General features: G+C 44.4%; 1 pseudogene; it reads right to left on the reverse strand.

Annotated features, from left to right (window-relative positions):
- Positions 1-12,493: 12,493 nt before the first annotated feature.
- Positions 12,494-55,091, reverse strand: LOC142430508 (geranylgeranyl pyrophosphate synthase pseudogene; annotated as a pseudogene).
- Between the last annotated feature and the right edge of the window lie 16,998 nt (positions 55,092-72,089).

Below are 72,089 nucleotides of genomic sequence, written 5' to 3' on the forward strand. Positions count from 1 at the left end.
CTACCAGGGATGGTAATTCTAACTTATCCATGCAAGTGAAATTTTCATAAACACTAAATTCCTCCAAAACAATCTCCGTAAGATGAGTCAGTTAGGGTGAAATGTAGCACCGATGAAGAATACAGCTTTCCTCCAGTTCCTAAATGCTTCCTCCCCCCAACTACCATGATTCAAATTCTACCTTGAAAATCTGGATAGAGCAGAGGATGTACACTGGTGCAGATAGGAGCTGGAGGCACAGGGAATCCAGGGCGGATGATACCTTCAGGACCACGGGTGTGAGGGGCGATACTGGAAGGTAGAGGATGAGTGGTTTGGAAAGAGGGAACCAATTACAAGGATCTACATGTGACCTCCTCCCTGTGGGATGAACAACAGAAAGGGGATTAAAGGGAGACACTGGACAGGGAAAGATATGAAAATAATAATTTATAAATGATCAAGGGTTCATAAGGGAGAGGGGAGCGGGGATGGAGGGGAAAAAGAGGACTTGATGCAAACGGCTTAAGTGGAGAGCAATGCTTTGAACATGATGAGGGCAAAGAATGTACAGATGTGTTTTATACAATTGATGTATGTATGGATTGTGATAAGAGCTTATGAGTCCTTAATAAAATATTTAAAAAAACAAACAAACAAACAAAAAACAATCTCCATAGTTTAGATCTGTGTACTTCATGAAGACTTGCTATTTTTCTCCTGGTTCTTCCTTTAGATTAGGAGTTGACAACATTCTTCAAAACATTTTTTTAAATCATTTCATTGGGGCCTCTTACCACTCTAATCATAATCCATACATCCTTCCATTGTGTCAAATACATTTGTACATATGTTGCCATCATCATTTTCAAAACATTTCTTTCTACTTGAGCCCTCGGTATCAGCTCATTTCTCCCCTCCCATCATTATAAACCCTTGATACATTATCAATTATATTTTTCATATCTTACACCAACCATTGTCTCCCTTCACCCACTTTTCTGTTGTTCGTACGTACCCGAGAGGGGGTTATATGACGATCATTGTGATAGATTCCCCCTTTCTCCCCGTTCCCCTCCTGGCATCGCTACCATCATTATTGGTAAAGTCATTTTTTATGACAAAACTCCTGGAAACCATAATTTAGGATTCCATTGGTGACATAGTTTTGAGATAACTACTCAACCCTACTGATTGGGTGTGAAAGCAACAGCAGACAGTAGAGATGGGCATAGCTGTGTGCTAATCAAATTTTAGTATAATTCAATACCTTACTCTTCATGTTTTACTCCTATTATTGATATCCTTTTCCAAATTATCCTACCACCATTAATGTAAATGGAATGTCCCCTAAGCAGCAACCCTTTCTCATTCAACCATAGTAACCATTGATCAAGTTTTGTTTACTTTTAATGTATTTTAATATGTCCCATATCATACTTACATATTAAATGTGCTTTTTAAAGAGCTGTATATATACACAAATATATCATCATAACAAATTCTTCTGTTCCCTCCCCCTCCCATATTCATTGTTTGCTCCCCAAATTACTTCACACTTCCTATTCCCACGCTCCATGTGCCCCATAAACCATTGCATCAGTTATTGTCTCTATGCCTCCACTTCTTCTGTGCTTTACAAACTTGGAAAAACATGAGAAACAATAAAAATAAAACTGAAGAAAATAACAAAGATTAAAAATTAAAATAGTGTAAAAGACCACCTTCAATATTTTGAAGTCCAGAAAAGTATTATCTTTCATTGAACAAGTGAGAAATATCTGACCCTAGAGTAAATTCTGGTTGGGTCAAACAGCAGGCCAACTAACCAAGTATCATATTATGCCATGGTGTGATCCACCATGATCAAGTTGACCATCATCTCTGTAAGATAGTAAAACTTTTCAAATCCCTTTCCAGTGGCTATGGGGAACTTCCATAGGCTCAATATGCCTAGATATTCTGCAGATGAACTTTTGAGTTTCCACTGATTATCTAGTCTTCTACAAACTGGATGTTCACAAGTAAAGTTCTAAAACTTGTACTTTCATCATATTTGGATTTTTTATTTTCACTATCTTTGGATCACACAGGCTGACGTTTTTCTTCAACTTGGACATACTTGATACCTTACTTGGATGGCTGCTTGTTTAAAGACAAGCCTTTAAGACCCCAGACACTTTTCCAATTGATAGCCTGGCACCATCTGCTTTGTTCACCACACATTGTTTTAATGCCCTTATCTTCCGTGATCTCCTCATGAAGGCGAGTATTGTGCAGAGCCATGTATGTTAGAAGAACCTGTACTCAGAATGAGCACCTAGAAAATTGATCTGGCTAAATCTTTGTCACAAACCACAGGAATTTCTACATAGTACCAGGAAAGTGAACATGTGAGACTCCCCAACCATGCAGGCAGATGAGGAGGAAGGCATGAAAAGAAAAGAGGATACTCTCTAGTCACAGGGGAGGGACTCAATCAGCTTTATGATTAGACAGAGATGATTGTAAATTGGATTATGGGGAATTGAACCATGGTATAACAGATACTTGGTCAGTTGACCTACCTCTTGACTGAACCAGAATTTTCTATAAGCTCAAATATTTCTTGATTGTTCCAAGAAAGAAGTTTCACCTCTTGGGTTTGAAATATCATTGGTGTTTTTTATTGTTGTTTTCCTACTCTTAAGTTTTATTTGTAGCTTTATGTTATTACTTTTTCATTTCTCTTTCATTTTATGTTTGTGTTTTATTGGTCCTGCTATTGTCTTCGTTTGGAAGCATGGAAAGGGTGGATGCATAGAGACAGTCACTGAGAGAGTGGTCTATCTGGAAGGGAGAGTGAGAGGGCAACTGGAGAGTAATTAGTGGATGCCAGAGGCAGGAGGGAGCATCAGAGTTGATTGTGGGACTCCTTGTAGAAGTGATTTAACTGTGAAAGTGTGAACATTGTATTGATAAAATTACTTTAAAAACTATCTATGGTTACCATAAATCAAGAAGAAAGAGTTTTTGCTTAGGGAGTCAGTGAATTCATCTTAATAGTGGTGCAACAATTTGCAGAGATAGAAATGATGATTCTTTGCGAAGGCCCACGGTGGGTGTTGACGTGATGTGATTTCTGCCCAGTGCTCTGAATGTCAAAGTGAAGAAATTCAATGAAGCGCGGGTAAACAGCGGGAGTAACTATGACTCTCTTAAGGTAGCCAAATGCCTCGTCATCTAATTAGTGATGCGCATGAATGGATGAACGAGATCCCCACTGTCCCTACCTACTATCCAGCGAAACCACAGCCATGGGAACTGGCTTGGTGGAATCAGCAGGGAAAGAAGACACTGTTGAGCTTGAGTCTAGTCTGGCACTGTGAAGAGATATGAGAGGTGTAGAATAAGTGGGAGGCCCCCACCTTCCGCCCATTTCCCCGTGAGGGGGGTCGGTGGGGTTCCGCCGGTAACACGGGCCGCAGGTGAGATACCACTATTCTGATAGTTTTTTCCACTGACCTGGTGTGGGGGGGGGGGGCGAGCGCCCGGAAAAAGAAAAAGAAATGATGGTACTGCATTTTACATATAGAAGTGTTCAATTGGTCAATATTTTGTGTAAATTTTAATTTTTGAAAAAACTGAAAAAAGATTACATGAATAACAATGATTATGGGAGGCAACAGAATTTTTCTAAAATTGATTGTGCTAATTATTGCTAATATGTGGTAACCATATCTTGAAATGATTGAATTATTTAATTGGATGCTAAAGTCTTATTTATTTAAATAAATCTTTTTATTGGTGCTCATACAACTGTTATCACAATCCATACATACATCATTTGAGCAAAGCACCCTTATACATTCGTTGCACTAGTCATTCTCAAAATTCGCCCTCCACTTGGGTTCCTGAAATCAGCTCGGTTTCCTTTTTTTTCCCCCTCCCTTTCCCTACCCACTGCCCCCTTCCCCCTTAATAGTTTATAAACAATTATTTTATCCCATCTTACACTCCCCTGCATCTCTCCTCACCGACCTTCCCATTGCCCATCTCCCAGAAAGGTCACACATAGATCTCCAAGATCGGTTCTCCCTTTCTACACCCCCTTCCCTCCTGGTGTCGCCACTCCCACCGCTGGTGTTGAGGGGTTTGTCCGTCCTAGATTCCGTTTCCAGATCCCTACTGCACCGCTGTATATTCTCTGGTATAACCAGTTCCGCAAAGCAGAACTGGGGTCATGATAATTGGGAGGGAAGGAAGCATTCAGGAACTAGAGAAAGGTTTTGAGTTTCACTGTTGCTACACTGAACCCTGAGTGATACATCTCCTCCCCACTACCCTTCTGCAAGAGATGTCCAGCTGTCTACAGGTGGGCATTGGGTCCCCATCACGCACTCCCCCTTTCACTGTGATGTGATTTTCACTCCCACACCTCCCTGCCTTTGTTGTTTGAGACCTGGTCTCCTCTGCCCTTCACGATCACCCATGTTGGTGTGCTGCTTCCATGTGGGCTTTTTTGCTACTGGGCTAGATGGCCGCTTGTTTGCTTTCAAGCCTTTAAGTCTCCAGACTCTATATATCTCAGTAGCCGGGCACCATCAGCCTTCTTCACCATACTTGCTTATGCACATCTTCGTCTTCAGCGTTTATGTGAGGAAGGTGATCACACAATGATTGTTTTTGTTCCTTGGTGTCTGCTACATGGTTCATTCAAAACCTTGTATTCGCTTAGGCTGTATGCTTCTTCTGCGTGGGCTTTGTTGCTTCCGAGCTAGATGGCCGCTTGTTTGTCTTCAAGCCTTTAAAACCCCAGACGCTATATCTTTTTGATAGCCGGACACCATCAGCTTTCTTCACGTTTGCTTACAAACACGTCTGTCTTCAGTGATCATGTCGGGTAGGTGGGTATCATGCAATGACCGTTCAGCAGGGTGAGGTGCTATTGTATTGGGGAGTATGCATGAGGACACCCAATGTCCACCTGCTACCCTACTACTGAACCTATAAATATATGCACATCTATTTCCCCCATAATCATAAATATATTTACATATGTATATGTCTGTATTTAGGCTTCTCTGTATGCACTTTGCCTCCTACTCTTTTCCTCCATTTTCTTTTGTTTTCCTCCCATCCCACTACCATGTTCAGCCTTCATTCTGGTTTCAGTAATTCCTCTGTTACCTTGCCCTCGGCCACTCCCTACCAGTCCTCCCCTCCGCTCCCTCCTCTGGTTTTGGACCACTCGCTGTTCCCTTGTCCCTGTGTTGGCCGACACCTCCTCCCTTCCCCTACCTCCTATGCTCTCATGTCCCTCCAGGACCGTTGGTCCCGTTATTTTCTTCTCTCATTGTTTGTCCAGCCTATCTTGTCTAGGTGGACCTGCTGATATAGTAATATGTGCATACAAATGCAAATGACTGACAGCACCCAAGTGGCACTATGAACATGGCTTCGACAGCAACAACACCAACATGCTGATAATCAGAAAAGCCACTAACATACAAAATTTACAAGGTAAAAAAAAGATAGCAAAAATTGCTAGTAATTTAAGGTCTGTTTGTTGGCCTTTAGGAGTGTTTTCCAGATGAAACTTGTGTGGTGTCATGTCCTGGCCCCAAAGTCCATCCTTTATACTCCCTCGGGATCTCTTTGCTCTGATTCCCCCACTGCTCCATTGCACGCCCCCAGTGATTGCCTTAGTGTGGTGGGGTCAGCGCAGTCGCACATCCCCCACTGTCTCAAGTGATGTCCCGTGTAGGGCCATGGGTTGGTACAGGATGTCACATCTCGCAGTGTGGCCAGCTGTATGGTCCTCTCTGTACGATGGGCCCTTTGAGCTGGGCTATCGTCCTGTGGGCTTGGTGGGCCCGGGTGTACTCCACTACGTCCTTTCTCCTTCGTTTCAAATTCCATCTGGATGTGGTGTAGTGGGTCAGTTCCTTTCCCACACCAGATGATCTATTTTCATTTTATGTGGTATTCCCTTCGATTGTGAGGGTTGGGCTAATTCTGGTTTGGGCCAGCGTATGGTCCAGCCTCTTTGTGTAGTCCTCTGTAGTTTACATTGCCCTCCTTATTTGGTGTGTCGTGGTGGGGTCCGTATGCATGTTCCAGTTCTGTGGGAACACAACCAATACTCTCCCCCGGGTGGGTTAGTACCCTGTTCCCCCCCATACCATCCACACGGATTCTCCCAATCCTGGTTCTCCCTCTCCCAGCCCCACTTCCCCTTTTTTATGCTGCGCTCTCATGTACGTCCCTAAGCCCTCCCTCCAACTATCTATGCTTCCTGCTGTTTATTGTGAGATGGATGTTTATTCTATTTCTGTCATGATGACCGTACTTACCTCAGGGGACTCACGCTGTACCTGTCCCTTTGGGTCTGGCTTACCTCACTTAATATAATTCCTTCCAGCTCTTCCCATGAAATAACATGTTTCATATGGTCATCCGTTTTTCAGTGCTGCATAGTACTCCATTGTGTGTATGTGCCAAAGTTTACTAATCCACTTGTCTATCGATGGAAACTTAAGGTTGTTTCCAGGTATTTGCGATTGTGAATTGTGCCGCAATAAACGTTGGAGCGCATATGACTGGTCGTGTTTTATTTGCTGCTTCCACCGAGTATGTGCCCAGTAGAGGGATGGCTGGGTCATAAGGTAGATCAATTTCCATTTTCTTTAAGTATCGCCAGATTGCTTTCTACAGTGGCTGTACAAATCTACACGACCACCAGCAGTGGAGGAGGGTTCCTACTTCACCACAGCCCCTCCAACACTTGTTGCTCTCTGATTTACTGATCTGGGCTAGCCTCAGGGGTGTTAGGCGGTATCTCATGGTTGTTTTGATTTGCATTTCTATTATGGCAAGGGACTTTGAGCACTTTCTCATATGCTTATTGGCCATATGGGTCTCCTCTCTAGTGAAAGTTCTTTACAGTCCTTTTGCCCACTTCCTTAGGGTTTAAATGTTTTCCTCTTTTTGCAGGTCACGATGGTATTGGAGATTTTAGCAATGAGCCCTTTGTCTGATGTGTCATTACTAAAAATCTTCTCCCAGTCTGTGGGTTGTCTTTCACCCTCTTGATGAAGTCTTTCGAGGTGCACAGGTGCTTTATTCTTATTAGATCCCATTTGTCGATTTCCAGTTCACCTGTGTGTGTACCCTTCCCTGTTGCAGTGAGCCAATGAGCTCCCTGGGCCAATGCTCTGAGGTTAGCCCCGATTCCCTCCTTAATGGTCCTGATGGTTTGGGGCTTGACTTCTAGGTCTGTGATCCACCTGGAGTGTATTCTTGTGCATGGGGTGACGTAAACGTCTCGTTTCATCTTTCTACATGTGGATATCCATTGTTTCCAGCACAACTTATTAAAGAGGGCATCCGCTTCCCACTTGATGTTTTTGGGACCGTTTTCGAAGATCAATTGTCTATATGCTGATGATTTTACTCCTGGGCTTTCTATTCTTTTCCACTGGTCTGAGTGTCTATCGTGCCAGTACCACGCTGTTTTGACCACTGTAGCTGTGTAATAGGGATTAAAATCAGGTAGGGAGAGTCCTCCAATTGTGTCCTTCTTCTTGAGGAGTTCTCTGCTAATTTTGGGTTTCTTCCCTGTCCATATGAAGTTGGTGGTCATGTTTTCCAATTCTTTGAAGAATGTTGAATGGTATTTGAATTGGTATAGCATTGAACTTGTAAACTGCTTTAGGAAGAACTGTCATCTTTACTATGTTAAGCCTACCTAACCATGAGCAGGGGAGGGTCATCCATTTGTGGAGATCGATTTTGGTTTCCTGTAATAGGGTTTTATAATTATGCTTATATAGGTCTACTACTTTTTGTTAAATATATTCATAGGTATTTCAGTTTGGTCTTAGCTACTGTGAAGGGTACTTCCCTCCTAATCGCCTCTTCCATGGCCCTGTCTGATGTGTATAGAAAACCGACCAACTTCTGTTTATTGATCTTGTATCCTGCTACTCTTCCGTATTCCTGTATTGCTGTAAGTACTCCAGCTGTGGAGCTTTTGGGGTCTTCAATTTATAGGACCATGTCATCTGCAAATAGCGATAGTTTCACCTCCTCTTCTCCCAAGTGGATCCCTTTGATGTCCTTCCGCTGTCTTATGTTGTTAGCCAGAGCCTCGAAAACGATGTTGAATAGAAGTGGGGACAGGGGGCATCCTTGTACCCTTCTTCAATGGGATTGTTCTTTTATCCATTGACTATGATGTTGGCTGTTGGTCTTTCATAGATAGCTTGTATGAGCTTGAGGAACTTACCTTCCAATCCTATCTTCCTGAGTGTCTTGATTAGGAATGGGTGCTGGATGTTGTCAAATGCTTTTTCTGCGTATTGATCCTTTTTCTTCTCGATGTGGTGTATGATATTGATGGATTTTCAGATGTTAAACCATCCCTGCATCCCTGGGATGAATCCTACCTGGTCGTGGTGGATGATATGTTTTATTTACCTTTGTATTCTATTGGCCAATATTTTATTAAGGATTTTTGCATCTATGTTCATTAGAGATATTGGTCTATAATTCTCTATACCTGTGGGGTCTTTGTCCTGTTTGGGTATCAAAGTAATGCTGGCTTCGTAAAATGAGTTTGGGAGTTTTCCATCCTCTGTTATAGAATACTTTGTGGAGGATTGGTGTCAGCTCTTACCTGAACGCTTGGTAAAATTCTGCTGTGTAGCCATCTGGCCCTCGGGCCTTTTTCCTTGGTAGGTTTTTGATGACACTCTCTATTTCTTCCTTCGCTATGCATTTGTTGAGGTTCTTGATCTCTGTCTCAGATAATCTAGGGAGAGACTGTTTTTCTAAATACTTATCCATGTCTCCTAGGTTTCTGAATTCATTAGAATACAAACCTTCATAGTACGTTGTGATTTTCCTTTTTATTTCATTGGGGTCTGTTGTTATTGCCCCCGATTCATCCCTCATCCTGGCTATTGATGTTTGCTCCTTTCTATCTTTGGTAAGCTTTACCAACGGACTGTCAATTTTATTGATTTGTTCATAAAACCAGCATCTACTTGCGGTAATCCTTTGCATTGTTCTTATGTCTTCCCACTGGTTTAACTCCGCCCTGATTTTTATTTTTTATTTTCTCTTGCTATTGGAGGGGTTGTCCTGTTGACTGTGTTCTAGTTGTTGAAGGTTTTGTGTTAACGTATCTGTCATACGCCTTTCTTCTTTTTTCATATATGCATTTAATGATATCAAGCTACCTGTGATAACTGCCTTTGCAGTGTCCCATAAGTTTTGATATGTTGTATGCTCATTCTCATTAGTTTCTGGAAACTTCCTAATATCCTCTCTGATCTGGGCCTGTACCCATTCAGGTCGCAGGAGATCATTGTTTATTCTCCAATTGGTTGCCCTTGCTTTTCTGGATGTCCTCTTTTTAATCTCCAGCTTTATGGCATGGTGGTCTTAGAAAGACGTCTGGATTATATCTATGTGTTTGAATTTACTCAGGCTGGACTTGTGTCCCAGCATGTGGTCTATTCTTGAAAAAGTTCCATTTGGATTGGAGAAGAATTGAAACCCTTTGCTTTTGGAGGTAAAGCTCTATAGATGGCTATCAGGCCCTGTTGCCTAAGTACATTGTTTTGCTCTCTGGCCTCTTTGCTGAGCTTCTTTCCCTGTGACCTGTCTTTCTCTGACAGTGGAGTGTTAAAGCTACCTTGGCTATTGATTTGTGTGTTGTGTTGTGTTCCGGTAGACCAATTATTCGAATATCACTCCTCTTCATAGCATCTATCATTGATCTCAGGCTGTCTTCTGTTTCTTTACTTTTCCTATCTGATTGTTTTTCTCCCTTGCTTAATTCTGTTTGAGTGTCTTCGAGTTCACTGATAAGGTTTTCTGCCTCCTCAAGCCTAACCGTAGTTTCTGTGACCTTTTGTGTGGATTATGCTACCTCCTCTGTTAGTTTCTGCAGTTCCCTTTGGTGGGTAGAATTCATTCCCTTTATTGTGGACTTTATCCCCTCTATTGTGCATTTCATCCCCTCTATCATTGCATCCTTATTCTGGGTTGCTTCTCTTAGCTCCCGTATTACAGCAAGCAGAGTTCTGAAGATTTCCTTTTGTAGCTGATCTATATCTGTTTCTTCTATGAGTGACGTTAGGTCTGTTTCTGTGTCTTGTTTCTCTGGTTTGTTTGTTGTTGTTTTGTTTTGTTTTTTTGTTGGGAGTGATGTGGTCTGTTGATTCTTCCTTGATCCTTTCATAGGCCCCATGCTTCTGGGAGACCGGGGTAACCTTATCTATGTTATTAAGGAATCTTTCAGGCGATTGCCTATGACCTACTCTAAGGGTGTGTCAGGCTGTAGTGTGGGCCGAGTTCCCCAATGGTTTGGTGACCAATAGTGGTGAGATGTTTCAGCAGCTAGAGTGGGGGCTGGAGCCTCAGTGAGTGCCCTCAGGCTGTTTGACCTGGTTTGACAGGGTAGCCTTAGCAGCCCCATTTTTTTGGGTGGGAGGGGGTTAGTAATAAAAAAGGATTTAAAAGGTTAACAATTTAAAAAATAGTCTTTAACAGAATTTTGGGCAGAGGAAGAAAAAATTGGGGAGGAAGAAGTAGAATCTATAAAAGAATAGGGACAAGCTGTGATAATAGTAGAGGTGGAAGGAGAAGAACAAAAGAGAGAGGAGAATCTATAGAAAGGGGGCAGAAGAGAGGTACTGGCAATAATGAAAAAGTAGGAAGGAAGGAGAGAGAGAATACAGCACAGAAAGTAAAAGAAAGGAAAGATTAAAAAACAATGCTAGATGGAGGATATGTATATGTGTATATCTAAAAATTTTCCCCTTTTCCCTCTAAGCGCTGGTGATGCCTAATAGAGAGCGGAGGTGGGTAAGTTCACGTTGTCCCAAGACGTGGTGCTGATCTGGGCTCCGGAGCGGCGCTATGTGGTGGGGTGGTGGTGGAGGGAATGCTCTTCAGCTCAGCAAGTCCTCCCATGTCCCTGCAGTCCTGTAGACTTTATCGTGTGGTCAGAGGCTACACAGGTGGAAGCCGCTCCTCACTGGCGATCTTCCTGCTCTAGCTGGGAAGTGCTAGGGAAGCTAAGGGTACTGTGAGGAGGCACAGGCCACAGTGCCCACCTCCTGTGGCGGCTGGGGAGGGCTGCGGCAGGCTTAGGAGCTGGCACTAGGGACCCTACAGGGTCCCTAGGTGATGAGAGCCAGCTGGAGCGCACAGACAGCTCCGCAGGGACTGCAAAGCCGAGTCCCAGGCTCCCCAGCAGGCGGGGGCAGGTTCCTCAGCCCAGCAGGTTTGGCGTGAAACTGCAGGGGGAAATGGAACCTGTCCTCCGCCAAGGCTCAGAGTCGCAGCCACTGGGATCCCCGCTGCCCACCGGGGATGGGGTCCAATGCCAGCCCGCAGGAGTGCAGAGCTCTGGCATTTGTGCTCCCTCTCGGCAGGGGCACCAACTCTTGTGCCTGGCGCTGAGAGCAGCCCTCGGAGGGCAGACTCAGCGGCCCAGCCGCGGAGGGTCGGGGGGCAGTTACGGGTTGGGTTATGGCAGGCAGAAGTGCTCCACGTATGGTCCCGGCCAGGAGTAGAGCGGACATTAGGCTACCGGGGGTGGGCCGCCGGGCACACGGAGGGCCAGTGGAGAGGTCCACGGCAGCGGTGTGGGTGGATGTCCCCCGTGGGGGTCGCCAGACAACCCGCAGCTCTGTTACTGGAGGTTAGATGAATGGAGGGAGGGACGCGGGCCCAAGGGCAGATTGCTGCCTCCAGGGGAGAGGGGAATTGCGGGAGAGGAAAGCTTCTCTCCTAGTGGGGTCCCGCGAGTGGGCAGCTAGTGTAGGGGGTCGCGCGACCTGCTGCGCCTGTCTAGGCAGGGCAGGCAAGCGACTCTGGGCTGAGGTCCGGTCTGGGGATGGAGCTTACGCTAGTCACTAGAAATGGCAGCAGCCTAGTGACAAGAGATGTCCCACGAGTCCGGTCCTGTTTCACCGAGACCCCTGCTCAGGACAAATGTGTGCGGTGTGGCTGGGGTGCTCTCCCAGGGGGATATTTCACTCACCAGACTCCTACCATTCAGCTACCTGGACACCAAACCCGCTTTGTTTGGAGGAGCTCTCAGAGTATGCGGGTGTCCCTGTCGGCCATCTTCCTCGATCTCCGCTCTAAAGTCTTCTTTATTGACAGAACATTCATTGTAGAACGGAATAGATCTTATTGTCCCCCTCGCAGCACATTCTAAAATCCAAATTAGACTTATTTCAATGTAGCTTATTTCCTTCTTTTTAAGTTTATACTACTGTGCACAGTGGCTTCAAATTGAAAAACAAAAAAAAAGAACCAAATCTTGATTCACATCTTTTTTTATTCACTCAGATTTTGGAGACTCACTACCACTGTGGCAAATACAAACACAAAACAAAAATAACTGATAGTGTCTAATGAAAATGGATTAAGATTACCATTCCCCATCCTCACCCCCCTGACATCATCGTCTTAAATGTTTTGTCAGACCTGTCAGTTCAGGGTTTCCATCTCATGCATAGTTTTTGGAGTGTAGATTAGCTCAACCATCCCTAATTTGGATTAGCCCAAGTATATTAAATACAGGCTTTACATCTTCTTTGTAATCAGAGAACATTGCATGAGACCTAAGCTAATCCAAACCGCCCACCGGTCTTTTGTGGGACCATAGCTTTATATTCCTCTTCAGTGGGACAAGAGCAATTGTCCCTCCAAAGGTAATTGTCTAGGCCTTGTCCCTGATGGAGTTCTGAAAGATGGTAGGTAAAAAGTTTCCCTGTACCTGAGTGATCAAGGGTCAAAACTTTTTCCAAAGCAATGAAATATACATAATTAGCAAACTGATGACAAATGGAATCTTGTTGATATTGTGAGCCACTTTCAAACCACATGGAAGTTCTGAGTTGTCTTTGATCTCATTAATGAGCAAACTGGCTTTATGCAACTCTTCTGTAACTTCAATGATAACCTGCAGCTTGTCTTCTGGAACTTTCAGCCAATGATTAATAGCTTGGTTCTTACTTGTTTACCTGGCAAGTAGGGTTCTAGAAGATTTCTTTGGACTGTTTCTTGAGCCATCGTCACTGTTTATAAATTTCAGAGCAGATAGTTTAACGTGGGTAACCGGACCTGCTCAGTATGGGTGTGGAAGGAGTTGTGCCCAGGATTAAGTTCCCATGTGACAGTTCAGACCATAGGTTCCTCTGACGCCGACTTGAATCCCTCCCCTACTTCATAAAGTCTCCACCCTCAGGTGCCAGTCACACCACATTACTCAGTGTAAGAAAATACATCATCCTTGTGACCAATGTAATTATTTTTAATAAAATTACTTTGTTTCAAATACATTTCTTAATGCAATTGGGGTTTACTAATAATTCATTTATTTGGAAGGAGGAGGATCAAAATAATCCTACTTTAGCAATATACTAACTTGCAAAATAATCACATTTTCTACACTTTGCAACACATAAATCTGGGTTCCTGCATGCCGTCATTAGGAAAATATGTTTGAAATTCTTTACATTTTCAGGGGAAGTGAAATCTTTTATGTGACTCTTTCAGATATTTCTAACTTCCACAAAATAACCTTTCCCAGCTTGGGTCTAACAGAAAGGTGGGGTGGGCAATAATGATGGGGTTCACCTGAGTAATTCAGAATAGGATTCACTGGAGAGGATACCACTGTCTATAAAATGAACCCTACGAGAAGCAAGAGGAAGGATGGCATTGGCCACAAGAGTCACAGATAGATGGAATTCTCTAGCCCTGAGATCCCTGCACAGTGGACTGTTCAATCCGTATGACATCTATCCCATCAGAGACAGAGCATGGAACCATGATGCACTTCCCAATCCACAGAGCAATTTAACATGACTGCTCTTGTGCAGGAGGCTTGCTTACTGGACTAGTGTGTCTCTGGGGAGTTCCTTCAGAAAGTGGGCTTGCTGACCCAAGAAACTGGCACTGAGTGCCTTCTGGATGAGGCTTACTGGAGTTGGGTGCCTCAAGGTGTTACAGTGGAATGCCTTCAGTCTGATGTTTATAACAGTGGTAGGCTCTGTGGGAATGTAATAGATTTGATGGAACTGTAACATATCCTGATAAAGAACTCAGTGATATTCCTAACTGGCACTAGTTACTGGAGTTGCTGTGAAGGAACTGCCAACAGCAAACCGGTTAAATCAAAAAGGAAGAACTTATTGTGCCCACATATTGTCTCAGTGGGTTTGTATCCAGCAAATGAGCCTTCATACCTGGGGTTGTGGACTTTTATAGGAAATGGGCTACTCACAGGAGGCTGTTGGGGATTGGCAGGCCAGCGGATAACAGAAGCTAAAAAAGACAGGTGACGTGGCAGAAGTGGAGGGGGTGAGGGTAGAGAGAAGGTGGGTTAGCAATGTCAGGGGCTTTTTGCATTCCTTTGAGGCTCTATGTCTCTGGAGCAGTAAGTTGTCCCTGCATCATTAAACTTGTGTGTGAATTCTGTGTAGCTATTACAATGGATATTAGAATCTAGAGATGTTCAATAGATAACACTAAGTAAGATATTGTCTGAGAAAGTAAGTTTATTGTGCCAACCTGGCCAATAAACACGTGGGGTTAATTGAAGGGCGGAGGGATAAATGACTGGTGGGCCTCCCCCTTTCTAGTTCTCAGGTCTCTTGCTTTCTGATTGTTAGTTCAGGGTGCAGCTGCCTTATCCAGTTCCCTGCTTTAGTTGGCAAGGCTCACTTCCTGCAAGACATCCCTGAGAGAAGCCACATGGACCTACTCCAATGCAGGCCTCAGTGCTGGAGCACCCGTGTGGAGAACCCTGCCAGTGCTGAGATGTTTACATATTCACTGACTCGGCTTTCCTCCTGCAGTCGGCATCATTGCGTCTGTTTTGTGAGATGGAGGAGGACTTTGTGGATTAGTGTTGGACAGAAGAGTTAATGGGTTGATGTTGGACTTGTGGACTTGGGCAGCACTAGGTTGGGATGTTTTCTTGATGTGCACTTAACCATTATATAAAACTCTCTTATACATGAGTTTCTGTGGATTTGTTTTTCTAAAGTACCTATGCTCACACATCGTCCTACCTGTAAGAGTTCAGGACATTAATCTCTTTCATATGCAAGAAAAGAACTTTGCCACTGGGTCACTGGGATACACAGAACTATCTCTTCCACTTGGGAAAATTTCCTCAAACCTATGTGTGTAGGAGATTCTGAGGGGAGCGTGGGCATGCCCCTCAGACAAGGCTCCCTTCCTCAAGTGTGACACTCAGAATATCATTGGCTGTGTATTACAATCCATAGCAACCCCCAACTGAGTCATTTGCGTCTTCTAGACAACCCCCAGATCATGTGAGGAGAAGCAATGGAAGTGCTGGGAGGTCATCCTTTGCTCTGGATTTCCGCCTTCTCCTTACATGTGGCCCAATTCAATTTCCTCTCTGCCAGGACCAGGGAAACATGGGAACAACTGTATTCAAAGGCAGCTGATGTACCCTGAGTCCTCTCTACACAATGTTCTTTTATCATTTCAGAACCCCCACTTGCAAATCACTCTTTCGGCCATGGAGAGAGGAGGGATTTAAGCTTGGGCGGGTAAGTGCCATTTTTCAGTGAGGATTGGAATCTGTGAGCAGCACAGGATCCTCCAAGAGGAGAACACGGTATGGCTGTGTCTCATTCTCTGCCTGGTGGCTGCAGCCCCAGGTGAGATCGCCCCTGATTTTAGAGGTCAGAACAAGGCATGGTCGATGTGTCTGGAACTCACTGTGATTTTCTTTGTACCCAGGGGTTCTGTCCCAGGTGCAGCTTCAGGAGTCAGGGGCAAGACTGGTGAAGCCCTCACATCCCTTGTCACTCACCTGCACAGTCTCTGGATTCTCTGTCACCACCAATGATTACTGCTGGGAGTGGACCCGCCAGCACACAGGGAAGGGGCTACAGTGGATTGGGGACTTTTGTGCTGATGGTAACCCTTACTACAGCCCTTCCTTCAAGAGGCGCAGCTCCATCTCTAGGGACACAACCAGGAACCAATTCTCCCTGCAAGTGAATTCACTAACTGCTGATGACACAGCTGTGTATTACTGTGTAAGAAACATGGGGAAGGGAAATCAGTGTGATCCCAGACAGAAGGCTACGCTGCAGGGTGACGAAGGCTCAGGCTGAAGGTTGTGCCCAGAGCCCAAGTGCCAGAGCTCATACCCAGGTGCGTGGAGCTGGTGTTAGGAGAAAACCACACCAGCTCTGTGCTCTGCTTGCTTTTCTTATGTTTTCCCACTGCTCTGCTCTTCTTTTTCCCTCTATGAACAGTGATCCATAGCCCTCTGCCCCCATCCTGCCTTCATATCTTCTAGTTCAAACAGACTAACTAACAATAACAAAACTTTCTTATCTGTTTTCTTCACATCTGGGGTCTTAAAGGCTTGTTTCCAAAACAGTGGCCTTCTAAGTGAGATTTCAACTAAGTCCACATGGAAGAAGCACACTATCATCAGCCACTGAAGGATAGTAAACTATATATTGTGAACTCGAAGGAGGAACTAGTAACAGAGCCTAAATTGTGATGGTTGAGAGTGGTAGCCCAAGATTCATCTGTGGAATTACATAGGAAATAAGTCTCTGGAGAAGTCCCTCTATCTACAATTGAGGGATGGAGAAAAGTGGTTACCAAACAGCTTTGGAGAGATGAGAATAAAAAAACAAAAATGTAAATCTGTCTTGAACAGTTAAAATGTTATCAATAGATTCTTCCTGATCTACTAATCAGGCTGAACCTGATCTATTTTCCAAAATTTTCTGTACTTTTGGTTTGTGGTGTTTCGTTTGATTTTTACTTGACCACATAAATAACGATGTATCTCAGAGATGTTATGTCAGTGGAGGTCACCCTCTTGAATTTGTGTTATATATGTTTCCGTTTTTGACCTATGCAACCTAGGATTAATGAACCTATAGAGACAGCAAGTAGAATATGCATTTCTGGAGGTAGGGCATACAATGGCGGAGGTGGGGTGTAAGTGGAGACAATGACAAGGAGTCCGTGCAGATAAAGAATGTTTGGAACCTGATTGTGGTAGCAAATGTACTATTCTGATTGACGTGCTTAAACTATTGAATTATGATATATATTCTATTATATCATATATTTTAATATATCATATATTACTATTATATATAAGAAAATACTCTGGCTTCTACAATAGTGGACTTCTTAGTTGGGGCAATATTGAGCATTTTCATAATGGAGAACTTTGACAAATCCTTCCTCAGCCAGGTGATCAAGATAAAAATCAATGCTGATAAGTTTGTGACAGTATATATCCTGTCACAATCACATAGACATATTTCAATCACAGGCATTCTCCAAAACCAACCAACCAAAAACAAAGCACAGCCTGATAAATGCTCATCAGAGCTATCAAGATAATTTTTTAAAAAGAAAGGAATTTCTCAGAATCTGTCACAACAGAGAGCAAGCTAAAGGGACATGCTAACCAAATGTAATGATACCTTGTATGGAATTCTATGGCAGGAAGAGTACCTCAATTAAGATTTAAGGAGATCCAAACATATAATAGATTTTAATTCACAATAATGTATCAATATTGGCTCGTTAATGATTACTCTGTGACATAATAATTCAAGGAAACAAAACAGGAAGGGCTGGGAGATAGTGCTTTGGGGAGATTATATACGTATCTTTCTGTTATCTTTACTGATAAAATTGAAAATAACTAAAGGAGTTACATCTCTGCCATTGTATTAAACATTATGCAGAAACTGGTCTGAAGTCCATTCCCTCCCCACTGACCAACTGCCATAGAGACATTTCTGTCTCACACCAGTGGATGGGAGAGCAGTGCTTCCCCGCCTCTCTGAAAGGGCGTTTCTAAAGGGCATTCATGGAGATCTAGACAAAGACATGTACATGCAAATATATATAGGAGGATGGGGAAATAGATCTATGTGTCTATATTTATAGGTCAAGTATTAAGGTGGTGGAAGGACCTTGGGCCTCTACTCAAACACTCCCTCAATGCATGAATACCTTCTTTTATTAAATTGGAACTCTATGATGCTCATTCTCCCGACACAACGGCTGGAGCCAAAGTGGGTGAACAAGTAAATGTGGTGAAGAAAGCTGATGGTGCCTGTCTATCAAAAGAGATAGTGACTGGGGTCTTAAAGTCTTGAAGATAAACAAGCGGCCATCTAGCACAGAAGCAACAAAGTCCACATGGAAGTACACGCCAGCCTGTGTGATCGAGTGGTCCCAAAGGGATCAGTTACCAGGCATCAAAGAACAAAAAATCATATCATTGACTGCACACCTCCATGATAGGATCGATGAAGACAAATGGGTGCATAAGCAAATGTGGTGAAGAAAGCTGATGGTGCCCGGCTATCAAAAGAGATAGTGACTGGGGTCTTAAAGGCTTGAAGATAAACAAGCGGCCATCTAGCACAGAAGCAACAAAGTCCACATGGAAGAACACACCAGCCTGTGTGATCGAGTGGTCCCAAAGGGATCAGTTACCAGGCATCAAAGAACAAAAAATCATATCATTGACTGCACACCTCCATGATAGGATCGCTGAAGACAAATGGGTGCATAAGCAAATGTGGTGAAGAAAGCTGATGGTGCCCGGCTATCAAAAGAGATAGTGTCTGGGGTCTTAAAGGCTTGAAGGTGAACAAGCGGCCATCTAGCTCAGAAGCAAAAAAGCCCACATGGAAGAAGCACACCGGCCAGTGTGATCACGAGGTGCCAAGGGACCAGGTATAAGGCATCATGCAAAAAAACAACAACGATATAAGTGTGTGTATATATGTGTATATATGCGTATATGTATATGTATATATATATATATATACCATATTAAATGAAGGGGGAAGTGCAGAGTGGAGACCCAAGGCACAAGTGTCGGACAATGGAGATCCCCTCACAGAGGCGTTTAGGAGAGGAGATGGGTTAATTAGGGTGCGAGTTAGTACCGATGAAGAACACAGCTTTCCCCCAGATCCTGGATGCTTCCTCCCCCCAACTACCATGATCCGAATTCTACCTTGCAGGCCTGGATAGGACAGAGGCTGTACACTGGTACATATGAGGGCTGGAGGTACAGGGAATCCAGGGTGGATGATACCTTCAGGACCAAGGGTGTGAGGGACGATGCTGGGAGAATGGAGGGTGAGTGGGTTGGAAAGGGGGAACTGATTACAAGGATCCACATGTGACCTCTTCCCTGGGAGAGGGACAGCAGAGAAGGGGGGAAGGGAGACTCCGGATAGGGCAAGATATGACAAAATAACGAGGTATAAATTACCAAGGGCACATGAGAGAGGGGGGAAAGAGGAGGGAGGGGAAAAAAAGAGGACCTGATGCAAGGGGCTTAAGTGGAGAGCAAATGCTTTGAGAATGATTGGGGCAGGGAATGTATGGATGTGCTCTATACAATTGATGTATGTATATGTATGGATGGTGATAAGAGTTGTATGGGCCCCTAATAAAATGTAAAAAAAGAAAAGAGGAGAAAAAAATGATTAGGGCAAAGACTGTACAGATGTGCTTTATACAATTGATGTATGTATATGTATGAACTGTGATAAGAATTGTATGAGCCCCTAATAAATTGTTAAAATTAAAAAAAAAAGAAAGGCAAATAGTGAATGAGACAGTGAGAAAGAAAATTAGGTGTGCTCATCCTGGGTCTTCAAAAGTAGGCTATATTGGATGCATGCCACAACATGAGTGAAGCTTGAGAACATGTGTGTGACGTAAGGCCATCGCAAAAGGTCCAATCCTGTATCAGTCCACTGACAGGAAATTCCGAGCCTCGGCAAATATAAGAAATCAAAGTATATTAAGCACATTATTGGTTATCAGGGACAAGAAGGAGGAAGAGTGGGAGAGCATTATTTAAGAAACATTGAGTTTCTGGTAATGGTGACAGAAAATTTGGCAGCATTAAGGATGGTTTCACATGATTCACATCATCAGTGTCATTTAATTGAATACGTGAAAATGTTGAAATAACTAGTGTCATACAATTGTAACAATAAAAAATTAAAGGAAAAAAAAGAAGCACCATGATGCACTGTTCTCTTTAGGATCAGCCAGCAGATTTGAAGCTCAAACACTTGGGGTTACCAAGCCCATGTTTGACCCATTGCACCGCCAGCAATCCTTGATGTGAATTTGAGCTCATCCCTTCATCTTCCCAATAAACAGTTTGGTTCCTTGGAGGCAACTTTGTAAAGTTCTCTTCAAGTCACTGGAGTCACCCCAGGCAGGTCATTCCAAGGGCATTTTCCCATGGACTCGAGGACATTATCAGCTTCCAGATCCTCTTTGGTAAGCCTGTCCAACATTTCAAGAATCTAGTGAAGCAGATTAAACAATCCTGAGTACATGATTGTTCAGTTGATAGGGATCTATGAAGAACTGATATGAACTAATTAAGATGATCTCCATTCAATATGTTGGTGCATAAAATCTTTTGAGAAAAAAATGTGCATTTTTCCAAAGTGAATAATTGTAGTTTTAAAAAGTGTCTCATTGTATTGGTTTATACATTTCACCATTAAGTTTGAATGAACCAGGAAAAGAAAGCTCTAGAATCTGCTCTTCTAGATCCTTTTGAATAAATTTCTCTCTCCATCATCAGCCCAGTAACTTACCAGGTGTTGGCAGATGTTGCTATTGCCTCCACCTGCAACCCAGAGGTTTCTGACAGGTTGGAGCATCGACCTCCTACAGCTGGGCTGTGCCTTCTTCTAGAGAGAACTGTCCTCAGTCAAAGCTGCTCCTTAGGTTGAGGTGTGTGCTCTGTGTACTATGGGCTGACCCAATGTCCTCAAGTTCATCTTCTGGCTCAGGACAGGATGAGTTTGAATGGGAAGGTATGAGAGCAGCAAGAGCCCTTAGTGTCTGTCCTGGTTGTTCATTGCCACGCGAACAACAGCTTCTTGAAGAACATGGAAATGTGGGCAGCCCAAGGACATCAGACCCTTTTACAGAAAAAGTTCTCACATTATAGGCACACTTCCTGAGCACATAAATCAATGAGTACCTTTACCTACACATTCAGAGCAGTATTGTTGTTGTTGTGAGATGTTGCCCATCAGTTCTGACTCAGATACACCCTGTGTAGAGGAGAATGAAACACTGCCCGAGCTGTGCCGTCCTCACCAGTGTTCTTATTGTCGCAGCCACTGTGTCGATCATCTTCTCAAGAGTCTTCCTCTTTTTCACTGCCCCTCTGCTTTACCAAGCATGAGGTCCTTCTCCAGTGACTAATCTGTCCAGATAACATGTCCAAAGTCTCACCACGCTTGCCTCTGAAAAGAATTATGGCTGTACTCCTTTGAAGATGGATTTGTTGATTCTTTTGTCAATCACGGTACTTTCAATATTTTTAACCAATGTCATAATTCAAATGAGTTAATTCCATTTTGGTCTTCCTTTTTTCATGTGCAACTCTAGCTTGCGTAGGAGGCCACTGAAAAAGCTTGGCTTGGGTGAAGTGCATCTTTTAGGTCACAGGACCACTTTGTCCCCAGGAGTCATGAAACAGACTGAAGTTTCCTCAAACAGTGTTGCAATAGCATACCTCTCCAAGACTGACTCTGCTCCCCTATCATAGTTTCTAGCACTCTGCTCCTGTCCCACCTCCTCATTCACAACCCTGCTGCCTCTCTGTTCTACTCCAAGAATAAGGGAAACCTCATCATCCTGGATATCCATGGTTGCCTCTCCCTATGTTTATTCATCCTCACAGCCTTACCATGTTGTCTTTCCACATGAAAGGCACGGGAAGATTCCATCACAGTAACATCTTCGCTGAGTGCAGGTCCTAAAGTGAATGATACAGAAAATAACAAAATGCTCATTACTGCACTGTCCTGACAGCTTCCATCTCCTCTAATTAATCAGCAACCATCTGACATAGCACTGACCCCTGCCTCCTGCCACACCATAATGCACCTTTTCTCTTGGGCCATGTTTTCCATATCTTCCCTTTATAAATCTCTCAGGTCTCCTTTTCACACTGTGGTATCTCCCCCACACTCTGTACTGAACATGCTGGGTCATGTTTTACCTGGAAAATCTCAGCAAGCTGTTCTGTGCTTCCCTGGGGAGATACACCATGAAGATGCTATGCCAACTTAGCCTTCTCTGACATGAAGGGAAGGTGCCCACACAGTGTAACTACACTATTCAGATGTTGTTTATTAAATGATCATAAGCAAAGGCTGAGCTATGGTCAGTTCTTAAAAAGAATAAGCATATCTTTAATTGTTTCAATATATTGTTAGTAATTTTTCCATGAATTTCTCTTAGAAAATACATATTAAAATGCCAGGTTTGTCGCTTATAACTTAAGAAGAAATTTTCCCTTCATTTGTCCTTAATTATCTGTCCCCAAGACAGCTCAAGCATAGGAACCTGTGTATGAATGGTGCAGTGCCAGACAGTGTTCTGTTCTGCTGTGCATATGGTCACTGTGGGTCAGAACTGACTCAATATCACCTAACTACAACAAACACAACAACCTCATGACCCAGAAGTCCAATCCTGCCTTCATTCAGGACACCATGAATTAGTGGAAAGAAGGCATTCTAACTGCCTAAGAATTGGTCTACTCCCTGTAGGAACCCCTTGGCTAGAGGGTGATGATCAGGGCTCATATGAAAAGGTTTTAAGAAAATGGAAAAATGCACTAGTGAGAAAAAAGTCAAAGTAGTTGTGCCAAGTATATATTTTTATGCTCATTAATTTGTTCCTACTTATTCTTCAATGGTAGCAAGAGCTGCACTGAGAATTTAATTTGTAAACGTTTGCTCATCTGCCCTACAACCCTGATCTTGCCCCTTCCAAAATATCAAAGGATTTTGAGAAGGAGCATGCTGTGAATCTTTCATGGATATAAAAACCTCAGTTTTTGCATTTCTGTTTTTAATATTTATCCTATTAAAAGATATATAAGAATAAGCACTTATTTTGCTTGTTAACAGAAAAATAAAATGAATTAATGTTTGGTAACCATTTAGCATAGAACAGCCTCTAAGGGTATTAATCATTGTGCCCTCCCCGAGAGACCTAAAACACACTTATCCATTCTAGGACCAGAAGACACATATCTCAGAACTCATGCAACTTCATTTATTTGTATGTAGTAGGAGAGCATGCAAATCCACCCCTCCATCTGCTGATGAAAGCCAACACAGTCCCAACCCTGCAGCTCTGGAAGTACTCCTGGATTCTCAGGAGTCCACATTCAGTGATCAGGACTAAACATAACACAGACAGCATGGAGTCTGTGCTGAAAGGGGGTTGTCCTGGTTGTTATTTATACAGGTGATTTTATCAAGAACACGTTTGTGTGATTGGGCATGAGTGAGATACACAGTGAATGCTGTGATGGCTCCCTACCTCCCTAGGATATCTCTACGTGCCATTGTCCGGAGTGAGGTACAGCTAGTGGAGTAAGGGGATGACTTGGGGCAGCCTGAGGAGTCTCTTGAGACTCTCCTGTGCAGTCTCTAGATTGCCCTTCGGTAGCTATGCCATGATCTGGGCCCGCCAGGCTTTGGGGAAGAACCTGGAGTGGGTCTCAAGTATTAGCACTGGGGGTGGTGGTACATACCACAAAGACTCTGTGAAGGGTCGATTCACTATCTCCAAAGACAACTCCAAGAACATGCTGTATCTGCATATGAACAGTTTGCAATTTGAGGACATACCTTGTATTGCTGTGCTAACATCACAGTGAGAATTCAGATTCAAGGAGGGCACAAACCTCCCCTGCAGAGGGGAAATAGGCCCCAGGGGGCGCTCACAACACACAGGGCACAAACCTCAGGTCCAGGAGCAGGTGCAGTTGGAGGTTCAGAACTGTTTTTCTGTTGTGGTACTGGTAACCTTTTCCATCTATCAGTTTTGGTCACAGAATCTCTCTCTTTATATTACCATGCTCTTCCCATCCCTGATATTTCCTACATTAAGCAACAATGAAACTCAAAACCTTCCTCTAGTTCTTGAACACTTCCTCCACGCCACCCCCCCCACCCCCCAATTATCATGATCCCAATTCTACCTTGCGGACCTGGTTAGGCCAGAGGATGCACAACAGTGCAGTAGGGATCTGGAAACACAGGGGATCTAGTACGGATGAACACCTCAGGACCAGTGGTGAGAGTGGCGACACCTGTAGGGAAGGGGGTGGAGAAAGGGGGAACCGATCTCGGGGATCTACATGTAACCTCCTCTCTGGGGGATGGGCAACAGAAAAGTGGGCGAGGGGAGACACCAGGCAGTGTAAGGTAGGATAGAGTAATAATTTATGGGTTATTAAGGGTTCGTGTGGGGGAGGGGGAAGTTGGGAGGAAGGGGAAGGGAAAAAAGGAAGATGAGCTGATTCCACAAACCCAAGTGGAAGGCGAATTTTGAGGATGAGGGCAACAAATGTATAAGGGTGCTTTACTCAATTGATAGGTATGTTAACCAATGGAACAGAATAGATAATTAATAATCCATCCACATACAGGCAACTGATCTTCAACAAAGGCCCAAAGGACTTTATAAGGGAGAGCGACATTCTCTTCCACAATGGTGCCAGCAAAATTGCCTCGTCACCCTCAGAAGAATGAAAGACAACCGAAACCTATGTTCACGTACAAAAAAGAACACAAGATGATCAAAGACCTAAATGTAAATCCCTGAGCTATAAAGGCCATCTATAAGGAAATAGGGACACAACTCCCATTTCAGGGCATTCATACACTACCAAACACAGCAAAGGAAGCACATGCAAAGAAGACAACACAGATGAGAGTGACCTTCTAAAAATCAAAAGAGCAAAAACGGAAATCAAGCAACAAATAAAACAACAACAAGAAATTTCTGGTCATTTTAAGCTGCAGTGTTGTATGTCTATTCCGTGTACAACAATAGACAACTGAAGCAAATATGATTGCATTTTCCTTGGAGCCATAGCTTCTATCATTTCTGCCTTTCAGAATTTTGAGAGACGCAGTACCCCTTGATTAAGTGATGGACTAAGGGTAACCCCAGGAGCTGGGGGACTGCAAAACACACCCAGAACATCTGCGTCTAGAGCACAATGTGTTGCTTCTTCATAGTCCGGGGAGCACTCTGGAATTCATTGAGAACATGTGTACCAAACCTGGTAGAAAAATTATGTGCACATGGATAATGTCATGAGGGTGACACTTAAGAAGACCCCTTCTAACCACTGGTATGAAATTATCTGAGACGATTGTGGCAGTGAAAATCAGAGATGGAGGTGACCTGAACTCATGTGCAGCTACATCACGGTCTCCAGCTTAAATTGGTCAGACAAGCACCAAGAGCAGAGCATGAGATGGGGGTTTGGTGAAATGAACAGGATCAAGTGATCCTATGCAAGGGTTCATATGAAAAGGTAACTGACTCAAAGATCTCCAAACGAAATATGCTACAGTGTCCTGTGCTTGAACCTCTGGATTTTAGTGAAATCAATGTATCTTCATTTCAAAGCAATTGCTTATTTCCTTCAGCAAATTCTGGCCGAAAGAAGTTCAGGTGACCAACACCTTGTGCTTGGATTCCCCACGATAAATATTTACATATATATATATATATATTTGGAGATTGTATACAGAGATTCTAATTAATCAGGAAAGGATTGGTGTCAACCCTTTGTTTTAAACTTTAGGGGGAAGGAAACTGAATGAGGATTGGGCTTTAAAACTGCATTTTTTAGAGATAGTGTCACAGCTTCTGTAGTCAACAATATGAATAGTTTTCTAAGATTAGACAATCCTTAAGTTTAGGGAATAAATTTAAGGTGAGATGCATGAGCAGTTGTGATGGGGCTGTGCCCAGAGCACAAATGGAGAGGCTGTTTTTGGTTAGAGATGCTCACATTTCAATTGAATCAGAGTCCCTGGGTAAGGGACATTTAAACGAGCACCTGAGCTCATTCTCTAAATGGTGAGGATCAGTTGCATGGATGGACCAAATGTTAATGGAGAGTGCTTGTTGGGTCTCAAGAAAATGTCTTTTGTTTCAAGATGTAAAATACTGTTCTTGGCTCTTCTTCTTATACTGATCTTTTTTGTAAATGATTATTTTCCATGTACTGCTCTCCTGAATTTTTAAACTCGAAATCATGGCTCGGCTGATTTTGCACTCTTGTGGGTATTCCAACAAACAAATGGGGGGGTCTCTATTCAGAATTTTGCATTTTTCAGAGGCTATAAAGTTACAATATTGTATTGTCTGGGGCCCAACTTTTCTTTTTTTCCCCTTCAATTGTTTTATTAGGGGCTCATGCAACTCTTATCACAATCCATACATATATCAATTGTGTAAAGCACATTTGTACATTCATTGCCATCATCATTCTCAAAACATTTGCTTTCTGCTTGAGCCCTTGGTATCAGCTCCTCATTTTATTCTCCTCCCTCTCTGCTACTCCCTCCCTCATGAACCCTTACTAATTTTTAAATTATAACTATTAAGTCATATCTTACACTGTCCAATGTCTCTCTTCACCTAATTAGTGTTGTCAGTCTCCAGGGAGGAGGTTACATGTAGATCCTTGTAATCCTTTCCATACCACCTTCCTTCTACCCTACCAGTATCGCCAATCTCAACACTGATCCTGAAGGATCATCTGTCCTGGATTCCCTGTGCTTCCAGTTCCTCTCTGTACAAGTGTACATCCTCTGGTCTAGCCAAATTTTGAATGTAGAATTGGGATCATGATAGTGGGGGTGGGGGTGGTGGGAAGAAAGCAGAACTAAAGGAAAGTTGTAGATTTCATTGTTGCTACATCGCACCCTGGCAGGCTCGTCTCTTCCCAGAGACCCTTCTGTAAGAGGATGCCCTTTGCCTACAAATGGGCCTTGGTTCTCCACCCTGCCCGCCTCCCTCATTCACAATATGATTTTTTTGTTCTGACAATGCCTGATACCTGATACCTTTGACACCTCGTGATCACACAGGTTGGTGTGCTTCTTCCATGTGGGTGTTGTTGCTTCTGAGCTACATGACTGCTTGTTTACCTTCAATCTTCTAAGACCCCAAACAATATATCTTTTGGTAGCGGGCACCATCTTCTTTCTTCGGCACATTTGCTTATGCACCCGCTTTGTCTTCAGCGATTGTGTCGGAAAGTTGAGTGTTACAAAATGCCAACAGAACAAAGTATTCTTGCATTCAGGGAGTACTTGAGTGGAGGTGGGGTTCAACTTTTCTAGGTGGATTGTTCTTCCCTGAGACCCTATGACACTTGAATCTCTTTAGTTACACTGAGGTTTATGTCTATCATCAGCCTCTGGGATGTAGTGTGTGTATTGCTTGTAAGAGCGGTGGGGTTGGTGATGACCATGGCACGAGGTCGGAAAAATCCTAGCTGTATAAGTCTAGCAGGGGGACAATGTGGACGCCATTACAAGATGGCGCTGGACCGCGCCCTTATCTTCAGGGTTAGTGATAACAAGTTATGCCACGCATGCGCTCAGTCTGGACTTTGACGCAGGAGAGCTTTGTGCCTATCTGAGAGAGCCCCGTCACCCCGAAGCATATATAAGCCAGGGTTTTTAGCCTGCCCGGGGTCTTCCATAGCTGACCTCGGATCTAGAGGCAGCTCTCAATAAACTCCGCTTATCACGCTATCAGAAGGATCCTGATCAATTTGTCTCGTCGTGTGTCGCGTTCATCCTCTTATCTTCCGCCGTGGGAGGGTCGCGCGTGACAGCTGGTGCCGAAACCCGGGATTTCGAGTCCTTAACAAGGCGACGAGACGGTTGAGTGGAGACCCCCGAAAGGGAGGATTCAGAACTGATCAGCGCTGCGGAGAGGGTGAGTTCTGCAAGGCCACTGCTGTGTGAATGTTTATCCGCTACGGCTGCGGTGGCCTTGGCTGAGTGTGAGAGAGAGTGCTGCTTCTGCTTTCGGTTTAGACCGAGAAGAAAATCCTGTGCTTAAGTCCCGTGTAGATAAACGGGCGACATGGGAAATGTTCCAATAAAACAGATGGTTAAAACTTTGCAGCAAATCTTGCTAGCTCGTAAACTGAAGATATCAGAAGGCACGCTTAGCAAATTTGTGAGGGAAATAGACCAGATTGCACCATGGTTTCTAACAACGGGCTCTCTGACTGTCCCATGTTGGGACAAGTTGGGAAGAGACATTGATCGAGCAAAAGAAGAGGGACAGATAAGACCGGGCACGAGACCGGTCTGGAAACTAGTTAGAAGTTGCTTAGTGGACGAAGCTTGTGCAGAAGTGATACGTCAGGGGCAGCGTGAGTGGATTGACTTTCAAGACAGCATGTCAGAAGCAGGACAGGAACACACCCGAGGAAACAGGACATCCGAAAAGGACGATCCGGGAATAGATCGATCTAAAAGGAAAAAACACAGGAGCTCAAAATTGGAGACAAATACGGAGTCAGAGGAAACCTCCGTGACCGGCTCGGAATCAGAGACCGGAGAGGAAACGGAGACAAAACAGCCAAAAACAGGAGGGACCACAAGAGAGAGGGGGGCTGCCGCGCGGGCACGGCAGGAAGCCCCTACTGAGATTAAGCTTAAAGACAAATCCAAAGTGCCAGGAAGTATTTATCCCTGGAAGGAATTAGGGGCTTTAGGCCTTACCGAAAGTGATGAGGAGGAATTGGAGGAGGCGGCGGCTGCATATGACAGAGGGAGGTACGATGAGTTTGCTGCTATTAAGTCTATACCTCCGGCACCTCAGATACCTCCCCCCTATAGCTCAGGGGGACAAAATTATTCTCTTTTGACGCCGAAGAGCCAACGGATGCTTAGTCAGATGTTCCCGGTTTTTGAAAATGCCAACCAACAGCGATATCATGAACCTTTAGATTATAAAATTGTCAAGGAATTGGCCGAGGCAGTAAGATCTTACGGAGTCAATGCTAATTACACACAATCTTTAATAGATCGTGTCTGTGCGCATTGTATGACTCCTACTGACTGGTGTTCAGTCACCAAGGCGGTCCTAACCACAGGACAGTACCTAGAGTGGAAGTCTATGTGGATGGAAAACAGCATGACCCAAGCAAGACAAAATGCAGCCAGGGGCATGCCTCAGCAGGCTTGGACATATGAGATGCTAACAGGAAATGGTCAATGGGTAAACAATCAGACAGGTTACCCTATAGATGTATACCAACAAATTAATTTAGCCACCGGAAAGGCCTGGAAAGCGCTGCCCAATAGGGGAGAAGTAAGAGGGAACCTTACAAAAATAATACAAGGCCCTACGGAGCCATTTTCAGATTTTGTGGCTAGAATGCTAGAAGCAGCAGGAAAAATTGTGGGGAGTGGTGAGAACCTGGCCTATACCCCATCCAGTAAATAGACAAGCCCCAGTTCTCCCAGTATTTTTTGCTCAAAAATGTGATAGATTGGGAGTCCCTTGTAGTCCTCCTGTGAGTAAAGTATCAAAATTTTATAATGTCACAAATTTTACTTTAGTTAATAGCTTATGTTTCCATATCGTAAAAAATTCTTCCAGTAATCAGTGCATAAATTTGAGAAAGATAAATGTTACAACATGGCTTGATCCTGAAGTTACCCCAGGGTTGACTGCCAAGGTAGAGGTCGATCAAGAAGGCGAGATGATTTTTAGTGGCTCGCCCCCAGCCCCGCAACTAGGCGAATGGTCGACACCAGCAACTCCGCCGGTGACGCGTGTCGAGACATATGTCTGGCAAGAAGAATTGCTGGCACCAGTAGAGACGGGCGAAGAACATGAGGAAAGAACTCGATGCAATGGTACTCTGGAAAGAGTGAGGGTATTCCCTCCCTGTCATCCTAGAGAAAGATTTCCACCAGAGTTTGAAAACTGTGACCCAGGGGTACAGGATAAATTGTATTTATCTAAACTAAACCTCAATTTTTCCCCCAAAATTATATAACAGCACCCAGAATGTGAGCAAGAATACATGGCCGTGGCATCAGTGGATTCTAAATAACAGATTGAATGCTGCCACTATTATATCCCCTTTTGCTGGCTTGTTGGGAAGCGTCATACGTCTCAAAAGAGCTAATGTAGTTATTGTGGGAAATATGGCAAACGTTAGTGAAGGCTTGAGTTATAGCCATAATTATATTTATGATTATAATCTAGTTTGCGTAAAAAGTCCTTTTTTATTTTTAGTTTTTAATGATACATGTATTATAAATGATGTTGTTAGTTGCAATAGTAGTAAATGTAGATGTAAAATTAGAGAGTGTTGGTCTGGAAACCGAACGCATAATGCTATGGTCATTCGCATTCCCACCTTAGTTCCTATACCTGTGGAAGCGGATCCGAATCAATTCCCCATTACTACTCTATTGAGACATAAAAGAGATTTTGGCATAACAGCTGCAATTGTTACAGCAATAGCGATATCAGCAACAGCGGCCGTAACTGCGGGTATCGCTATGGCCAATCAAGTGCAGACAGCTAAAGTTATAAATGAAGTTGTGGAAAAAACCGCGGATGCACTAATGGAAGCCCGCAATGCCCAAGCTCATTCAGCGGCGGGAATAATTCTGTTGAATCAAAAAACGGATTTATTGCAACAAGAAATTGAGCAACTTACCAGCTTGGTACAACTGAGCTGTGTATTATCAACACCTGCGGTTTGCGTCACCCCTATTGTATATAATGAATCAAGCAGCATTATTAAAAACATTTCAGATTTTTTGACAGGCCAATGGAGTGAAGAGCTGGAAGCGATACAGGACCAGATGTTGTTGAAGATTTTGAAATTGAATGGCACACGTACTAAGCCTATCACGCTTGGAGATTACACCTCTTGGTTGTCCTCTGCTTTTTCCTATTTCAAGGAGTGGGTGGGAACATTTTTATTTTTGGGCTTAATCTGCTTCGGTGGCATAATTCTTCTCTGGATGATTTGCAAGCTCAAGCGCAATCAGGCTAGCGAAAAGCGTGTGATATTACAAGCCTTCATGGCTCTTGAAAAGGGCGAGCAGCCAGAGATCTGGCTTCCCTCCTCAAGCGCTAGACCATGCGCAAGCTGAGTCCGCAGCCAAAGACGGGAAAGACCAGTGGGACATGGTACCAACCTAAGACAGGAGCCTGCCGCTAGAGGGCAGGAGTTCCGATGACGGGTAAGGACCATGTGGCATGCTAGGTCACCTAAGACAGGCGGGATTCCAAAATCTTATTATATAAAAAGGGAGGAGATGTGGACGCCATTACAAGATGGCGCTGGACCGCGCCCTTATCTTCAGGGTTAGTGATAACAAGTTATGCCACGCATGCGCTCAGTCTGGACTTTGACGCAGGAGAGCTTTGTGCCTATCTGAGAGAGCCCCGTCACCCCGAAGCATATATAAGCCAGGGTTTTTAGCCTGCCCGGGGTCTTCCATAGCTGACCTCGGATCTAGAGGCAGCTCTCAATAAACTCCGCTTATCACGCTATCAGAAGGATCCTGGTCAATTTGTCTCATCGTGTGTCGCGTTCATCCTCTTATCTTCCGCCGTGGGAGGGTCGCGCGTGACAGGACAACACCGACTGGAAACATTTTGCCATAGGCTTCGGGTCAGATGTGCATAAATACAATGAAAAGCTAGCAGTGCAGCATGTCCTTTGGACCCAGCACCTGGTTTACACTTTTCTGACCTTTGGAATTTGGACTGAATAGAACCCACCACCACATGATTCATTTCCTCAAACTTTCATGAATTTCTGTTGGACGATGCACTGATTTGCAGAACCCAGAAGCATGAGGGAATAACCTCAAGGGAGGAGTGGGTGTAAATTGGAAGTGAATGACATCCTAGAAGAGTTGGACCTTTGAGGAATAATCAACCCTAACTCCTTGGGGCTAATCTGGTACGCATGATTCTCAAAGACGTTGCTTCCACACAAGGAAAACTACTAAGTATTATAAGGAGCTTAATTGGGAGGTATCGGGTTGTACAGGAAAAATATAAGGGATCTTGAAGAGTGTGAGGTTTGAAGAAATCTTGGGGTCCAAATTCCAATTGATGGTTTCAACAAACTCTACCTTGCCCACTCTCTAGGGCACAGGACCTAGAGGAGCCCAAGGCAGGGCACGGACTATGAGGGGCTGGAGGCAGAAAACACTGGGCTCAGAAATCATTGGATTTTCTTTGACCTTTCCCATACACCTCTTGGGGACAACCTTCTCACTAAAGACTGACATGCATATGAGTTCAAACAAAGAGTTCCCCTACAATGGGCTGAGAAGGTAGAGGGAAGTCTGTTCTCTATCACTTTCTGTTTATAAGGACTGGGCCCCCCACACATGCAAATTAACCTCAGGCACTAGGGTACAATTTCACCCTTAGGCTGGGAAATCTATCAGTTCTCTTCAAACAGGGCTGAAAGTGTCTTGGAAATCAGAGCTGTGGTCTAAAGATGCTATTGTTATATATTCTCCTGTGCCTGGTGACAGTTCCCCAAGGTGGAGATTCAGATAAGTTTCCTGGGTCTGTGGGGATAGTTGTGACTTCAAATGACTGACAGGGACGGTCTCTTTTTGTTTGCAGGTGTCCTGTCCCAAGTGCAGCTTCAGGAGTCTGGTCCACGGCTCGTGAAGCCATCCCAGAAGCTGTCCCTCACCTGTACTGTCTCTGGTTTCTCCATTACAAGCAGTGATTACTGTTGGAACTGGATCCGCCAGACCTCAGGGAAGGGGCTGCAGTGGATGGGATGCATATACTATGAGGGGAGTACATATTATAACCCGTCCTTCCAAAGCCAACTCTCCATCATCAGAGACACATCAAAGAATCAGTTCTCCCTGCAGCTGAGCTCCATGACTGCTGAGGACACGGCCGTTTATTACTGTGCAAGGAGCACAGTGAGGGGAGGTCAGTATGAGCCCAGACACAAACCTCCCCTGCAGGGAAGACATTGGGCAGCAGGACCCACTGAGCACAGACACCCAGTCCTAGACAGACACAGATGAAAGACAGGGAGGATTTCCTATTGGAATTAGGGTCTTTTCGCTTTGCTCTCAGCATCCCCAGAGACAATTTTTCCTTTTTCTTTTTTCTCTTTCTCTAAATTTTCTCCTCGCTGCAAGAGGGAAAGGAAGAACTAGCATTCTCTGTTTGCAGTACTAACATTAAAAGTGACGCTGACCTTCATTATTCTCTATGCCCCATTTCCCTTTGTGAGAAACAGACTATCATCCTCACACTATCTGCGACTCAAAATCTGTTGACAATGAAATACAGGCATGTGCAGATTCACGAATGCAATGCATGATTTTAAATATCTGGGGTCATTGCTCTATTACAGCGCATTGTCAGGTTTCTGGAGGTGTCTCTCTGCATTACTATCTGTGCGTTGTGGGTAATGATTGACTAGTGTTCTCTATGTCTGAGAAAATAATTGTGAAGACATCTGGGTCTAAACTTGTGACCTGTCCTTAGTGATGCCTGCTACCCATTGTCTCCCTTTGCTTAAGCAAGCGTTCCAGGCATAGAGAGACCGCTGACACTGACAAGGGGTGAAATGGACTGACCTCTCTGGTGGACAGAGTCATGAATAAGGTCATTCATTGTAGTTAAAATGAAGGCAGCACTCATTGGAAGGACAACTTTGATTCCAATAGATAGCAAATGAGTCACAAGAGGAGGAAATTGCAAACTAATATTTCAAAATGCTCTTTATTCTCCACTGAGAGTAGCAAAACTTCTCACATATTTTGAGCAGGTGATCAGGGGAACCGTTTCCTAGAGAAAGGACATCCTGTTTGATAAAGTGTCACCAAAATAAAGGAAAACACTCAGAAGCACAGACAGAGCAGCTGCAAAAAATATTCTCAAACTTAAAAGCAAGAGAGGATGGTTCAGGACCTGGCCATTTAGTTATTTGTTCTGTTGTGCACAGAACCATTGTGAGTAAAACTGACTCAGAAACAGCCAGCAACATCTCTGATGCGGTGAGGTGCAGAAAACTGAGATTAATTTTGGTCGGTCAAGTGTAATTACCTAAATTTATCATAAATTATGCAATTTTAAAATTCAAAAATTGTTAAAATTATTTAAAATTTAAAGTACAATAAATATACCATTTCTAATTAAGTTACATCTACATGCCTTGAAAATAATTAGGAAAGCAAAGTGCAATAAATACTATAAAGAAATAAATGTTATGTAAAAGTTCACTCTCCCTGGTGGCATAGAGGATTTCACATTGGGATACTAAGTGCAAGGTCAGCAGATAAAATTCACCAGCCATTCTGAGGGAGACAGATGAGGCTCTCCAGAGTGTTACACGGACTGCAAATTATATAATCCAAATTCAAAGGAGGAATAGTGTCAGAGCTTAAACTGTGAGGTTCTGACATGCAGAAGGCTGTGGATGACAGAGGAAGCTCATCACACATTTGCAGGATCTTCACAGGGAATACACCTCCAGTGATTTCCCTCTCATCATAACTGAGGGATGGAATAGGCTGGCAGTCAGAGAGAGAGAGAATTGGAGAGATGACTATAGTAGGTCAAAATGACTCATCTGACTTTGATGGTTAAAAACTTGTCATTTGATCTCCCCTTGATATATTTTGTGATTAATCTGGGTTTTAATATTTTCTGGTTTAGTTTTATACACTTAGGGTTTATTTCTGCATTGTTTAGCTATTGTTGGCAGCATTTTTTACTCTCTTGATATCTTTTTCTATATTTTCCAAGTTACGTAGTGCAGAATGGGTGAATCTACAGAGACAATAACTACAATAAGGGTGCCTGGGGTGTTCAGCAAGAGAGGTGGGGAGAAAAGGGAAGTTAATAGAAAGGAGTTCAACAAGGAAGATGTTTTCTAACTGATTGTGATTGTACAATACTGCTTGTATGCTTGAACTACAGAATGGCATGATATCTGGATTAATCTTAATAATTTTTTTAAAAAATAAAATGTTGAAAGATATTAGTTGCAGGACAAATGTTTGAAAATATTTTTATTTTGAATACTGTCAAAATTATTTTAATAAAATAATTTTGCACATTAAATAAGAAATATAACATTGATATATTATCTAATATATATCTCATTTAAATGTTTGCCAATTTCTCAATTACAAAAATTTTACAGTGCCTAAAACCCTAAGGACCAGTTTTACTCTGCTTTACAAGATCACTATGAGTCAGGATTCACTTGGTGCCAATGGGGTATAATTATTGATTTTCCAATAGCTAGTTTGTATTCTGTATTTTGTTTAATCATATTTAATACTATTTCCAAGAATTGTTCTTTTTTCCATTATCTTGGTTTTCCATAGAATTTCTTACATTGTGGTTCTAGGTTAACGAGGCCATCTTCTTTTGTGGCATCTCTTATGGTATTGCAATATATTAACACTTTGATGGTTTTCCTTTTAAATATATTTTTTCTGGTCGTGCTTCAATTTACAAGGTAGCTTGATAAAAATAACCTTATTCTTCCTTCCATTTGTATGTTTCCCTTCTTTTGTAGTGTAAGGACGACTTAATAGTGTATTTCTCTTAAACCAATATCCGAAGTCACCAGCAAAAGCACAGCTTACACACAGGCATTGGATGAAACAGTTTGCTCACACAAAGAAGAGACAGAACCATCTCAGCATCAGGAGTGGGCACCGGTCCCCACAGCCAGAGGTTTCACTCTACCGACAGTGCAGGGATGGTGGTTTGAAAACATGTCTTGTTTGTGCTGCAGTTGAAGAACAATGTTCCCACCTCAACAGCAGAGATAGAGAAATACGGTTGTGCTAGGAGGTGGAATCGACTGGAAGGCAGTGAGTTGGTTTTATTGTTGTTGTTGTTTTGTATATGCCATGTAATGTATGTAACACTCAAGTTTGGGGAATGTTAGCATGTGTTCAGAAGATAGAAGAGGTAAGTTGTAGGATGCCAGCTAATAAAGAGTGTTTTTGGATCCAGAAGCCTTGGGAAGTCATCACATTCCAGTAGCCAGACTGACACATTTGGTGCTAAGCACAACTGGGTCTGTTATGGACTCTGGGGAAGGACAGACTGCACTTGGACTGCTTACTTTCTCAATTTTTTGAGTCCTATTTGGGATTATCTCAGATTTATTTTGTCATTGGGGGTAACATTCTTGACATTTCTTTGTTTTTCTGTTTTACATTAGATGAAACCTGGACTTGATGAACATATAGAGATAGCAAAGAAAATAAGGGATTCTGGAGCCTACAGTGGGGGATGGGATAAAAGGGAGCTGATGCCAAGGAGTTCAAGAAAGAAGAGGGTCTTTTAAACTGATTTTGGTAGCAATAGTTCAATGCTGCTTGATGTACTTGAACTATGAGTTAATATGATTATTAGCACCAAATAAAATGGTTTTGGAGGAATAAATGAGAAAATAATTAAATATTAAATCAAGACTATTCCATTGCTAACAATTTTTTAATTTCAAATTTCTGGTTTATATCATAATCTCTTTTCCAGTTCAATATTTTAGTTAGTTTTTGAAGTGTTGTACCAGCAAGACTTTCCATCAGTTTCTGATTATGCATGAAAAAAATTACCTTTCATTTTTTAATTTATTTTTCTCATGGTACATGTATAGGCAACAAAATAAATTTTCAACAATCCTTTTCATGAATGATTCAGTGACATTAGATTATCATCATGTTCAACAATTGCCAACAGCTGTAAGCTTTCTTATCACACACATCACAGAAACCCATCTAAAAGAATTCTGACTTGACAATTCCCTCCTTTACATGGGACAAATAACTTTTACTTTCTTGCTTCAATTATTTTGAATAGAAGTCTGCTTTAAGTACGTTTCTCTTCCTGTGGAAAGAATGACGCCTAAACTCTGCTCAATACCTTTGTCTTTCAAGTAGATTTCTTTCTTAATAAGCATTTTATTGCGGAATTGAAAACTTTTAAAAAAGATTGATAATATATAACAAAGCAATGCTTGATAAAAAACCTGTTTAAGAGCTCTGTTTTCGGGGAGGGGGAGAGAAGTAAAAAAAAGAGAGAGCTCTGTTTTCTGCTGGGAGTGCTCGTGTTTCTCTCAATCTGAGGGAGAACTCTTGTCCATATTCTCTACTCATCTGTTTCTAAATATCAGGGGACATGCAAATGCAGCTCTCTGCCTGCTGATAAAACCACCACAGCCCCTGATGTGGGACATCTCAGAGGACAGTACCAGTTTCTGGGTTCTCTGCTGTTAATATTTTGAAACCAAGAGCTAGTCCTAAGGACACATAATGAATTTGGTACCAAACTTGGCTTTCATTTTGGCCATTTTACATGGTAATCATTGTAGAGCTTGCTGTGTGTGTGTATAATTGTGAGTGCATGTGTTGGTATGTAAGTCATCTAATCAGAGTGTCTCTGTTTGCGGGTGTCCAGTGTGAGGTGCACCTGGTATAGTCTGCGGGTGATCTCAGAAAGCCTGGGGAGTCTTTGAGACTCTCCTGTGCAGCTTCTGGATTCACCTTCAGTGACCACTGGATGAGCTGGGTCCGCCAGTATATCCAGGGAAGGGCCTGCAGTGGGTTGCAGGCAGTAGTACTGGTGGTAGTACATACTATACAGATTCAATAAAGGGCCAATTAACTATCTCCAGAGACAACACCAAGAACACGCTGTATCTACAGATGAACAGCCTGAAAGCTGAAGACACAGACATATATTACTGTGCAAGAGACAGTGGGGAAGTCAGTGAGAGCCCAGAAAAAAACTTCCCCTGCAGGGAGGATACTGGTCTCCAGGGGGCGCTCAGGACCCACAGAGCACAGGACTCAGACCCAGGAGCAGCTGGAACTTCAAGGCTAGTTTCCTGTGTTTATATGTGGATACTCCTAAATCTCACAGTTCCTCGTGGGAAATCTCTAATTTAGAAAATAATACTTCAGTGTCTACTCTTGGCATTTGTGAATTCAAAAGTTATATTGTAATCAAAAATATATTCTGTCCTACAGCAACAATCAGCTTCTTAACCTTTTTAAGGACAGGAAATGACTCTTCCAGTGGTCCCTGCATCAGAGTTCTCATGACGTTCAGATAAAATACTTTCCAATCAGGCTTCAGGAAAATGGTGCCTGGGTAAAGGTATCTATTAAGTGTTTGAGTATTGGCTGAAAATCTAACAGTAGGTTCTTTCAGCACACTCTGAGGAATTCTGGCAATCATCTAGCTAATAGTTTAATAAAAGATAGGCAGTCTGCCTATTTTATATTGAATTGTTCCTTCAAATGACACAATTTTTTGTTGCTGATTTTTGCTTTTCTATTTCTTACTCCAGGGGAGAACGCGAACGCAGGACCCCACTACCACGATTTATGCAGTCGAATTTCCAACATTTGGGGAAATCTCAGGGGTCAGGACAGCTTTGGTTGTTTTTCCTAACCTTTGTAGCCTAATATGTGTGTGTGTGTGTGTGTGTGTGTGTGTGTGTGTGAGTTTTCTGGAATACCATCTGAAAAAAACATAAATTCACCAACAGCATTTTATTATCTGGGTGCTAATGTCCTATATCAGTCTATCCTTCAGAACCTGCAGCCCATGATAGTCCAGGAAACACACTAACTTTTTGTGAAAATTCAGGACTCGGGGAGAGCACTAGGGCCAAAGAGGATCATTCCGTTCTTCACGCTGGATGTTGTATCTTCAGCTTCACAGCCCCACAGAATGTCGGTCTCTTTCTGATTTGACCTGGAGGGTCCACATTTGTTCTATTAATCAGCTCATCCTCTTCCTGGTGGCTTTGCTAGTAATTTGTTGTTTGATACCGGTAACATTCCCAGTATCCATTGACACACAACTTTAAGTGAGGAGTTTCGGATATTTTGGTATAAGATCCTTTATAAACTGTAAGATTAGGTGTGAATGTCTTCCTGTATCAAAGGTAAATTTTTTTAGTGTTGCATGTACTCTTTCCACACTAGAATGACTTGCATACATGTAGGTGTGTAGTTGTAAAAGAAAACCTCTTCCTTCTTAGTGACTTAAAAAAGCCATTCCTATTTACAGAATGCATTGGATACACTTTTGGCTGAATTCAATGAGATTTCTAGATTTAGCTGACCTTCAAATTTTTTTAATATCTAATAATTTTACATAATCTATTGCAGAAGAGAAAGTGTGTATCTGACAATTTAAATGTTCTTGATTTTGAGTATCTTAGAAAGATATAGTCCCTGAGAATAGAGGACCACTGAAGTTGTCCTCGAACTTAAGTTGTGTCTCCCTCCTCAACCATCTTCTTCATCACTTTCTGTGGCCTGAAAGAATAGGCCTTGGTCTTGGAGAATGGAGAATTCATGACAGGGAATATGTTCTCTGAGGAAGAAGCCAACGTTCTCATGCCAGATTGACCCCTTTTAAACTTTATTACAAAATCTGCACATAGTCCATCGGAGATAGTCTCATAATATATTTACTCAAATTTAGGTCTTACTGATTAATACAATACACCTGGGAAAATAGGCCTGGTTCCCAATGTCAGTTTCTTCCTCTTCTTGGGGCAACTCTCAGAAGTGAAACTCTCAGGGCTTGAAACATGAGGTTTTGTGACTGCTTTATCTGTGCACCTGGCTCATTCTCTCCAGGAGCAGCATATGCAAATAGCGGCCCTCTTTCTGCTGATAAAAAAACACCGCAATTCCAACAATACAGTTCTTGGAGAAGATCCTCAGTACCATAATCTACAGGAGTCACTATTCTAATATTTGTATGAACACAGAATAATCATGGAGTCTGTACTAAGCTGGGTTTTAAAGGCAGCTATTTTAATAATGTTATTGAGAGAAAGTGTGTGTGAGTGGCAGACAGTTGACATGTGTGATCGTTTTCATGCCCGGCATATACTGTGTTTGCAAATGTCATCTGTAATGTGCAACTGGTTGAGTCTGAAGGAGACTTGAGGGAGCTTAAGACAACTTTGAGATTCTGCTGTGCAAACTCTGGATTCACTTTTCATAGCTCTTCCATGACCTGTGTCAGCCAAGTTCCAGGCCTACAGTGGGTCTTATTAGTACTGTTGATATCCCATGTTATACAGATTCCATGAAAGCTGGTTTACCATCTCCAGAGACATTGCCAAGAACATACCATTATCAGCGAAAGGACAGTCTAAAAGTCAATCACACGTCCATGTATAATGGTGGGGAAGATACACAGAGAGAAGTCAGAGTGTGTACAGACACAAACCTCCTATGCAGGTAGGGAGCAGAGTTGCAGGGCTCTGTAAGGGCATGAAAGAAGGAAGGATTCTGAATCATGAACATCTGGAGTGGGAATTTCTAGTCTGGGTTTCTATTGGGATCCAAGGTTCTTTGTCTCAGTTTCCCACTAAGAATTTATGTTTTATTATGATTCAGTGCCTACCCTTAATATCTGTGAGGTCAAAGTGTATTGTAAGAAAAGAAAACATTCTGAGAGAGAAAAACAACCAACCAAAATGAGCTTGTTACATAGGGAGTAGAAATTTGCCCAGGGTGATCAGCATATATTTTTAGGTCAATGTGTTAGTCCTGGTGGACAGGAGAAACAAATTCATAGACACTCCTACGTGTATAGGAAAAAGCTTTATATAAAGAGCAGTGGTATATTGAGAAAACATACCAGTCCAGTGCAGATTAAGCCCATAAGGCCAATATTAGCCCATATGTCTGATACCATTCTGTAAATTCCTCTTCAGACTCATGCAACACATGATACAACGCTGAGTGCAAGAAGATCACAGGTTAGTGGGTGGAAAGTCTTGTGGATCCAGTGGCGTGGGAGTCCACGTGGCTCCTCCAACTCCAAAGGTTCTGGCTGCCATTAGCATATCTCTATGTGGCTTGTCAACAGCAATGCCTCACAGGGAGAGAGTGTATCTAGCCTTCAGTGAGCTATTTCTCTTCTTCACACCTCCAAATGACGTCATTAAGGTGTGACGTGATAGACAGGCTAGACTGCACCCCTTCGCAAGTTCACAAGAGATCATATAACTGCCAGTCGAATTATCTTTCAGGCAGGCTCAGTGGAGTGCCTGGGTAGTGCTAACTGTTAAGGACTCAACTAATGGCTGTAAAGTTCATGGTTTGAAACTTGGTGTCATTTATTCAAGTATAACATATTGAAAAAATTGCTTTTAAACCAAACTAAAATTCTGCTGACATTGATCGGTTCCAACTCATAGTAATCCTATAGGACAGACTAGAACTGCTCCCATAAGATTTCCAAGCCTGTAATTCCTTATGAGATTATTCCACCACAAATTCTCCCACAGAGCAGTTGGTGGGTCTGAATGACGGAATTTTCATTTAACAGGTAGGCAAGTCACCACTGTCCTACTAGGGTTGATAGTTCTTACCTATCTATCAGTGAATTTTTAAAATATTATATTATGTCAAACAATCATTATAGTTTAGAATTATGTATTTCATGAAGCCTTGCTGTTTTTCTTCCAGACTCTCCCCTACATCAGGGGTCAACAAATTCTTTTTTTTTGAAAAAGACCTCTGAAAACCATAATTTATGATTCCATTGGTCAGATAGACTTGGAGATAATTACTCAACCTTACTGATTGTGAAAACAACAGCAGGCAGTAGAGAAGGGCAAGGCCATGTGCTAATAAAGTGTTATTCACAAAGACAGGCACTGGGCCATGAGCCTGTTAACCAAAGGCCTACACTGAAGGTCTGTGTAAGTAACAGATGACCTTTTGTTTACTTTCTTAAAACAGTTTCTTTGGAATTTCATGCACATATGGTCCAATTCAACAATTCAATCATATCAAGAAAAGGCATACACCTGTCAGTCTTCTCTGCAATAGGAGCAGCTCGCCTGCCAGTACCTCTCATCCCCTAAAAATTTTCACGAATGCCAAATTCTTCTCCACCACTCCCCTGGTCAGGAGCGCCTCCCAGCTGATGAAGTGACCCTTGTCTGTCGCGGAGAAACAGCCCAGACACTGACAGAAGAGCGCTTCAGCAGCTTGGCAGCCCCACATTCCCTGACCTCACTGATCCTTAGTCACAGCTTCCAAACCAGCACATCTCAAGGGACATTGACACAGCAGTCAAGCTCATTGGGACCCAGTTGCCACAGTTAGAGTGGCATCTCCGGAGCCTGCATTGGGACTGGGCTTGTGAGCCTCATCCTTGGTTATGTCAGGAACCTTTCTCTGATGCAGCCGCTCTTCTCCTAGGTCATTCTGGGCTTTGCCTTCTCAAAGGCCCTCGGGATTTCCTGCCTGATGGTGGCCTTCCTCATCCTTTTTGCCATGTGAAGGAGCCATTTCCACCCCCCACGTTTCTCTGTCCCACGTTTGTCTGCCCAATATGTTCCTTTCCCTGCACCTCCCCGGGAAGCCTGGGGAAAATAATTGGCTCATAGTTTGACAGAGGGAAGACAAATAAATACTTTATTAATAAAGATGTTTCTTTTTTTTAAAATGTGGGGGGCATACAATCACTATCAATTAAAAGTTTTTCTTCCTCCATGTTCATATCATTACATTTTTATTTTGGAAAAATGTACACAGCAAAACATTCTCCAATTCAACCACTATAATATGTACAATTGAGTGTCTTTGATTATACTCTTCATGTTTACAACCATTACTGATATCCTTTTCAAAATTATCCCGCCACCATTAATATAAACTGACTTTCCCCTAAGCAACAACCTGATCTCCTTCACCGATGGTAACCCTTGGTCAAGCTTGGTTTCTTTTTATTTACTTTTAAAAATAGATGTATATAATATTCACATATCATACACTTGTATAGTTAAATAATTTTTAAAGTGTTACAAACTATATATGTATATATACACATATATATCATAACAAATTCTTATGTTCCCTCCCCACCCACATTCATTGTTTGCTCCCAAAACTCCCTCACCCTTCCTACTCCTCTGCTCCCCAAGAGCCCAAAAGACCATTGCATCAGTTATTGTCTCTATGGATCCGTGCGCCTTCTGTGCTTTACAAACTTGGAAACCCAATAAAACAATAAAAATTAAGCCAAAATAAAACAGCAAGAAGAAAATAATAATAATATAAAGATAAAAATGAAAATAAAGAGTAAGAAAGGAAAGACTACCATCAATATTTAAAGTTCAGCAAAAAAAATGCTGCCATGGAACAAGTGAGAAATACTTTACCTTAGAGCAAATTCAGGTTGGAACGAGAGATAGGGTCAACTGACCAATTATCATACTATGCCATGGTCTGATCTGCCATGATCAAGTTCACAATCATCTCTGTCTGAGAGTAAAGTTTTTCAAGAGGATCTGCCAGAGGTTTAATATGACTAGATAGTCTTCAGATGGATTTCAAGTTCTCACTGTTCACCTAGCCTTAGACAAATTGGATAGTCATAATTTGAGCTCTGAAGGTTTTTCCTTCATCATATTTAAATTTAATTGTCACTGTCTATAGATCACACAGGCTGGTGTGCTTCTTCATTGTGGACTTCATTGACACCTCACTTAGATGGCTGCTTGTTTGAAGACAAGCCTTTTAGACCCCAGATAATAGATAGCCTGGAACCACCTGCTTTCTTCACCACACTTTGCTGTAATGCCCTTTTCTTCATTGATTTTTCAATGAAGGTAAGTATTGAGCAGAGCCATGATAAGATCCTGTACTCAGAATATGATCACCTAGAAGATGGATCTAGCTAAATCTTATCATAAACCATGGGCACCTTTACCTAGTGCCTGGAAAGTGAACATGTGGAACTCCACAACTGTATTAGTCTGGGTGGACTAGAGAAACAAATTCATAGACATTCATATGTGTATAAGATAGAACTTTATATCAAAGATAAATTGTACATTAAGAAAGCATACCAGCCCAGTCCAGTTCAAGTCCATCAGTCCGATATTAGGCCATATATCTGAAACCAGACTATAAATATCTCTTCAGACTCACACAATATATACAATGATGCCGAATGCAGAAAGAGCACATGCCAGTGGGTGGAAAGTCTTGTGGATCCAGTCAAGGTGGAAACATCTCAACGCTGTCAGGAGTCTCCACGTGGCTCCTTCAGCTCCAGGGCTCTAGTGTAGCTCCATGTGTCTTGTTGAAAGGAATATCTCACAGGGTGTGAGCCTGTATCCTGCCTCCAGTGAGCTATTAATCTCCTCAGCGCCTCCAAATGATGGCATCAAACTGAACCCGAATTGACAGAATAAACTCCAACCCTTCACTCTTAAGTGTCAAATCGACAACAGATTATGCAACTACCACAGCAACCATGGAGGCAGATGAAGAGCAGGACAGGAAAAGAGAAGTAGGTACCTTCCCTATTTGTTTTGTACTCTACTTTTATTTGTATCTTTATGTTATTACTTTTTATGTTTCATTTTCTCTTTCTTAAAATTATTTTTGTTATTGTCTCCCTGTTTAGAAGCAAAGAAGAAGTGGATGCATAGAGACAATAACTGAGGCAATGGTTTATAAGGAAGGGGGAGGGGAATTGGGGAGGAATCAGTGGATCTGTGAGGCAGGAGGGAGTATTAAGCTTATTTTCACGATGGACAGACAACTCTTTTTTAGAAGTGTTTTAAGAATGGAAATGTGAATGTTATATGAGAGAGAGAGAGAGAGAGAGAAAGAGAGAGAGAGAGAGAGAGAGAGAGAGAGAGAGAGAGAGAGAGAGAGAGAAAGAAAGAAAGAAAAAGAAAGAAAGAAAGAAAGAAATTGAGGATGGAAGGAAGGAAAGAAGAAGGATGAACTCGGAGGAAGATGGCTGACAAGGGGACCCACATACTCTGAGAGCTCTTTCGAACAAAGTGAGTTTGGTGTCCAGGTGGCTGAGCGGTAGGAGTCTGGTGAGTGAAATATGCCCCCCGGGACAGCACACCAGCCCAATCCCATGCATTTGTCCTGAGCAGGAGCCTGGGCGATACAGGACCGGTTCATGGGACATCTCCATCATTAGGCTGCTGCCAATATGGTTGCAACTAGCTTCAGGCCCACTCCATCCCCAGACCGGGACCCCAAACCCAGAGTGGCTTTCCTGCCTTGCCTAGACACGCGTGGCGTGGTACCCCGTACAGCAGCTGCCCACTTGCGGGACCCCACTAGGAGAGAAACTTCCCTTTCCCACGGTTCTCCTCTCCCCACATGACAGTGATCTGTCCTTGGGCCGCTGTTCCTCCCTCCATTCATCCAAGGCCTGGGTAATTGACCTGCAGGCTGCCTGGCAACCCCCATGGGGGAACATCCACCAACACAGCTACCTGGGACCTCTCCACCGGCACTCCATAGGCCCAGCCAACCTCCCCCTGTCAGCTTAGCCATAGCCCAGTGCACGCCTACCCCCTACCCTGCGTTTCCACCATAGCCACTTCAGGCTGGTCTGGGACACTTCTGGCCACAGCCCTGGTCACTGAGTCTGCCTGCTGAGGGCGCCCTCCCAGCACCAACAGAGTCAATCACAACAGTGGGTGCCCCTGCCTACAGGGAGTATGAACGACAGGGTTCTGCATTCCTGGAGTGACATGGCCCACCCAGTGTGCTGCGGGGATTCCAGTGGTCAGCGGTTCCGAGCCTGCTGTGACACATTCCTTTCTGAGTGGTGATTAAGCGCCATTGCCCGCAGGTTCCCTCCAGAGCCGCTGCTGTCCAATCCGGCTGGACCACATCGCTGTGGAGCCAGACTGCCCCGCTCACAGGGCGGACGGAGTAAGCAATAAAAAGTCCCGCCTACTGGGGAGCCTGGGACACGGATTTGCAGTCCCTACCGGAGCCATTTGTGTGCTCCAGCCAGCTCTCTTCCCACCCCACAGCCTTCAACTATCATGATCCGTATTCTACCTTGAAAGTCTGGATAGAGCAGAGGGTGTACACTGATGTAGATAGGAGCTGGAGGCACAGGGAATCCAGGGCAGGTGATACCTTCAGGACAAGAGGTGTGAGTGGCGATACTGGGAGGGTAGAGGGAGAGGGGTTGCAAAGAGGGAACTGATTACAAGGATCTACATGTGACCTCTGCCCTGGGTGACGGACAACAGAAAAGGGGTGAAGGGAGACGTCGGACAGGGCAAGATATGACAAAATAATCACTTATAAATTATCAAGGACTCGTGAGGAAGAGGGGAGCAGGGAGGGAGGGGAAAAAAGAGGACCGGATATAAGAATATAAGCAAAGAGCAAATGCTTTGAAAATGATTAGGAAAAAGAATGTACAGATGTGCTTTACACAATTGGTGGATGTATGGATTGTGAAAAGAGTTGTATGAGCCCCTAATAAAACGTTAAAAAAAGAAGTGCTAATAAAGAATCAGGTAAAGAAAAATAGCATGAGGATGCTAATATCAGCAATAATACTTATCGCATATACTCATATGAGCCAAGTTTTTCAGCACAAAAATGTGCTGAAAACTGTGGTTCGGCTTATACACGGGTCAGTGGTACCCCAGCAAGGTGTAACATCTTACTGGGGCCCTCTGAGGTAAAGGGATGAGCGCCCATTATCTCGCTGATGATTGCCGTTTCTCCACTGTTCATTCAAAGCCCCTCTGATACCGCAGGGCTTTGAATGTTTGTTTACTCAGATCTAACCAATCAGAGCCGTCCTATGACGTGGACGGCTCCAATCCCCAGAAGCACCTGTAGTGATTCACTTATGCCAGCAGCTGAACTGCTAAGTGACCGGTCTTGGAACAACAGACTCCCATTTTGAGTCCTGCACCTCCATCTTAGCTCTCAAGACTGACACCTAACTAACCTCTCCTCCCCTACTCAACCCCAAATTCTGGGAACCAGCTCCTCCCAACGCCAGAATGTTTTCTGAAGATACGGTCACTACATCTGTCCCTGACATATAGGTAAGATTAACGACCTCTTCCCTTCTGAAGCACCTGTGAGCAGAGATCCTCCCCAGCTGTGCCTGTCAGCAGTGGGCATAAAAAAACGCCGCCAGGATTTTTTCCCAGTGCGACTTAAATAGCTCAATACCTTGAGTTGCTAAACCCGCCCGCAAGATTCTCAATAAAGCCTGCTTCTAAAACATCGTTAATTGGGTCTCTGATTCTGCTTTCGCATCCAAATAAACCTTATATTTTGGCGCCAAAAACCCAGGATAGGCCTGTGGCTCCCCCCTCCTTTGGAGGTCCCCTGAGATCCCCCCTATCTCCTTGCCTTCCGCACTTGGGCGCATTCTCTCTCTCCCCCTCCCCCCCTCACTCCCTTCTCTCCCTCTCCCATACTCCCTCTATCTCGCTCTTACTCCTTTGGTTTCAGCTTTTGAGCTCCACCGGAGTCTTCCCACCCACCAAGAAAGCCAAAACCTTGTCTCTGCTCACTCCCTTTCCCTCTTTCCATGTGACCTTTTGCCTAATGTGCTGGCATTCCCTTTCTGACAGTCCTACTGCTGAAGGGACTGTTGGCAATAGGCCTCATGGCAGCTGCCCTTCAGCCTGGACTAACTCTCAAAGGGTTAGCCTAGGGCTGTTTTACCTGGCTGTATGTTTCCTATTCACACTTCTGCAGTGTCTGTAAGCTGAATCTCTTTATCTTCTCCTCCCTCTTGCACTCACCATGGGCGCCAGACAGTCCAAAATTGACCCATTGACTCCACTGTGCTGGCTCTTAAAAAACTACTCCAACCTGGGGTATACTCAGACATAGTGAAAGAAAAGACTTGCTTTTCTCTCCCAAAATGCCTGGCCCCAATACCACCTTGACAGCCAGTCACACTGGCCTCCGACTGGCACTTTCGATTTCAACATTCTATAGGACCTGGACAATTTCTGCAGGAAGACTGGTAAGAATTCTGAAGTCCCCTATGTGCAGGGTTTTTGGGACTTGCATTTCTGCCATGACCTCTGTAGCCATTGTTCTACAGGCCAAATACTGTTAGCGCAATCCCCTCAACAGAAGGAACCTGCCATTCAAACCCCTGAAGAGCCAGCCAAGCTCCTCAGCGCGCTGCTCCCACCGTCCTATCAGTCTCCCCCGCCCACTGCACCGCCTGACCACCCACCCAATAGCTCTCCCCTGTCCTCACTGGTTGCCTCTCATACCCACTCCCACAATCCTCCCGCTGCTCTTTGTCCATTAAGAGAGGTTGCAGGCATAGAGGAACTCGTTTGAGTCCACGTTACTTTTTTCTTACAGGGCCTGTCACAGATAGAGACCCGCCTGGGCTCTTTCTCGGCAGACTCTTCTAAGTTTATCAAAGAATTTACCTACATTTCCCAAACATATTATTTAACCTGACATGACATCCAAGAGATCCTTGCTTCCACCCTCACCTCCGAGGAACGTGCACGGGTGTCCGATGCCGGCCGCCAGTTTGCAGACAAAGACCACGCTATCAGCCCTTGGGGGCGCATGTCATCCCTCTAGAGGACCCTGGTTGGAATTACCAGCCCGGCCGGGCATCTGGTTTTCCTCATAGAAACCTCATGCTCAGGCACCTCATTAAAAGTCTGGAAACAGTCTCCAACAAACTGAGAGAAGTTACTCAAAAGGCAGCTGAGAACCCTGCTTTTTCTTAACCGCATCTAGGAGGCACTCACAAAGTACACTTGTTTAGACCCAGGGTCTAAAAGCGGGGCCTCTATCTTAGCCTCGCATTTCATCTCTCAGTCAGCCCGACATCAGAAAAAAAGCTGAACAAGGCTGAAAAAGGCTGAGGAGGGCCCTGAAACCCCTATACAGGATCTGGTAAAAATGGCATTTAAAGTTTTCAACGCTCGGGAGGAGACGCCTGAGGCCACTCGCTAGGCGAGGGTCCAACAGATGTTTAACCTCCATTCCCAAGCCCTGGTAGCAGCCCTAAGGCCGGCAGGTAATCCCGTCCATCGCCACGCTCCACAGGGGAGCCAGCGCCTACCGCCAGGAGCCTGCTTCAAATGTGGCCAGGGTGGCCACCTCCTACCAAGCCCTGCCTGCAGCGCAAACAGTTGGGCCACTGGAAGTCGGACTGCCCGACCCTGGCTCTGCCCCAGCTCCGCAAAGCTGAAGCGCAGAGATCCAGGAAGCTCCAGACACAGAGCTGCAAGGTATGGAGCTGCTGAGATTTGTGGAGCTGCTGATGAGGCCCTGGCTCCTCGACTCCGGTAAACCTTGCTGGACCCAGGGTCACGCTCCAGGTACCGGGTATGGGGGCTACATATTCTGTGATCCCCTCTCACTCGGGCCCTACCTTTCCTTCCCAGATCTCTGTCGTGGGGATTGATGGGTCCCCCTCAACCCACAGGCAAACGCTCCCCCTGTTTTGCACATTCGACAAAAGTCTGTTTTCACACTCCTTTTTAGTTATCCCCACGTGCCCTGTTCCGTTCCTGGGAAGGAATATTTTAGCCAAGTTATATGCTACTATCTCCTTCTCCAGCAACGCTCTCCCCTTTATCGCCCTCTTAAGTCAGGCCACCTCCACAACCTCATCCCCGCCCCCAGTTTCCAAATTCAAAAACCCACCGACTAGGCCTAAGGATATTTTTATTACAAACAAAACTGGAATTGTTAGGCAGACCCAAGCATAAGGAAGGAAGGAGTAAAACCAAATATTCTGTTTCAGTACCCTGCAGCTTTTTTTGAAAAACCACAACTTAAGCAGATAGCTGCCTATTAACTCTTCAGTGTTAGCTATAAAAAAAGGGGGGGGGATTATAGAGAATCACTGAGTTTTAACTGAAGTGTATTGGTGACTCTCTTAAAGCACGGTGTCTTTATGTTTTCCCAAGTTCCGAGACTCATTGAGTAAATTGAGAACACAGCTGCCCTTGTTAAATTTAATTATTCCCAAGGAATTGTTTGTGCTTAGAGCAATTTTATTAGGATGCTGGTTACACTATGCATGCTATGTACCCTTGCCTCGTTCATATACTGTCAGGGGAAGCCAGCCCCTACCACATCATTACGGGTCCGGTAAGCGCAATTGTACGGCGATAATAAGTAAATATCATAGTAAAATTGTAGAGAGCATGAGAGATAGAAGTGAAGTATTGAAGTAAATGGGAGTCAGTCACAATTCATGGTAGCATGCTCACCTCTGCCCCACTCGATGGTCCACGTGGAGGTAGAGAGAGAGATTAATGGTAGCCCCGGCCCCTTTTATATTCTCTGGGGACATGCAAGCCCCCTAATTACAGGTGAGGACATATGTCACTGGAACGGGCTGTCCTACAGGTAATACAGTAATGAGAAGGGGGTGGTCTAGGGACATACATGCAATAGGAAGAGGGACTGGGGGTATACATGTGACAAGATGGGCGGACCCTAGATCCAAGATGGCAACCTAACCTTGATCATCCTTGGACGGGTTTGACCTCTCTGGGGTCTCCCACAAGGAAACAGACAATTACTATCCTTATCAGAAGGGAGTGGGCCCTATTTGTTGTGGGATAAACAGTGGTAACTACTTGCTATAGATGATTGATAGCTCTCAGGGAGAATAACCCCTGACCTGTTTCTGATGACCTCCAAGTATAATCATTCCCAAGCAGCTGTCTGGCATATATTTGAGGGAGACAGCTTGGGAGAAATCCTTATGTATCCCACAATATACAAAGCTGTACTTTGGAAATAAAATTGGCCTTTGGATCATCAATCCACTGGTCACTCTTTTTTTCAGGTCACCACTTCCCTTACCATTGAGTGAAAACTCCATGCTACATACCACCCACAATCCTCAGGCAAAGTGGAAAAAGCCCCTAACAGACAGATTATTGAAACAAGGTCTGCTCACCCCTGTAAACTCACCATGTAACACCGCTGTTTTGCCAGTACAGAAACCTAATGGACAACACCGCCTCATGCAGGATCTCTGCCTAATCAAGACTGCAGTGGTCACCATCACCCCTGTGGTCCTTAACCCCCACACTCTCATTTCCCAAATCCCTGAAAGCACTACTCATTTTACCGTCCTGCATCTCAAAAATGCTTTTTTTTACTATTCCTATTCATCCAGGCTCTCAGTTTCTGCTTGCATTCACGTGGCATAATTCTGTTACTAACTTAACCCAACAATTTTCCCGCTCCAAGCTCAGTATGCTTTTTATCTCCCACTTACACTGATCAGGAAAACACCCAATATTGCTCTCTTCCTCAAATGAAAATGGTGGGTATAAAAATATAACTTACTCATTCTCCCAAAGTTACAAGAGGAAACAATCATCACCGATATTCACAATTCTCTAGACATCGGGCCAAAAGCTCTCTTCAAGTTTCTAACCCCCATGTTTCATCCAAGTACACTGTTATCAACACAATACCACCAGATGCACGGGCACCTACCGGGACACGACTGGCAGATAAACTTTACCCACATGCCAAAGCATAAACTGTTTAAATATCTCCTCACTATGGTTGACACGTTTTCAGGATGGATAGAAGCCTTTCCCACCTCCTCTGAAAGTGAAAGCATAGTCGTCGCTCACCTTCTTCAAAACATCATTCCTCGTTTTGGCAAACCTGCTTCAATCCAGTCGGACAACGGCCCAGGCTTCATATCTAAAGTGCAGCAGGCAGTTAGCGCCTCACTGGGCATCTGCTGGAAACTCCACGCAGCCTACCACCCCCAGTCTTCTGGTAAGATTGAGCAAGCTAACGGTCTCATAAAACAACAGCCCACCAAACTCTCCGTAGAACTGCAACTTTCTTGGCCTCAACTATTACCCTTTGCTCTTACTCGCCTTCACGCGGCCCCTTGGGAGTTGTCTGGCCTCAGTCCATTCGAAATACTCTACGACGACCTTTCATTTTCTCGCCTTTTCCTGCAACTGATTGCCCTCCGCTAGCTTCGTACCTTCCATGCTTGTCCTTGCTCTGCAACCTTCTTAGACATCCAACCAGAAAACACTCATGTGCCCTTTTGCTACTCCAATGCATCTACACAGGCACGTAATGTCACCCAAATCTCCTCCAAACCACTAACCAGCCCCAGAAAGATTTTTTTTAGGTGCAACTGTAAGGGAGCGGAGCCCGACCAAAATCACCGACTCACAAACAACTGCTCAAGAAAGAAAAATTTATTAAGGAACTAGACAACTAACAAAAGGAAAAGGCTAACCCGGGTTTGGGCTACAGCATGGCCACGCAGGGTCCAACACTGCAGCCCCAAGTCAAATTTTTCTTTTATTTTTATAATCGAAGCTAGTGCGGTGGGGAGGGGTTGAGCAAGGAATGGGAAAGGGGATTTTCACAAGATAACAGAATGCGGTTAGGTCGACATGTCCTGCTCAACTTGTCCTGAACCAAATGTACTTCAGCAAAACCCTTTTGCTGACGTTCCAAGCGATTAGCGGGAGTGGGTCACAGTGATATTTCTCTAAAACAACATGTTTTTCTAAAATGGAGTCGCTTTAGGCAATGTATTTAGTCTATTAACCCTTAACATTCCCTCCTCTTCTAGTAACTCAATCAAATCCTTGATTCTTGGCTATCCTCAGTAGCTAGCACCTGGTTTTTGTCCTTAGCACCATCAGTTTGATATCCTGTAAGCGGGTTCTAATTAACTTGAGTAAGGCATTGAACGCACACGGGCCCACAGTGAGGGCAAGTATGAACAAAATAAGGGGTCCAGCAATGGCGCTAAGTAAAAATGTGAGCCAGGGAGAGGCTGAAAACATTCTTTGATACAAGTTCTCTTGGCTGGTCAAGGCCTTTTCTCTATCTTGTAGTCGTTTTCGGAGTTGACTCATACATTCCCTAATCACACCGGAGTGGTTTACGTAAAAACAGCATGCTTCTCCTAGTGCCATACATAAACCCCCTTGTTTAAGAAACAACAAGTCTAAGCCTCTTCTATTCTGTAGCACCACTTCAGCTAGGGAACTTAAAGAGGTTTCAAGAGCAGTTACTGACTTTTCTAGCGCCTGGAGATCATGATTCACTTGCAGGCTGAGGGAGGTAAAATCAGCCCCTTCCTTTATTAGTGCTGTACTTCCAAGTGCGGTGGCTCCAGCAACCCCTAGTGCTAGCAAAACTGGGACTAACACAGGAGCACGTTGGAAACGTCCCGTGAAGTGGCAAGAGTCAAGGTTAAGATGTTCACGCCCCCCTTCCCCTGAATAATAATACACCTGCGGAATGATGTGGGCTAAAATACAAAACTTGTTAGTTAGTAAGGGAGCATACGCGCAAGGGGTTATTCCATTGGTACATGCCCACCAAGTTCCATTTGGGGCTTGGAACCACTGGTTAGTTTGGTTTTTAGTATGGACGAAAGTCTGGCAAATTCGTTCGTAAGCAGGATCCGGCAGTAATACATAGTCCTTGTCCCGATATGTCCCCCAGCGTTAGTTTGGGTTCCTTTCCCCAGCCGCAGATGTCTGCTGATGACAGGTTGCGAATATCCTTGGCCGTTGATCCGAAGGAGGCGTTGGCGGCGATTCCAACGTAGAAGGGTGGCTCAGGGTCAAGACACAACCAACAATCATTAGTAACGTTTGGGTTAGTACGGTTTAAAAAAGAAAACATGATGTCGAGTGTCCCTAGTACAGGTTTCTCCTCTATTTCTGGAACATTTATGTTACTAATTTCAGTGGTGTTGAGAGGGAAAGTCGACCCAGAGGTGGTTGTAGTAGGTCGGGCAGGGGTGGGGAGTGCCTGAGGGGCTATTATGGGAACCTGATTTAAAGGGCCAATGGGAATTTTAGGCCTTGGCACTTCTGTTTTGTGTATAATAATTTCAGCTCCCGGGTTATACCCGTAAGTCCAAAGTCTTATTCCCCAAGTTTTTCCCCCTTGCCATAAAAGATCGTTATGTTGTAGCACCTTTATTTCAATGGTGGTGGTGGGTTTTATGTGACGGACAGTAATATGGTGGTCCTTTTGATAGGTGCGTAACCATCCACCTATGGTTTCGCATCCCCACTTTGCACAGTAATATTCTTCATAAGTTCCACAATCTGGTATGTAGACTCTGGTTCCCGAGGTGCGGGGGCACCCATATACTGGAGCGGAGGCAATAACGTGTTTACCTTCCGAAGTAGCACAACCTCTTTGGTCTGGGAGACGTCCTTGGTCTGGGAAACTCGAGCTTCCCCACGTCCATTTGTCCATCAACCTACAGAGGTCAATTCGAAAGATTGGTGCATGTCTAGTTTTGTTACTGGTGACGGTTTGTATGCGTGCTCCGCTCCGAGTTTCAGAAAGAGTCCACATATACTCTTTTGGATTGTGGGGGTTGGGTGTTGCCTTTGTGTTGCCAAAACCTGTAACGACAAGACTTAGGAACAAACAAACTTTAGTTTGAGCGAGCCCTCTTTGGACTGGGGACTTATTTTCCATGTTTTGCCTTCACTTATAGCCGCCTTTTTCAGCCTGGTATGGTGGATCCAATGTTGCTTTCCAGCAACCTTTGCTGCAGTTGGGGTGCTCAGAACGACAGGGTAGGGTCCTTCCCATCGTGGTTCCACCTGGCCAGGGCTGAGTCTTTTTACCCACACACAGTCTCCTGGGTTGAAAAGAGGCTTTCAAGCTTCCCTGGGGCGGGTTTCAGTGTGTCCGGCGGGCACTTGATCTCTGATATGTCGTCGCGCTTCTTGTAAGGCCTGTAAAGACTCAACCATGTTATGCAATTTAATGCCACTTAACATCTCACATCCAATCTTGGGTAGCAAGGGAGGAGGGAAACCGTACATTACTTCGAAAGGAGAATACCCATGAGCCTGAGGGGTACATCTGACTCGGAGCAGGGCGAAAGGTAGGAGGCTAACACAATCTCCACCAGTTTCTAGCTTAAGTTTTGTAAGAATTTTCTTAATTGTCCTATTTGCCCTCTCTACCTGTCCTGAACTTTGTGGTCTATAACTGCAATGTAGCTTCCAATTGATTTTTAGCACCCCAGCCAACAATTTGGTTATTTGGGCGGTGAACGCCGGACCATTGTCAGATCTTATGTACATAGGGAGACCAAATCGAGGAATAATTTCGAAAACTAGTTTCTTTACTACTATAAGGGCCGTCTCTCCTCTTGTTGGGTAAGCCTCGGTCCAGCCGGAGAAGGTGTCCACAAAGACAAGGAGGTATCTGTAATTTCCTGGTGCCCGCGGGAGCTCAGTAAAGTCAACTTCCCAATGTTCTCCAGGTGCCTTTCCCCGATACCTCTGTCCGGGGTGGGGAACTGGGATTGGGTTGCCGTTTACCTGAGCGCATACTCTGCATCAGATGGCCTCATCACGGGTTATCTGATACAGTCCCTTTATAACATGGTGTTTATGGATTAATTCGGCTAACTTTGGGACACTAAGATGTAGTAGCCTGTGGTTGTACTTCACAAACCTTCTTCCCACTGCCTGGGGTAGCAAAACTCTGCCATCCTCTAAGACAATCCATCCCTCGGGCGTTGTTTTCCCTTTATATTTTTCAGCAAGTTTTTCCTCATCCGGGGAGTATTTGGGCAGTGGTTTATCACTACTTCCTGGCGGTTCCTCAGGTTTTGGTTCCAGCACCGCTAGGACAAGTTCACCCCTTGCAGCCTGCCTTGCGGTTTGGTTGGCCAATCGGTTTCCAGTTGACGTGGGCAAAGTGTCTTTTTTGTGTCCCTTGCAGTGCATAATGGCCACTTTGAGTGGGGCCCATACTGCCGCTACTAAATCTAGGATTTCCTTTGCGTGTTTTATCGCTTTTCCACCGGCAGTTAGGAGCCCTCTCTCTTTGTAGATGCTGGCAAGAATGTGAACAGTGGCAAAAGCATACCGGCTGTCTGTGAATATGTTGACCTTTTTTCCCTTGCTCCATTCTAATGCCTTAATTAAAGCAATTAGTTCCGCCTTCTGCGCGGAGGTTTGTGAGCCCAGAGCTTGTGCCCACAGTACTTGCCTTTCCGTGACTACTGCTGCCCCTGACTTCCGAATTCCCTCCTCCATGAAGCAACTGCCGTCCGTGAACAGGGTTTCCTCAGCGTCTGGCAGTGGGACATCTGATGAGTCCGGTCTTAGGGAGGTTAGGGTGGTCAGGACTTCCTCACAGTCATGCAATGGGGCGGCATCCGGATCGGGCAGAGGTAAGAGGGTAGCAGGGTTGAGATCAGCCGTGCGGCTGAAACTTACTCGTGGTGGATCCAGGAGCATGACTTGATATTGGGTGATTCTGGAGTTTGAGAGCCACCTATCCGGAGGGGCCCTGAGGAGTTGCTCCACGTTGTGGGGAGCGGTGATGACAAGGTTTTGGTCAAACGTGAGCTTTGAAGCCTCCTTCGTCAGCAGGGCCGTGGCTGCAATCGCCCTCAAACAGTTTGGCCACCCACAGGCAACTGGGTCAAGTTTTTTGGAAAGATAGGCCACAGGCCGTTTCCAGGGCCCGAGAGTTTGCACCAACACACCTTTTGCTATTCTATGTGCTTCTGCAATGAAAAGGTGAAAGGGCTTTTCGAGGTTAGGAAGGGCTAGGGCAGGAGCACTTACCAGTGCAGTCTTCAGTTTCTGGAAAGCCCTTTCCTCTACCTCCGTCCATATTAGTTCAGCCTTCGCCCCTCCAGTAACTGCATAGAGAGGTTTGGCAATTTCTGCAAAACCCAGGATCCATAGGCGGCAGTATCCTACTGCCCCTAGAAATTCACGCACCTGTTTTTTTGTGGTGGGTTTAGGTATAGCTTGGATGGCTTGTATTCTGCTGTTTGACAGAGCCTGACAGCCATCCTTTAGCTCATACCCCAAATAAGTGACTGCTCTCATACATAGTTGGGCCTTTTTGGCTGAAACCTTATAGCCCAGCTGGCTTAAGGTGTTTAGCAAATGTTCAGTGGCAGTCTCACAGTCTGTTTTGGTGAGGGCAGCCAGTAGGAGGTTGTCAACGTATTGGAGCAGGGTTACCTGTTCATGGGATAGGCGAAACTCCTGCAGGTCCTGGCTCAAGGCTTCGTCGAAAATGGTGGCGGAATTTTTAAAACCCTGGGGGAGCCGCGTCCACATAAGCTGGCCGCCCCCCCTCCTTTTTCAGGATCCATCCACTCAAAGGCAAATATTTTTTGGCTTTCTTTTGCCAGGGGTAGGCAAAAGAATGCATCTTTTAGGTCCAGCACCGTATACCACTGATGCTCGGGTTTCAGCAGACTTAGCAGGGTATACGGATTGGGTACTGATGGGTGGATGGTTTCCACCCGCTTGTTCACCTCTCTTAAGTCCTGCACCGGTCGGTAGTCACCGGTGTGAGCCTTTTTCACCGGCAGGAGGGGGGTGTTCCACTCAGACTGGCAAGGTACCAGGATCCCAGCGGCCTTCAGGTGGGAGATGTGTTTACCAATCCCAATCCGGGCTTCTTGGCTTATTGGGTATTGCCTTACACTGACGGGGGTGGCAGAGCTCTGCAGTTGGACCACGATAGGTGCCCGGTGTTTTGCCAACCCCGGGGGATTTGTCTCTGCCCACACATCAGGGATCGTGGTCTTCCATCTTTCCAGGAGTTCTTTAGAACTCTGGGGTTTCCCTCCAGCGCCTGTTTCCAGGAAGAGGCGGTACTCTTCCTCAATTGGGAATGAAACCAGTAAAGACCCAACCCCAGTCTGTACCTGCATGGAGTCTTCTTCGAAGGATATGGTAGCCTTCAACTTACTGAGCAGGTCTCGTCCCAGGAGGGGTGTAGGGCATTCTGGAATGACTAAAAAAGAGTGAGTCACAGTTCCCTTTCCGAGGTTAGAGATTCTAGCTGATGACCACGGGTATGATTTTACCTTTCTTGTGGCCCCAACAATCTTTGCAGTGTCCTTTGTGATAGGGCCAACAGGCGAGGTGAGTACGGAATGAGTTGCTCCTGTGTCTACCAAAAAGTTAACAGGTTTATCCCCCACCATGAGAGTTACCCTGGGTTCAGGGGGCAGTGCTGAACCCCGGCTCCGTCATTCCAGTTCTTCTACGAGGACAGGAGCTGAGGTGCCCTTGTTATGGGCGTTTCTTTTTTCTCTGTTAGGGCACTCATTTTTCCAGTGCCCTTCCTTCCTCCAAACTGCACATTGATCTTTTCCCAGGCGCGGCCGCCGGGAACCTCTTTGTCCTGCAAAACCTCGTGACTTGTGGCTTCCAGCCTCTGTAGCAAGGAGAACTCTGGCCATCTTTTGTGTTAGCGCGCGGGTCGCTTCAGCTGGGTCTTCTCGATTCTCAAAAACCTTTTGAGCCACTGCTAAGAGTTCGGAGAGAGACTTTCCTTCAAACCCCTCTAATTTCTGTAACTTCCTTCTAATGTGAGGAGCTGACTGTGCCACAAATTGCATGACTAGCGCTGCTTGATTAGCCGGGGCGCTGGGGTCTATAGGCGTATACACCCGGTAAGCCTCCTGCAATTATTCCAAGAATGCAGTGGGGCTTTCCTTAGGCCCCTGTCTTACCTCAGTGACCTTAGACAGGTTTGTAGGTTTTTTTCCTGCCGCTTTTATTCCCCTTATCAGGGTCTGGCAGTATCGGGTGAGGCTCCCATCTCCCGCTGAGGTATTAGGGTCCCAATCAGGTCGAACTCTTGGGAAAATCTCATCTATGCGGGCAGGGTCGGAAGTGGGCTCCCCGTCTCTTCCTAACACATTCTTTCTGGCCTCTGCCTTAATGCGTTCCCTTTCTTCAGTAGTGAATAAAACATTTAACAACTGCTGACAGTTATCCCAAGTTGGTTGGTGGGTGTAGAAAACAGATTCTAAGAGAGTTATCAACCCCTGGGGGTCTTCGTTAAATGGAGGATTCTGCCCTTTCCAATTATAGAGATTGGAAGTAGTAAAAGGCACATAAATGCGGCGTGAGAGTCCGTCCTGGCCGCCCACTTCGCGGAGAGGGAAATGCCCGGAGGTGGCCGGTGCCTGCCTTGGCCCGCGAGATCGCATATGCGGTGGGCTGAAGGCAGAGTCTGAGGCAGAATCTGAAATTGGAGACAAGGGCTCGGAGGGGGGCTGGGCGGTATAGGGGGGAAGAGGAGGGTAAAGAGGGGACGAGGGCTCATCTTCTTCCTGTGGAGGCAAGACGGGGGGCGCAGAGGGGGAACTGCTGGGCTTCGGAATCTTGGGCTTTAAAACCAAGAGTTCATGAGGGGGTAAGGATGATTTTTTGAAACCACAGTCCTTTTTAAGTATTTGGGGAAATCATACAAAATATCTATCCAAACATCAATATAAGGAATTTGATCAGGGTGACCAGGATTTCCATAACACACTTGTCGAACTTTACTACACAAGTCCATATCCAAAGACCCCTCCTCTGGCCAAGAGAAACCGAAAGTGGGCCACTCGGAGGTGCAAAACTTGCGCAAATCGAAAGCATTTAAGGAAACACCATAACTTTCTCCTCGCGCTCAGAAATCAGGAAAATTCTTGGTTAAGCACTCGAGTGGTGAGCAGGAGGTGGGTTTCGAAGCACTTTGTCCCATAATGACTGGGAGAAGACAAGTCGGAAGAACCAAGAAGGAGGAGACACACCAATAACTACAAACGAGTACAATTCGCTCTCCTCGGGTCCAGCCCTGAGGAGCAGCAACCCCTAAGCCAATTCCAAGAACAAGAAATCCAACAAAGAAAAGTCCAAAGATAGCGGAGGGTATGGGGAAGAGGCAAAAATCCATGTTCCACATAAGAGAATTCGAGACCGAGTATCAGCCGAAAAAAATCAAAACCACAGAATCCGTCCACGAATGCTCTACCAGAGCTATACAATCTCCCCTCTGGAGACCACCTTGTCTGGATCCAAGAGAATCCAGCCAAGCCCTATGTCCTTTTCCTCCCCCTGAGGAAAAGGACTGGAGTCGAGGCCTCTCCTCGACTCCCCTGGGCTGCGGACAGTCGTCACTGCCACAGCTGGGAGCGAGTAAAATGCAGCGTCCTGCTTCTCAGTCTCCACCACAAGAGATCTCAAACCAAACCAAAAAGAAATGCACAAAAAAAATAAGAAAAGTTAGATTAAAAATAGAAGAAATCAGGCCTGACTTACCGGCGCCGTGCAGGGAAGACTTTGTACAGTCCGGACCTCCGGAGGTGAGTCAGTGACTGTGGACTCCGATCCCGGACGAGCCCCCAAATGTAAGGGAGCGGAGCCCGAGCAAAATCACCGACTCACAAACAACTGCTCAAGAAAGAAAAGTTTATTAAGGAACTAGACAACTAGCAAAAGGAAAAGGCAAACCCGAGTTTGGGCTACAGCATGGCCACGCAGGGTCCAACACTGCAGCCCCAAGTCAAATTTTTCTTTTCTTTTTATAATCGAAGCTAGTGCGGTGGGGAGGGGTTGAGCAAGGAATGGGAAAGGGGATTTTCACAAGATAACAGAATGCGGTTAGGTCGACATGTCCTGCTCAACTTGTCCTGGACCAAATGTACGTCAGCAAAACCCTTTTGCTGACGTTCCAAGCGATTAGCGGGAGTGGGTCACAGTGATATTTCTCTAAAACAACATGTTTTTCTAAAATGGAGTCGCTTTAGGCAATGTATTTAGTCTATTAACCCTTAACAGCACCTATACACTCACTAACCATTTAAACATCAGTTCTACCTCTAATCTTTGTGCCTGCCTGTCACTCTGGTTCTGCAGCTCACTACATACACTCCGGCTGAATTCCGGGAGAAATACATCCAGGTATACAGTCGCCATACTGAAAGAGCAGTTTTTCTCTCAATACCAGTGGGCATCTCCTTAGCCTCAACAGCAGGACTCAGCGGCGGGGCCCTTGGACACTCTAGCATCACAGCAGAGAAGTTATCCGCATGCTTCCCGCTGGCAGTCGATGCCTCTGCCAAGTCTCTAGTCTCCCTGCAGAGACAAACAAACTCTGTTGCCCAAGTTGCCTTGCAGAACCGCCGCACTTTAGACCTCATCATGGCTTAAAAATAAGGAACCTGCCTTTTCCTCTAGGAGGAATGCTGTTATTACATCAATAAGTTGGGAATTGTGGAAACTGGAGTCCAGACCCTCAACAAGCTAAACTGTGATCTGCAAAACACCAGATTCAGAACAGACGGCTCCTCTTCCTGGTGGAACTCCTCTCTGTGCTCCTTCCTAGCCCCCATACTAGGACCCATAATTTTAGTAATAATTTTGCTCTTCATTGCTCCTTGTCTCATCCATCTCCTACAGAGTCGACTCCATGATATCAACCGTATAGCAGTTAACCAGGTGATGCTACAGCAATACCAACCTCTCCACTCTATGCCAAGCTGGAACTCCCAGTACTCTGCCTGAAGAGCCCGTCCCCTTGGTCTTCGCCCACTACCCGCAGGAAGCAGTTACATAAATGGACTAAATTCTTTCCCTTTCCTATAGGGCAGAGTCTGAAATGACCTGTCTTGGCACAACAGACTCCATTTTGAGTCCTGCACCCCCATCTTAGCTCTCAAGACTGACCCCTAACCGACCTCCCCTCCCCTGTTCAACCCCAAATTCTGGGAACCAGCTCCTCCCAAAGTCAGAATGTTTTCTGAAGATATGTCACTGGATCTGTCCCTGACATATGGATAAGATTAACGGCCTTCTCCCTTCTGAAGCACCTATGTGCGCAGATCCTCCCCAGCTTTGATCCTCCCGAGCTGTGCCTGTCAGCAGTGGGCATAAAAAGGCCGCCATGATTTTTTCGCAGCGCGGCTTCAATAGCTCAATACCTTGAGTTGCTGAACCCACCCGCAAGATTCTCAATAAAGCCTGCTTCTAAAACTTCGTTAATTGGGTCTCTGATTCTGTTTTCACATTCAAATAAACCTTATAGTAATGATATGTCTGTGGCTCTGCTCCATCTCTCCCCTCAGGTCTCTGTGTTAATTCATATCCTGCATTCCCCGTCTGCACAGTCTCCTTCCCTCCTCCCAGCTAACACGTCACGGGGATGGGGCTGGCATTACCATGAAAGTTCTTTTTCAAAGTCTTATTTTTTTCCTATTAGAAATGGATACTCTTGAACCAAAACAAAAACGCCAGTCATATGAGGATGGTTTAAAAATGAAGGTTGTGTCAAGCGCAGAAGAGAGCAATAACAGTATTGCAAGTAGGGAATTCTGTGTTGATGAAAAGCAAGTGAGGGAGTGGAGGAAAATGAAGGTTTACTTGGAACAGATTCCAAAAGCTAAAAAAGCTCGTCTTGGTTTAACGTCTTTTTATGGGGCTCTACAGTTTGAATTGCATAAATTGGTTTTGAAGTGTCGTCAAAATGGTTACTGCGTAACACATATGGGAATCCGCATACACGCTTTACAAATGGCTAACGATGACGAATATAAAGCACAAGGCACTGACAAATTTGCTGCATCATCAGAATGGTGTACCTGTTTCATGAATAGGTTTGGCCTACTATGTTTGAGACAAAGAACAAAGATTTCCCAGAAACTGCCACAAGACCTTGAAAAATAAATTATGCCATTCCAGTCATTATTTATAAAACAAAGGATTTATAATTATGACCTGGCAGATATTGGAAATATGGATGAAATTGCCATGACTTTTGATCTTCCAAGCAACAGAACTGTGGCAAATTTAGGAGAAAAAACATGTTTCTCAAAACACAGGAAATGAAAAAAAACACACTTTAGAACTGTTCTATCATGTTTACCTAATAGAATTAAGTTGCATCCTGTCATTTTTTTAAAAGAAAGACCTTCCCTAAAAATCTCAAGTTCCCACCGAGAATTACTATGCGTGCACATTTTAAAGGGTGGATGGATGAAGACATAACAAAAAATATGGCTGGAAGAAATTTGGAACCCATGACCAGGAGCAGCCTTAAAGAAAAAGCCATCGTGAAAAAGATGGCCAACCAGAGGTCCCGTATACTCTGAGCTCTCTTTTGAATAAAGTGGATTTGGTGTCCAGGTAGCTGAGCGTCAGGAGTCTGCTGAGTGAAATATCCCACTGAGACAGCACCCGAGCCCCACCTCACGCATTTGTCCTGAGCCTGGGCCTGGGTGATACAGATTCTTGGGACATCTTCCATCACTAGGCTGCTGCCATCGCGGAGGTGACTAGCCTCAGCCCCATTCCATTCCCAGACCGGCACCCCGAGCCCAGAGTCGCTCACCTGCCTAGCAGAGATACGCACAGCAGGTCTCACGATCTCCCTCCACCAGCTGCCCACTCAGGGGACCCACTAGGAGAGAAACTTTCCTGCGGTTCCCCTCTTCCCTCCTGGCAGTGATCGGCCCTTGGGCCCGCGTCCCTCCCTCCATTCATCCACAGCCTGGGTAACTGACCTGCAAGCCGCCTGGCGACCTCCAAGGGGGACCATCCAACCACACCGCTGCCTGGGACCTCTCCATCGGCACTCCGTTTGCCCGACCGCCCATCCCCGTCAGCGTAGTGCGGGCTCCACTCCTGGCCAGGAACCTGCGCTGAGTACTTCCCGCAGACGCGAGCCACAGCCCGACCGCTGCTACCTCCGACCCTGCATTTCTCCCGGGGCCACTGCGGGCTGGCCTGGGAGACCTCTGGCCATGGTCCGGGGTGCCCTCAGTCTGCCTGCTGAGGGCGGCCCTCCCAGAGTCAGGGTGCCCCTGCCTATAGGGAGTACGAGTGACAAGAGTTCTGCACTCCTGTGGGGGAGACAATGAGACCCTAGCCCCCCTGTGCGCTGCAGGGATTCCAGCAGCTGGTGGCTACGAGCTCTGAACCTGGGCAGAGGACAAGCGCTATTGTCCCCCGAAGTTTCCTGCCAGAGCCACCGCTGACCTTTCCGGCTTGGACCACGATGCTGCAGAGCCAGCCTGCACTGCTCACAACCCCAGCAGATTAAGCAATAAACGTTCCGCCAGCCGGGGAGCCTGGGACATGGCTTTGCAGTCCTTGCTGGAGCCGTCTGTGCGCTCCAGCCAGCTCTCACCACCGAGGGGCCATGTGGGGTCCTCAGTGCCAGCTCCTCAGCATGCCCAAACCTTCCCAGCAGGCATAGGAGGCGGGTGCTACGGCCTATGCCTATCTCAGGACCAGTAGCGGCCCTAGTACTTTCCAGCCAGTGCAGGAGGGCCACCCTTGGGAGCTGCTCCCGCCTGTGTAGCCTCCGCCACAGGCTCAACTCTACAGGCCTGCAGGGACCTGGGAGGGCCTGATGATCTGAAGAGCATTTTCCTCCTGACATAGCCCAGCACCTGAGCCCAGATCAGCACCACCTGCTGTGACAGTGAGGCCTCCCCCACCACTACATTCTATCAGACATCACTAAAGCTTAGGGGGAAAAGGGAAAAATTTAGATATATACATCTATACATCTTTTATCTCACGCTGTTTTTTCTCTTTCTTTTACCTTCTGTGTTGCCTCTTCTCTCTTCTTTCTTCCTCCTTTTTCATTATTGCTAGAACTTCTCTTCAGCCCCTTTTCTATAGTGTTTCCTTCTCTTTTTTCTCCTTCCACTTCTATTATCACTGATTTTCTCTCCTGTTTGACAGATTATCCTTCTTCCTCTCTCCATTTTCTTCTTCTTCTTCTGCCCAAAATTTTGTTAAAAATTATTTTTTTTCATTTGTAACCTTTTAAATTATTTTATTAATAAACCAAAAAGAGCTGCTAAGAGTACCCCGTCTAACCAGGTCAAAGGAGCCTCAGGGAACTCACTGAGGTTCCAGCCCCCACTTCAGCTGCTCAAACATTTCACCATGGCGGGTCACTAAGCCATCCGGGAATTCGGCATAGACAGCAGTCTGACCCATCCTTATAGTAGGTCATAGGCAGTCGCCTGAAAGAATCCTTAGCAGTAACATAGATAAGGTTACCCTGGCCTTCCAGAAGCATGGGGCCTTATGAAAGGATCAAGGAAAAATCAACAGACCACATCAATCCCAACAAAAAACCCAGAGAAATGAGACATAGTAGCAGAACTAATGTCTCTCATAGAAGAAACAGATACAGATCTGCCACAGAGGGAAATCTTCAGAAGGCTGCTCACAGTAATACAGGAGCTAAGGGAAGCAACCCAGAATAAAGATGCAATGATAGAGGAGATTAAATGCACAATAGAGGGGATGAAGTCCACAATAGAGGGGATGAAATCCACCCACCAAGGGGAACTTCAGGAGCTAACAGAGAAGGTAGAAGAAGCCACAAACAAGGTCACAGAAGATACGAATATTAGGCTTGAGGAAGCAGAGAAACATATCGGTGACCTCGAGGACATGCAAACAGATCTAAGCAAGCGAGAAAGACAGTCAGATTGGAAAAATAAAGAAATAGAAGACAGGCTGAGATCAATGACAGATCATATGAAGAGGAATAACATTTGAATAATTGATCTACCAGAGCACAACTCAATACACAAGTCGACAACCAAGATAGCAAAATAATTTCTAAAAGAAAACTGTCCCATCCTAACAAGGGAGAACCAGACACTCATATAGAAAGCAGAAAGGACGCCAGCTAAGCTAAATCCCAATAGCATGCCAAGACATATAATAGTGAAAATATCCAACTTAGAGGAAAAAGACCAAAATGTATGAGCAGCAAGAGAAAGGAAGACAGTCACATATAAAGGAGCGCAGGTAAGAATATGCTCAGACCTATTAGCAGATACCATGAAGAGGCGGAGAGAATGGAGCAACATCTTCCAAACACTGAAAGAAAAAAAAATGCCTCCCCCAGAATCCTGTACACTCCCAAGTTATTAAGATAGAATGTGAGCTAAGGGTCATCCAGGACAAGGAAAAACTCAAAGAATATGCTGAAAGTCACCCGATCCTGCTGAAGATAGTGGCTGACTCACTACGGCCAGAGAATCAAGCTCTAACTAGAACCATCAGGAGACCACCATATACCCCATCTCTATCTATAAGCCAACATGCCAGCAACAATTACCAGGACAACAGGGTCTCAGATGGAAAAGAGGACATCATAGAAACTCTCCACTCAAACACAGCACACTGATATGTAGGGATATAGGTAAACACCCAAAACACAAAACAGGGTATGGCAACTATGAATACAGAGATACTGATAATAACTCTGAATTCCAATGGACTCAATTCGTACTTTAAAAGAAAGAGGATGGAAGATTGGCTCAGAAAACAATCTATCAATCTGTTGCCTGAAAGAGATACATCTTAAGCGCACAGACAAGAATATGCTAAGAATAAAGGGTTGGCAAAGTCTACCAATCAAATGGTAACAACAAAAAGGCAGGGGTGACTATCTTAATCTCTGACAAAATGTACCTCAAGATCCAAAACATAAAAAGAGACAAAGAGGAACACTACATAAGGCTCTAAGGTTTAGTAAACCAGGAAGCACTTAGCATATTGAATTTTAGCTCCTAATAATGGTGCGGCGAATTTCGTCAAACAAACTATTAAAAAGGTGAAAGAAGAAATCAAGGAAACAACAATCATAGTGGGTGGCTTTAACACTCCACGGATAAAGACAGATCACTTGGAAAGTAGCTTAGAAAAGAGGTCAGAGAGCTAAACAATATATTTAGGCAACAGGGTCTGATAGACTTCTATAGTGCTTTCTATCCAAAAACAAAGGGCTTCATATTCTTTTCAAATCCACATGGATCTTTTGCAAGAATTGACCACATGCCGGGACACAAGTCCTGCTTGAGTAAATTCAAACATATAGATATTATCCAGACATCTTTCTCAGATCACCATGCCATAAAGCTGGAGATTAATAAGAGGGCGTCCAGAAAAGCAAGGGCAACCAATTGGAGAATGAACAACGATCTCCTGCGACATGAATGGGTACAGGCCCAGATCAGAGAGGATATTAGGAAGTTTCTATAAACTAACAGGGTCGAGCATACAACGTATCAAAACTTATGGGACACTGCAAAGGCAGTTATCAGAGGTAGCCTGACATCGTTAAATGCAAACCTGAAAAAAGAAGAAAGGCATATGACAGATAGGTTAACACAAAACCTCCAACAACTAGAACAGAGTCAGCAGAACAATCCCTCCAATAGAAAGAGAAAAGAAATAATAAAAATCAGGGCAGAGTTAAACCACTGAGAATACAAGAAAACAATGCAAAAGATAAATGCAGCTAAAAGCTGGTTCTACAAAAGAATTAACAAAATTGACAGTCCTCTGGTGAAGGTTACCAAAGATAGCAAGAAGCAAACATCAAAAGCCAGGATGAGGGATAAATCAGGGGCAATAATAACAAACCCAAATGAGATAAAAAGGATAATTACAAAGTACTATGAAGGTTTGCATTCTAATGAATTCAGAAACCTGGAAGACATGGATAAATATTTGGAAAAACAGTCTCTCCCTACATTATCTCAGACAGAAATCAAGAACCTCAACAAACCCATAGCGAAAGAAGAAACAGAGAGTGTCATCAAAAACCTGCCAAGGAAAAAGGACCCAGGGACAGATGGTTTCACAGCAGAATTCTACCAAGCATTCAAGAAAGTGTTGGCACCAGTTCTCCACAATGTATTCCATAACATAAAAGAGGATGGAAAACTCCCAAACTCATTTTATGAAGCCAGCATTACGTTGACACCCAAATAGGGCAAATTCCCCACAGGAATAGAGAATTGCAGACCCATATTTCTAATGAACGTAGATGCAAAAATCCTTAACAAAATATTGGCCAATAAAATACAAAGTACATAAAACATATCATCCACCATGACCAGGTAGGATTCATCCCAGGGATGCAGGGATGGTTTAACATCCAAAATCCATCAATATTATACATCACATCGAAAAGAAAAAGGATAAAACCATATAATATCCATAGATTCAGAAAAAAGAATTTGACAACATCCAGCACCCATTCCTAATCAAAATCAAGACACTCATGAAGATAGGATTGGAAGGTAAGTGCCTCAAGATTATGTAAGCGATCTATGAAAGACAAATAACCAACATCGTAGTCAATGGAGAAAAGACGAAAACAATCCCACTGAAAAGGGGTACAAGACAAGGATGCCCTGTCTCCACTTGTATTCAATATCGGTTTGGAAGTTCTGGCTAACAACATTAAGACAGCAGAAGGACATCAAGGGAATCCAAATGTGAGAAGAGGAGATGAAACTATCGCTACCTGCAGACGACATTAATCCTGTACATTGAGAACACCAAAAGCTCCACAGCTGGAATACTTACAGTGTAGAGGAATATGGAAGAGTACCAGGTTACAAGATCAATAAAGAAAAGTCGGTAGGTATTTTATACATATTGATCAGGGCTATGGAAGAGGGGATTAAGAAGGAAGTAACCTTCACAGTAGCTAAGAACAAACTGAAATATCTAGGAATATATTTAACAAAAAATACTAAAGACCTATGTAAGGAAAACTTTAAAACCCTATTACAGGAAAAAAAATCAATTTCCACAAATGGAAGAACCTTCAATGCTCATGGATAGGAAGGCTCAACATAGTAAAGATGACAGTCCTACCTAAAGCACTTTACAAGTTCAATGCTATACCAATTCAAATGCCATCAACCTTCTTCAAAGAATTGAAAAAACTGACCACCAATTTCTTATGGAAAGGGAAGAAACCCAGAATTTGCAGCAAACTCCTCAAGAAGAAGGACAGTTGGACTCATTCTACCCGATTTTAATGCCTATTACTCAGCTACAGTGGTCAAAACAGCATGGTACTGGCACAGTGACAGACACTGAGACCAGTGGAAAAGAATAGAAAGCCCAAGAGTAAAATTATCAGCATATAGACAACTGATCTTCAACAAGGTTTCCAAAAACATCAAGTGGGAAGCAGATGCCCTTTTTAACAAGTGGTGCTGGAAAAAATGGATATCCACATGTAGAAAGATGAAGCAAGACGTTTACCCCACCCCTCACACAAGAATAAACTCAAGGTGGATCACAGACCTAGAAGTTAAACCCCAAACCACCATGACCATCAAGCAGGGAATTGAGACGAACCTTAGAGAACTGGCCTAGGTAGCTCATAGGCTCACTGCAATAGGGAAGGGTACACACACAGGTGAATTGGAAATCGATAAATGGGATCTAATAAGAATAAAGCACCTGTGCACCTCGAACGACTTTACCAAGAGGGTGACAAGACAACCCACAGACTGGGAGAGGATTTTAGTAAAGACACATCGGACAATGGGCTCATTACTAAAATGTACAACACCATCATGACCTGGAAAAAGGGGAACAGTTAACCCCCTAAGGAAGTGGGCAAAAGAACTGAAAATAACTTTCACTAGGGAGGAGACCCATACAGCCAATAAGCATTAAGAAAGTGTTCAAAGTCTTTAGCCATAAGAGAAATGCACATCAAAACAACCATGTGATACCACCTAACACCCCTGAGGCTAGCCCAAATCAGCAAATCAGAGAACAACAAGCGTTGGAGGGGCTGTGGTGAAGCTGGAACCCTTCTCCACTGCTGGTGGTCGTGTAGATTTGTACAACCACTGTGGAAAGCAATCTGGCGATATTTAAGAAAATGGAAATTGATCTACCTTATGACCCAGCCATCCCTCTACTGGGCATATACCCAGTGGAAGCAGCAAATAAAACATGATCAGTCATATGCGCTCCAATGTTTATTGCAGCACAATTCACAATCGCAAAGACTTGGAAACAGCCTAAGTTTCCATCGATAGATGAGTGGATTAGTAAACTTTGGCACATGCACACAATGGAGCACTATGCAGCACTGAAAAGCACGAATGAGCACATGAAACAAGTTATTTCATGGGAAGAGCTGGAAAGAATTATGTTAAGGGAGGTAATCCAGACTCAAAAGGAGAGGTATAACACAAGTCCCCTGAGGTAAGTACAATCAGCATGTCAGGAATAGAAGAATAAACATCTATCATGCAATAAACGGGTGGAAGCATAGAAAGTAGGAGGGAGGGAGGGCAGGCCACACTCAGGGAGGCAGCTGAGAGCCCACCATAAAGAAGTGGAAGTGGGGCAGGGGAGGGAGAAGCAGGGGGAGTGAGAAACCGAGTGGATGGTATGGGGGGAACAGGGAACTAACCCACTCCAGGGGAAGAGTATTGGTTGTGTCCTATAGAATTGCAACATGCATACGGACCCCACCATGACACACCAAACTAGGAGGGCAATGTAAAATTCAGAAGAATACACAGAGAATGGACCATACACCAGCCCCAAGCAGAATTAGCCCAACCCCCACAATCGAGGGGAGTACCACAGAAAATGAAAATATATCATCTGGTGAGGGAGAAGAACTGACCTACCACACCACACCCAGAAGGAAGCTGAAGCAAAGGAAGGAAGAAGAACGGAGCGGAGCACACCTGGGCCCATCAAGCTCAGAGAACGATAGCCCGGCTCAAAGGGCCCATTGTACAGAGAGGACCATACAGCCGGCCCCACAGCGAGATGCGACATCCTGCACCAACCCATGGCCCTACATGGGACAGCACCTGAGACACAGTGGGGGGTGTACAACTGAGCTGACCTCTTCACACTGATGCAATCACTGTGGGCGTGTAATGGAGCGGCAGGGGAAGCAGAGAAAGGTGATCCTGAGGTAGTATAAGGGATAGACTTTGGGGCCAGAACGTGGCACCCCACCAGATACATCCAGAAAACACTCTTAAAAGCCAACAGACATCGAACTACTAACAGAATTTTTTTTGCTGTCTTTTAGTTTTCTTTTTTCTTTTCTTTTATCTTTTAAATTTTGTATGTCAGTGGCTTTATTGTTTGTCAGCATGTCAGTGTTGCTGGTATCAATGGCATGTTCTTATGTGCCACTTGTGTGCTGTCAAAGCCATCTGCATTTGTATGCACATATTATTATATCTGCAGGTTCACCTAGATAAGATAGGCTGGACAAACAATGTGAGAAGAAAATAATGAGACCAATGGTCCCAGAGAGACATGAGAGTGTGGGAGGTAGGGGAAGGAAGGAGGTGTTGGGCAGCCCAGGTAAAAGGGAAAAATGAGTGGTTCAAAACCAGTTGAGGAAGGGGATGGGAGGACTGGTAGGAAGTGACCAAGGGGAAGTTAACTCAGAGGAATTACTGAAACCAGAATTAAGGCTGAACATGGTAGTGGGACAAGATGAAAGTTAAAGGAAATGGAGGAAAAAATTAGGAGGCAAAGGGCATGTATAGAGGTCTAAATATAGGCATGTACCTCTGTAAATATGTTTATATGTAATGATAGGGATATAGATGTGCGTACTTATATTTATATGTTAGGTATTAAGATTGAAGATGGAAAATGGGCCTCAACTCAAGTACTCCCCAAATGCAAGAACACTTTGTTCTAAAACCCTGCATTCTGTGATGCTCACTTTCCCAACACATTGGTCATAGACAAATTGGGTGCATGAGCAAATGTGATGAAGAAAGTTGATGGTTCATGGCTACCAAAAGATATAGTGTCTGTGGTCTTACAGGCTTGAAGATAAACAGACATGTAGCTGAGAAGCAAAAATGCCCATAAGGAAGAAGCACACCAGCCTGTGTGATCATGAGGTGTCCGTATAATCATGTATCAGGCATCAAAGACCCAGAACAATAAAATCATATCTATGTGAATGAAGAAGAGTGTGCAGTGGAGACCCAAAGCCCATCTATAGACAATTGGAAATCCCCTTACAGAAGGGTCACAAGAAAGAGAAGAGCCAGTCAGAGTGCACTATAGCACCGATGAAACAACAACTTTCCTCTAGTTCTTTAATGCTTCTCCCCCCACTATCACGACCTCAATTCTACCTTACAAATTTGACTAGACCAGAACACGTACACTGCTACAGATAAGATCTCGCAACACAGGGAATCCAGGACAGATAAACCCCTCAGGACCAATAATGAGAATAGGGATACCAATAAGGTAATGGGAAGTGGGAGTAGAAAGGGGAAATCGATCACAAGGATTGACATATAACTCCCTCCCAGTGGGACAAACAACAGAAAAGTGGGTGAAGGGAGACAGCGGACAATGTAAAATATGAAAATAATAATTTATAGTTTATCAAGGTTCCTGAAGGAGGAAGAGTGGGAGAGGGAGGGGAAACTGAAGAGCTGATATCAAGGGCTCAAGTAGAAAGCAAACACTTTGAACATGATGATGGCAGCATATGTACAAATGAGCTTGACAATGGACGAAAGCATGGATGGTGATAAGAGCCATAAGAGCCCCCAATAAAAGTATTTTATATTAAAAAAAGCGCTAGTATTGTAAAGCATAATACCTAGATTTGGAAAGCACAATCAACTCCTCAACCATGGGAGACTTCCTCTAATTTTTGGAAGATGCCCCGGAAACGTCCCGATGTGTTATGCAAATTCACAAACAGCATTGG

This window comes from Tenrec ecaudatus, chromosome 17 (assembly GCF_050624435.1).
Source record: "Tenrec ecaudatus isolate mTenEca1 chromosome 17, mTenEca1.hap1, whole genome shotgun sequence".
Taxonomy (NCBI): Eukaryota; Metazoa; Chordata; class Mammalia; order Afrosoricida; family Tenrecidae; genus Tenrec; species Tenrec ecaudatus.